This window comes from Zingiber officinale, chromosome 3A (genome assembly GCF_018446385.1).
Source record: "Zingiber officinale cultivar Zhangliang chromosome 3A, Zo_v1.1, whole genome shotgun sequence".
Classification (NCBI taxonomy): Eukaryota; Viridiplantae; Streptophyta; class Magnoliopsida; order Zingiberales; family Zingiberaceae; genus Zingiber; species Zingiber officinale.
In genome coordinates, this window is record NC_055990.1 from 39,157,287 (window position 1) to 39,229,375 (window position 72,089).

Sequence of the window (72,089 nt, forward strand, 5' to 3'; positions counted from 1 at the left end):
TCCGGAGTCCACTGTTCCGGGTCTAGTGGATTTCCGGAGTTGTCGACTGGAGCTCGGTAGGCCTTTATGATGCTGAACCATTGATCGTAGTCCATCTTTAGGTACACCTCCATTCTTTTCTTCCAGTACGAAAAGTCATCCTCGTTGAATAGTGGAGGACGTACTGTGCTGAAGCCTTCTAGTTGAGACATCCTGCACACAAGTAAACAACGACAAAAAAATATCCCAAGACTTGGTCTTGGATTAGCAGTGTGGGAAAAAATAATAGAAGTATCTAAATTGGTGTTGCACCAATTTAGATTTAATTGCAATGAAAAAAAAATCCAAAACAGGTAATAATACCATATTGGAATTAAGCGTAAAACTGAAAATCGAAAAATAAAAGTTAATATTTCACCCCCTGTCTGATTGGTGGTTGTACCAAATCAGAGCGGTACCTGCTCTGATACCACTTGTTGGATCGTGAGAGTTCGATAGAGGGGGGGGTGAATATCGATTCAAAAAATAACGAGTATAAGCGCGGCAGAATTAAAAACAATAGACAAATGAACACGGTGTTTTTATTTTGTTCGGAACCTGTGATGACTCCTACTCGAAGGCCCGTACTCCGTGAGTACTTTCGTTGGGCAATTTACTAGCAATTCAAAATAATAATTACACAGACAGTACAAGAAATGCTAATAAAAAGTAAAACAAAGCTATACCGACAGAAGGAAAACTACAAGGACAAGAGCGCATTGTCGGAACTTCGTTAGCGTCGTTGGAGCGCAGAACAGCAGAGCAAGCAATCTGAGAGTTCTGAATTGATGTTGAAGCTCCACCCCTGGGGCTTCTTTTATATGCTGCTCCGGGCGCCTGGATCCCTTCCGGGAGCCCTGGTACGACGTGGCAAGTCTAATCAGTGAACTCCACGTGGCGATAATTCGGCATGGATAATATTTGCTTCCGGGCGCCTGGACCTCCGGGCGCCCGGATCCCTTCCAGGCACCCAGACCTCCTATTTCCAGAAAACTCCTCCTGCAAAATAGAGTTAGTCCGAGGCAAATATATATATCCTATAAAACAGATTGTTAGCACAATTAAAGTTCAACAAAGTAATATGATTTAATAGAAAAGAGTATGACTTAGATTCCGTCTTTCCGAGACTGAAATCTAGTCACAATCTCGACTTAGATATCCGAAATGGATCTAAGCTGGATCGACGCCTAATGTTCCCTTCCCGGGAACGCGTCCTCGCAGTCACTCCCCTCTAGTGACTTACCTTACTTACTTGCTAGACGTCCGATCAGCCCGTCGACCCATCTGGACTTCGTGCCAGCTATCCGGTCAGCCCGTCGACCTAGCTGGACTTCGTGCCTAAGCATCCGGTCAGCCCATCGACCCGCTTGGACTCCGTGCCTAAGCGTCCGGTCAGCCCGTCGACCCGCTTGGACTTCGTGCCAGCTATCCGGTCAGCCCATCGACCTAGCTGGACTTCTCCTGCACACTCGATCAAAGTGTTAGACAACAACAAACTAACTTAACCTGATTTGTCATTCATCAAAACCTGAGTTAGACCGTTAGTGCTACCCGCACCAACAGAAAGACATCACGAAATTTGTAGCTAGATGTCTTGTCTGTCAGCAGGTGAAGGCTGAGCACCTGAGACCTGCTAGATTACTTCAGAGGATTACGATTCCAGAGTGGAAATGGGAGCACATCATTATGAATTTTATGGTGGGATTGCCTAGGACACGATGAGACCACGACGCGATTTGGGTAGTCGTTGACCGATTAACCAAATCCGTACACTTCTTAGCGATCCGGAAGACCAATTCTCTAGATCGATTCGCAGAGCTGTATTGTCGAGAGATCATCAGATTGCATGGTGTTCCAATGAGTATTATATCGGATAGAGACCCACGATTCACATCCCGGTTCTGGCAGAGTCTGCAGCAGGCCTTGGGCACACAACTCCGATTCAGTACAACCTTCCATCCGCAGACAGATAGACAATCAGAGAGCACCATCCAGACTTTAGAGGATTTGTTGAGGTCTTGCATTTTGGATTTTGGAGGCAACTGGGAAGACTACTTGCCATTGGTATAATTCGCCTACAACAACAGCTATCATTTGGCTATCCAGATGGCACCGTTTGAAGCATTGTATGGTATGCCTTGTAGGACACCCGCCCTCTGGGAGGAGGTTGGGGAGGCCCAGCTGCTAGGACCGCAGAGAGCTCAGCAGGAGGCAGAGTTGGTCTGCACTATCAGATGGAGAATGTCAGAGGCGCAGGACCACCAGAAGAGTTATGCTGATCGGAGATGTAGACCCCTGGAGTTCTCTACTGGCGACTATGTATTCCTGAGAGTTTCACTCACGAAAGGGGTGAAGAGATTTGGCCTCCGAGGTAAGCTAGCTCTACGATATATTAGGCCTTTCCAAATCTTGGAGAGGAATGTAGCAGCAGCTTATCATCTGGCGCTACCACCGACTCTGGCAGACATTCATGATGTGTTCCATGTGTCTATGCTGAGGAGATAAGTAGTCGACCCAGCACATGTTCTGTCAGATATACCAGTTCCCATTCAGCCTGATGTTACCTACGAGGAGGTTTCAATACGAATTTTGGACCGCAAAGAGCATCAGTTGCGGAACAAGACTACCCGACTGGTTAAAGTTGGATGGCAGAATCATTCTAACGAGGAGGCTACTTGGCAGCTCGAGGATATGATCTGAGCTTGATACCCCCATCTTTTTACTTGAGGTATGTGAGTTAAATTTCCGTTCAGCATTTATACTGTTTAGCTATAGCTAGTACTTGCTAATGGTAAATAACAAAAATTTGGGGACCAAATTTTTATTAGTGGGGGAGAATATAAAATATGACATCTAAATATAACCTTATGAAAATTTTTATAAATTTTCTGGAAATTTTTCGGAGCTCGTATGACGAGTTTAAGGGGATCAATAATTAAGCCACGGGAAAGTCTGTTAAGCTACATATTTAGACGAGGAAAAGTTTTATTTTTCTTTTTTCTTTTTCCTTTTCTTTTCTTCTCCCCTCTTATCTTCTTCTCCTCTTCGCCTCCTCCAACCGACGCCACGACACCTCTTCTCCTCCACTTGTCGAAGCTTGATCCACCACCGGCCGAGAGTCGTAACTTTTCTTCTTCCTTCTGCCCTAGCGCCGGCGGCCCGGTTTCTCTTTTCTTCCTCGGCCATCTCCTCGCAGACGCACTCCCTTTATCTCTGCATCTTCACCGCGAGTCGCCAACCCAACCCTAGATATGTTCGACTCACGTCGTTTCCACTGAGTGCTGACAACCGACATCGTCGTTCATCCACGCGGGCAGTCGACGCCAAGGTCCCTTCTTCTACTTTTCTTTCTTCTCCTTTCTCCGTCACTGTAATCACATTCAAGGTCAATGACTCCACCTAGTTTCGGCAATAACTTCATGGACTGTGAGATAGAATAGGAGTGGTTTCCGATCTATGCATCATTGATCGGCGATTGGTGTTGATCATTGCTTGTTGTGCCCTAGATCCCTCTGGTCGATCACTGGTGATTCACTTTGAGGCAGCATACTATAGTTCGTGGCGTGCTTGAGAATGCTAGCCGATTCAGTCTTGGGGAGGAGTAAAGCGTTGCGACATCAGCACTCAATCTCTTCATCTAATGGCTGCGTATAGGAAATGAGGTGAGATTTCATGGTTTAAGAACTTGTTTGATTAGGAGATTAATTGGATTAATTTACTATCCATGTTGATTGACAGTAGCATTAGTAGGTGATGGATTTGTTGATTAAGGATAGTGTTAGGTTGAGTCGGTTTGTTCTTATGTTGTGATTAAGCAACAAGTAGGTTGGTTACTAATCTTATGATTTGTTGTGGTTAGTTGGTGGATCCACTTTCTCACAGCAGCATTCGGTTACTTCATCGAAGGGTTGCAGATTTAGTTTGAGGGATTCGAGCTGGATGTGATCTCTCGAACTTGAAGACAGTTGGAACGATCAACAGTTAGAGGCGGGTACCTTGACTTATCTTTAGATATTGTCATTTGATATGCATAGTAGATTTTAACGAGTAGTAATGATTATGTTCATATCTGCATCGGTATATCACTACATGTTACATGTTGCATGCTTGATTTTGCTTACCTGTTTTGCATTCATTACCCTCTTGATTATTTATGCTCATAGAGGTAGTGACATACCATGTCTTATGATACACCGGACTAGATATATACCATATCTGACCCATGTACCTAGATTTGTTTATTTGATCTATTTATTTTTGGTACATATTTTATGGAGGTAGATATAGTCAGGATTTTTATGCTTAGTGTCATGCATCATCTCGTATGATTGCATGCTGAGCAATTGTCGACTCCATTATTGTTGAGCACATCACCAGTTACATGGATCTGTACACACAACCACTCATGGGTTAGTGGTTTTTATTCAGACAGGGTGTGTTGTAGCAGGTTGCTCTATTAAGCTCCACTGGTCCCCTCATGGGTAGTGGTGACGTAGCGTGGTAGTCGGTAGGGATCCCTCCTCTGGATTGTCTCAGGGAGATGAGAACATTGAGCTCCCCCACTTATGATTTGGGGTAGGAGGATAGATATACTCCGATAGCATCCTGTCCACTCGGCCACTCATCAGAAGTAGTGATGGTAGAGTGCACAGTTGTCATAGCCCTACTCACTCGGTCTCACCATCGTGTGTGAGATGGCTGACTGACGTTAGGGGTGACCAGGACATGTCATTTGCATCATATGCATGATTGCATTTATTACTTGTATTTGTTGCACTTTATTTGCTGCATATTTGGTGGATGCATATGTTTGACATGCATACAGGGCATGTTACTTTTGGTCTGACAACTTTATTATTTTGATAGAAGATCCTGGTGAGTACAGCTTTTCCTTTTCTTACAGTTTTGCATTTTCCATTACTCTAGAAGACTATACACATATTTATTACTTTTGGTTAATTCTTATTATGCATTTCAGCCTGATACCCGCTAAGTTGTTGAACTTACCCCGTTGATTTATTACCATTTCAGGTTGATGCTATCAGGAGGTTCCAGTCGCTAGTCCCTCACCACCTGTCGTGACGGGTTTTCAGTTTTGGATATTTGGTTTACTTGTTATGTATTTTCTATATACTTATGATGTAGGATTGTACTCGAGGATTTTTATCGAGTTTTGGTCTATTGCCGTTGTTTTCCGTTGCGTTGGATTTTTGTTGTGGGTTTAGTTTTCTGTTGTTGTAGTGGAGTAGGGCTTAATTAAATATAAACTGCGTGGTTGTGTCAACCAGAGGCTGAGTAAATATAAACTGCGTGGATTGTTTGTTTACTTTTATTGTTATTGTTCTAGTCGTATTGGCCGAAGTTTGTGTGGCCCGGAGGGATTGTAGTAAAGTTTCATATTGTCACCCGTATAGAAGAGATACTGTCAAAATTTCTTCTGGCAGGAACTATCTAGGACGTGACGCCCAGTGAGATAAAATTTGATTACTGTTGTAACCTTAATATTATTCATTATTTTTGGATTCATTTTATGAGATATTAATGAAACACATTTTTTTCATTTTTAACTTTATATTTTATACTTTGTATTATATTTTTGTAATGATACTTGTGATATTTCTTCAGAGGCATCTTTTTAGTTCGAAAGAGGCAACAAAGTAATTAGTTAACTCAATTGTACTGATCAACTCATCAATTGAACTAATTAATCAGATTAGACCATTTGTCCCAACTGGATCATCCAACTTGATCAACTCAGTCAAATTGATCCACTCACCTAGACTACATAAGTCGATCTACCTAACATGACCTGTCATCTTAACTAACTCTCCTACTTTGATTTACTTTTTTTTTCCGCTTGTCTGAATCTCCTTTATTAGTCTAGCTAAATAGATTAAATTAATCAGACGACTTGGATAAATTGACATATCCATCGAACATGGAGGTAGGATAAAGGACAAACAGAAATTAAATGATAGCATTTTTTAAAAAAAAAATAAACAAAATGATTCCTGCAATAAATATAAAAAAAAAAATCTAAAAACTATTTTTTTAAGAAAAATAAATAGAGTCTTTGTCTTTTAATATTATTATTATAGTCTTCCGAATTGATGCCTTCAAGCATTAGAAATCATTATCGACGAGCTGGCTTCAATATGGCATGACCTTAAAATATTAATTCTTCTTTTTAACTTCTCTTTAATGAAGTGAGAATCAAGTTTTTTTTATATGTGTCTTCTATCGAGATGAGTTGGTTACTGCTGGCTTGTGATTTAATTAAGATAGATATCACGATTGATGAGCCGGTTTCCACATGGTTTATGATCTTAAAATATTAATTCTTCTTTTAACTTCTCTTTACTGAAATGAGAATCAAGCTTTTTTTATGTGTCTTCTATCGATGAGTTGGGTGACCGCTGGCTTGTGATTTAATTAAAATAGATATCACTATTGATGATCTGGTTTCAACTGGTTTATGATCTAATTTTTCTTTTAAATTCTCTTCAATAAAGCGATGATCAAGCTTTCTATATGTGTTTTCTATAATAAAAGCTTAAGTGACCAAAAAGAAAGAAAAAAAACATTCAGCAGCTCTCTTTATCTGAAAAAAATCTTTATCTTTTTTCTTTCATTTAAATTTTCATCTGGTTTAGATAAAGAAATCATTGTTGATGTGCAATATATACACTTTTTTATTTTTTAAATAAGAATCTAAATTAATTGAATTTATAAATCAATTGATATCTTGAACTAGACGTCCATGCTGATTGACATTTAAATTAAAATGAATAATCTAATAACTATTTTTTAAAATAATTTAAAGATTAAAAAAAATCGGGTAAGAAATTTTCATTAATAAATGAGCAATTTAGATGGTAATTTAAAATTGTAAAATAAATATTTTAATCAGGAGTATTTTCCTAATAAAATAAAAAAATTTAAATCATAGCGATACAGTTAATTAAAATCATAACTAATAACATTAAGGGAGTATTTTCGAATATCAACTGTAATTATTGCTTCTCCTTTCTCCTCTCTTCCAAAGGTAGCAGCCACACCCACAGCAAACAAACAACTTGTGAATCGATCCAACTCACAGGCATAGCTATGGAACCTTTAATTTGGCGACTGCTGCGACTGGCTTCCTGGGCCAGAGGGTGGCTGCTCTCCTTTCAAATTGTTTTCAAATTGTGACCCTAATATTTTGAAGTGACTGTCAACGAATTAAAATGAAGATTATGGAGGATGAAATTACAAAAATTGAAAAAAAAAAAAGTGATATTCGTAAATAGTAAAAGACAATTGGTATAAAGTGGATTTATAAAATACTTAAATAAAATTGTTACAGAATTATATTTTTTTAAAAAATGAACCTATTCGGATTTATTATGATAAAAGTTCAGCTTAAAATTTTCTAAAAATCCAGGGCTATAGGGTCAAAAAGCGAGGATCAAATTATTATCATAGGTGCTAACCAAGCCTTTTATATTTTTTTGCATTTCCAAAAGCTTAGTATGGAGTTTTAAAATTTGAATTCTTATTAAATTGATTGTTGCAATTGAAACTTTAATTTTCGGGAGGGATTATTGATAAAATATGAGTATGTTAGTAGGTTAATTGATAAGCTGACATATTTTAATTAATGAGGAAAGTTAGTGGTTTTAAATTATCTAAGTTCAATGTATTTAAAGTAGTAGTTGTGTAATTGAGTTAATGAATGAGAAATAATGAGATAATGATTGTATCATGGAGTTAGCGGGTTAACGCGGAGGATTTAGTGAATTTACAAATTAATTAAAATATTGGGTAGCTGTTAGAATTGTATATTAAAATTCAAGTGAATAATCTGATAGCTATTTTTTTCATCTTTCAATTTTTAATAATTTTATTTATCTTTAAAACATAATTTAGATATTGAAAGTTTTAAGGTTAGATTAGAGGTTTTCATCCATAAATGAGCGATTTAAATGGTAATTTAAAAATATAAAATAGATATTTTAATCAGGAGTATTTTATAATAAAATATAAATATAAATATTTTATCATTAATCAAATTTTGTGACATTAAAGAATTTTTAAATTAATAAAAAAAATATAGCAACGTCAATTAAAAAAGATCGGTTTTTTCCATGTAAAATATTCATATATGACAGAAAAAATTGTATTTTTTTTTAAAGCATTGTACTGGTTAGCCTTTTTAGTTTTAAAAGAATACTTTTGTTTTTTAGTTAAAAAAATAGTTTTGTTTTAGATATAATCTTAATAATGTAATAATATCTTTATTTGTTCAAATAATTAAATTTGACCCTTAGTAGTTTTTGTTTTTTAAAAAAATGTTACTGAATAGTCAAAAATATTTTGGAATAATTTTTTTATACATTTCTAAATTGTTAAAGTAAATAAGTTTCTCAGGCAATGTTATATCTAAATAATAAAAAACAATTATTTTGTAGGAATAGAAAATATTTTTTAAAATTAAATTGTTTTTGAGGCAATAAACCGAGCAAAACTTCCTTCCCACATCGTTGTCATGCTGAGCTGGAAGTTAGGCCAATCATTAATATCTATTAAAAAGGAAGGTAAATTATTGCTTCTTTTTTTTCTCCTCAATTATTCTTCTCCTCTCAATTATGTTGTGTCAGATAGATATCACGAGCTTATTTTCTGAAAATATTAATTCTTCTTTTGACGTCTCTTTAATAAATTGATTATCAAGCTTTTTATATGTGTTTTCAAATAAAAGATGCAATGACAAAAAAAAAAAAAAAAAAATCAGCATTGCTTATTTGTTTTTCTCTTATTTTTTTTAAATAAAGAGAAAAAGGATTGAAAAAATATTTATATTTTCCCTCCAATTATATTTTCATCTGATTTAAATAAAAAAAATGATTGTGGACGTGTAATACATGCTTTTTCTATTAATTTTATTTATTGATTATTTTTTTTAGCAAGAGGCTAAATTAGTTGAATTTATAAATTAATTAAAATATTGGGCTAGCCGTCGGTATTGACCACATTAAAATTCAAGTGAATTATTTGATCATAGTTAAATTTTTTCTCTTTAATTTTTAATAATTTTATTTATCTTTAAAAAATAATTTAAAATTTTAAAACTTTCAAATCACAGGTTTCCATTAATAAATGATCGATTTAAATGGTAATTTGAAAGTATAAAATAAAAAGTGATTTCTAATAAAATAAAAAATTTAGATATATTTTGACATTAATAATGATGGATTTAGAAATATCTATTAAAAAGAAAGACTGAAGTGATTCGTCGTCCGCAAATGATTGCTTCGCCTTTCCCCTCCATCTTTCGCTTTTGCTTCGCCTTTCCCCTCCTCTCCTCTTCCTCCAACGTTAGCAGCCACGTACATCCACAGCAAACAAACAACTCGCAGGCATAGCTATGGAACCTTTGGCGATTTCTGCGGCTGGCTTCCTCGGCCAGAGGCTGGTTTCTCTCCTCCAACTCGACAAAAAACTCAAAGATTTAGTTGATATTGAAAGAAAGATGGAGAAGCTCAAGGAGTTGCCAACAATTATCGACACCGTGATCCAATATGTGGAGGCCTGCTCTGTGAGGGATGCCGCTGTGAAGAAGTTGCTAAGGAACCTCAAACACTTGGCCTACGATCTGGAGGATGTTGTGGATTACTACGACACAAAAGCATTGCGGAAGCAAAGATCAAGAGCATATTCCAGGCCGGTGCGCGATTTCTTCTCTTTTAATAATAATCAACTTGTATTTAAGAGCAGGATAAGTGGCATGATAAAAGCAGTAACGGAGAATCTAGATTCTATTTTGCTTGACAAGGCCATCCTTGAAAATTTGCCACAAGGTACTAATCGGATCTCACAAAGTGCCTACAGAGAGTTCCATTCGCACAATAGCCTGGCTGTTATAGGGAGAGAAACAGAGAAAGAGATGATTATCAACATGCTAACAGATGAAGAAGGAAGCAGCAATAGTACGACAATGAAGGTCATCGCCATCGTTGGGATGGGTGGCCTGGGAAAGACTACACTTGCTCGTCATGTTTTCAATGATGAGAGGGTCAAAGCTCATTTTGGAAAGCTTAACACGTACTGGAAAGTTGTTGGAGCAGAATTTGATCCTACCAAGATAATGAAATCTATTTTAGAACTGGCTACTGGTGCACCGGTCAGCATCTCAGAACCAGAGTTAGTGAAGAGGGAACTAGAAAAGGCCTTATCAGAGAAGAGATTTCTGCTCGTGTTGGATGATGTATGGAATGAAGATAAATCACAGTGGACGGCACTGGAAGCAGTCTTAACATGTGGGGCAAGAGGAAGTAAAGTTTTAGTGACTACCCGTAGTCCAAAGGTCTCTTCGATCATGGGCTCATTCAACACCCACCAAATACAGCAGTTGCCCCGGGATGATTGTTTGTCCTTGTTTCAACAATTTGCTTTTGGAGACGAAGAACCAAATGAGAATTTGATGGAAATCGGTGGAAAGATTGTTGAGAAATGTGGTGGTGTGCCCTTGGCTGCCAAATCTCTTGGCAGCTTGCTCCATAGCACTCGAGACGAAACTTATTGGTCCTCGGTATTGAACAGTGAAGTATGGCAGCTCGGTGATGAGGGCGAGAAATTCTTAGCTGTGCTCAAGTTGAGCTACGACGCTCTCCCTCTGCGGTCAAAGAAGTGCTTTGCATTTGGCTCCCTATTCCCAAAGAATTACGTGATGAAAAAGGATGAGTTGATTCAGCTGTGGACAGCAAATAGTTTCGTATGTTCAGAAGGGAATTTTAATGCTGAAACAGATGGCAACCGCATCTTTGATGATCTAGTACTGAGGTCATTCTTTCTCTTGGCACCTTCCGAGAAGTGCGATGATGATGGTCGTCATGTAACCGAGTGCACAATGCATGATTTAATGCATGACCTAGCACGATCAATATCTGAAGATGAATTTTACAATGACGTCGATGATGGGAAAAAGGATATTCAAAAGAGAACATACCATATATGGCTAAAATATGAAGAAATTTCAAACACTTCTTTATTCAAGATGCCGTTGTACTTGCGCACCTTATCATTGAGATCTTGTCTTTCATTTAAGAAGGCCCATCTGCTTCAGTTTGTCTTCTCAAAGTTGAAATTATTGCGGGTGTTAGATTTAAGTAACAATTACATCAAAGAGGTGCCAACATCAATTGGAAATTTGATACTTTTGAGGTACCTCACATTATCTGGTAATAGGATTAAATTTCTACCTGATGCCATTACTCTTCTCCAGAATTTGCGATATCTCAGTCTCATTGAGAATCCCCTTCAACAGTTGCCAAAAAAATTAAGGAATATGCAAAGTCTTGAGTATCTTCATTGCGATTGTCGTGATTTGACTCACATGCCCCTTGGGTTATCACGACTGACTAGTCTTCGAAGTTTATCATGCTATGTTAGCGATGATAATAGAAATGGTTCATGTTCAATTACCGAACTTGAGGATTTGAAGCTTCATGGAAACATGAGAATCAAATTTTCCAAGAATTCCAGTAATTATTCTTGTGGTGGAAGAAAAATTTTAAAGAATAAAATTTTTAATGAATTATCCTTATCCTTTAATTGTTCGGAAACTAATGACATGAGTATGCTGGATGATCTTTGCCCCAACATGAATTTAAAGAAGTTGCAGATATTGGATTACGGGAGCCGACAATTTCCAACATGGTTGATGGAGTCACAGTTACTAAATTTGGTTGAAATTATTCTCCGTGATTGCAATTTTTGTGAGCATATTCCTCATTTTGGAAATCTCCAATTTCTTAGAAAGCTTGTCCTAGATGATATAGATGGCGTGAAACACTTGGGTGCAGAATTCCATGGGCACGGACCAATTAGAGGCTTTCCTTCCCTCCAAGAATTGCAGTTAGAATGGATGCGTAATTTAGAGGAATGGTCAGAATCTGATGATGCCGATAAGTCGTTCCCTTTGCTGAAGACCCTGAAGATTCGCCATTGTCCAAAACTGAAAGCCGTGCCAAGGTTTCCAACAATTGAATTTCTTAATCTCGATAACTGCAGTGAGAGCCTAGTCTCATGTGTCAGAAGAATGACTTCTCTTTCTCATCTCATACTGGTAGGCATGAAGGGCATGACATCTCTTCCAAGTGGCTGCTTAAGAAATCTCACATCCTTAATGAGATTGGAAATTCTAAGCTGCAATGAACTCCAATTTCTACCTATGGATGAAATGCAGCTCCTAACAATGGTTCACTCATTGTCCATCAAGAAATGTAACAATTTGACATCCTTCCCGTTAGAAATGGGACGTCTTGGTGCTCTTCGATATCTCTGTTTAAAAAATCCTGACAACAACACACTAGCTCCTAACAATGGTTCACTCATTGTACAAATCCTGAATTCAGTGCATGAGTTCGACATTCAGATTTGTGGCAAGAATGTGAATTTACTTGGGCAACTACAACACTTACATACGCTCCAACAATTGAGGATAAGTGGTTCACATGATACTTCTTATGGACCTGCGATACTAGGATGCATTAGGGCAAGCTTAAGTATTTGCTGTTGTGATGAATTGGAATCCTTGATGACAACAGCACCATCGACCAGTGTGCTAGAAATTCTAGACATATATGATATCCCCAACCTCACGATCTTACCTGAATGGTTACAATATCTCGGATCACTTCGTATGCTATGGATTTGCAACTGTCCCCAATTAGGATCGCTTCCAAGGGGTCTACAGGACCTTCGTTCGCTGAACTTTTTGCGGATTGATGGGTGTTGCCTACAACTGAAAAGAAGATGCAAAAGGGAGACAGGCGAAGATTGGCCGAACATTTCACATGTGCCACGTATTGGTATTTCTACAAGAGGTACAATAGAAATCATTTGTTGAAAATTCAAAGATTGACAAAGAAAAAGATAATTATTCCTTTTACTCAAACTTAAGTAATTATTATTGCAGTCAAGCAGATTTGTTATTTTCAAAAATAAAATCTATTATTTAGGCAATTAATACAAACCAAATGTAGAAAAAGAGAAAAATATTTATCTCATTTTCATGAATAACAACATACAGAATGCATAATCCTATTTCATTCTCATCTTATTTCTTTTCCCAAGAAAAAAATATTGTTTTATTAGCTGTGAAATGATTTTACATTGCTTGAGTTTTATATGTATGATATTATGATTTTATCCCATCATTAAGTTTGATAGACGTTTTATTGCCTCAATGTAATTATTGAGTTTTTTTATTGTTGATATTGTTTTTGTTGTGTAATCAACTGCTCTTGCTAATTTACTAATAATTTAATTATCTCCATTATAATGTCTTACTAGACGAAGCTCAACGTTGTGGTCCGTTTGATAAGTTCTTCAAAATCAATCCCACAAGATGGAGAGGTAAGATACAATATAATCTGTTTCTTTCTTATTTATTTAAAAAAAATAACGAAGTAGTGTTCAAATTTGTCCACAGAGATATAATTGCAACTGACAGCGAGGAAGCAGAGCAATTCGTTCTACGCGCTAGCTCTTGGACTGGTTGTCTGGTGTTTTGTTAAATACTTCTTTTAAATCTACTTTGTGCATAATTAGAATTAGAATTGTTGAAAACAAAAGATCTGTGATTCGCTGTGGAATTATTTTAAAAATAAAATCATTTTTGAATTATTTTTTTTCACTACTCTTACTGTCTTGTGTGTGTAGCATCAGCCATTAACCGATCTCATTGAATTGATGAACTTAATTAGCTTAATGGAATCAATTAACTAAACCAATTGGCCCGATTCAATCACCCAATTTGATTGATCCAGATGGATTGATGGGGTCATCTAGACTGCACGAGTCAACAAAAAATAAAGGAAACTTCGCAAAACAAATCAAACTTAAAAGATTACCAAACACAATCCAAACTTAATAATAATCATCAAACTTTAAAGTTTTTAGTAAAACAATTCAAGAAAAAGAGAAACTTAAATGGGAGGAATTTCATATTGGGGAGCAAGAGAAAGAGAAACTAAAATGAGAGGCTCCGACAATCATTGGATGTAGGAATGAGTTAGAAATTTCATATTAGAATAAGTGAAAGATGTGTATTTTCGTTGAGAAGAGGTGGTCGTGCCATTGCTCTCAATTCGCTCCTCACTCTTCATCCATTTCTATACCCCCTACGTCTCTTACACTAAAAGGTTGAGGGGTAGTCATCACAATCACCCCACCTTGACTCCGTCCCTGATTGGATAGTCGTCAAGACAGAACAAGATTCACTTAAAGAAGATGTTGTCATTTGCGATCAGTCTACTTAAGCGAGTGATTCATCATTCTTTATACTCATCGCCTACCTACCATCCAAAAATAATAATTAAAATTAATTACCTAAAATGAAATCCTCACAAAATACATTAAAAAAATATATATAACGTTAATTAAAATGAATTTATGAGACTAAACAATATTTTGATAAAAGAAAATCCATTCCAAGCGAGGACAAGAAGCTCTTACCTTTTATGTTGTCTTTTGCATAAACAATAGTGACACACTAGATATTTTATATTTATTAGAAATTGATTCTAAAATTTATTGGAATAAATACTCGTGCAACAAGTACCAACTTTGTCAATTCACGAGGACTTCCTTTTATGCTAGTGTTTGAAGAGACTGTGGAGGAGTTTCTAGCTACATTTATAACTGATAAATAATATTATGGAAACTCACTTAATCCTAATTCATTAATGGTACCACATGATTATTATTATCTAGAAGAAAAATATGATTTAACAGTGATTTTTTTATAAAGACTATTCTCGCGTGGCACTAAATAAAAATCCCCTTTGAGAAAAAAAATACCAAAAAGAAACATAAAAGTTTAAAAAAATCGTCTATTTTAATTCAAATGGTCAAGTCAAATAAAATTTTTTATACTTTTCCTTCTCCATATATTAAGATAAAACAAAGTTTCTTTTATTTATTTTATAAAATCTGATTTTACAAATAAATTTTCATAAATGTTTGTTTTAATAATTCAGTATCCGTTCTCTTAAATTAATTAATTCTAGTTCTAGAAAAATTTTCTACCGGCCAAAATCTATCAGACTTTCTTAGAATCAACGATTTTTTTTACTAAAAGTAGCCAAATTTCTTTATTTATCAAGCACTAATAGTATCATTCCCTTCTTATCCGTCCCGCAAACTTCCTAAAACTCTCCTCCGGATGTCGTTTTTCAATGCATTCGAGCCACAATTTAAGATATTTAAATCAAAAATTATTTATATGGTTCGGATGCATGCCACCTAATCATATGTCTCACCTTATCTCTCTCTTTCCTCTTCATGTCCTTATATTGACAATTTCAACACGAACCTCTTCCTGCTTTGTTATATCTCTTCTTGTATTTATGCGGTGGATTGCAATAGAGTAAGTAGAGAGCCTGGATGTGGTCGTAAGGCACTAAAAAGGCATTAAAGAGTGTTACTTCAAAGGATTACTGCTTTGAAGAAAATCAACGTGGAAGGATAAATTTTAAGCAAGACTACATTTGGTAGAAGAAGAGAGATACAATTTAGTTATGTACGTATAATATTTGCTACAAATTGGTCTGTAATATAAAGAATGTTAACTAGAGCCCTAGAGCCAATCATTTGATGATTGTATTTTTGGACTTGTTGTATCATATTCTATATAAATAAAGACATTTGGTTTTTTGTTATTATACTTACTTGTATTGGTGTCAAATAAACTAAGTATAATAACGTCCTTGAGTAGAAGGTTCTTACCTATATCAATCGATTGGTTGAATCGATAGTGAGATGATATAGGGAACACTACTCTTAATCATTCCTAGTCGAGTATTAACATTCAGGGACAATGTTAATGCAATAAGACTAGCATGTAGGTCAACTCGATGACTTGATCTCACAAGTCATGGATATAGAGATATCAAGTTGACTATGCATTAGAGAATGTACACTGAATGACCCGCCATGAGAAAGTATCATGGATCGTTATATGAGTTTCATATACTTTCTCATGTGGCTATTAGTATGACTACTAGTCCTTAGACCTGAAGTCACCATGGTTCCCTACATAAGGAGTTATGTACTTTGGTTTCGTCAAACGTCATCCGTAACTGGGTGGACTATAAAGGTGATTACTGAGTATGTAACAAATTATGCGGAGGGATGTGAGTGATGTAGATGAGATCTATCCCTCCTATATGACGGGAGAGACATCAGTATTCTTGATAGAGTTAGACCACGAAGTGCATGGCCATGCCCAAATGAGTCAATATGAGATATTGAGCTCATTTGATTTAGTGAGTCTACTTGGAGTTCAAGATTTAGATTGATTAGAGGATGACACGGTCTATGTCTCACATTAATCAATCTAGATGTCTAGGATAGAAGGACACTTGTCATATATTGTGAGGAGTCACAATTAGTAGTCACTGTTGGTTGCTACTCGGAAAACCTAGAGGTTCCATTGTACAAAAATTTTGTACAAAGGTCTGAACCTTTTCCTAGCTACCATGTGTTCTTTTAAATTAAATTTTGGATCGCCTGCGGAACTTAACACGTTTGATCCAAAACTTAATCTATTTGTTCTTTTAGGTTTTGACTTAGATCTCCTGCGGAACTTAACACGTTCGACCCAAGTCACCTTAAGTTATTAATTCCATTAAATATTAATTTCCATAATTGGATCCCAGTACTGACGTGGCGAGGCACATGACCTTCTTGGATATGGGAACAACCACCACCGACTAGACAAAACCTTTTATGGAAAGCTAATATTTAATTTCCTAAAATAACTTTAGGTTAACCGAAAGGAACAATCAAATCACAAGGAAAAGAAAAAAAACAAAAGAACACAATATCGAAAAACATATTCGAAATCCTAGAATCGTAAGCCTCTTGTATTTGGTATTATTTCCAAAAATAACTAGTATGATGCGGAAAAAAAATTACTAGTTATACCTTTTAGAAAGACCTCTTGATCTTCTACCGTATTCCTCTTCTAACCTCGGACGTTGTGTGGGCAACGATCTTCCGAGATGAGAAACCACCAAACACCTTCTTCTCCTCCTAGATAGGTTCGGCCAAAACAAGAAAGCTTCACCAAGGAAGAAGAAAAAATACCAACCAAGCTCCAAGGGATGCAAGCTTTCTCTCATTCTTCTTCTTCTTCTCCAAGTAGTATCCGGCCACCACAAGAGCTCCAAGCCAAGAGAAAGGTTCGGCCACCACAAAGAAGAGGGGAAGAGAGGTTGGCCGGCCACACCAAGGAATAAGAGAGGGAGAAAAATAATAGAGGTTGTAACTCAAGAAGGCACCCCAACTCTTTCTTTTATATTCCTTAGCCTTGGTAAATTAGGAAATTTAATTACAATAAAATTTCTTTAATTTCCTTGACATGATTTAATTGAGAAAAATAAAATAAAATTTCCCAATTAAACTTATATTGGCCGGTCACATCATAGAGAAGCAAATTAGACAAGTTTCAATCAACAAATTAAAACTTCCTAATTTGTTTCCGAAAATTTTAAAAATAAAATTTCTCTTCAAAAATCCCTTCATGGTTGATAAAAAGAAATTTCTATAATTTTAATTTTTCAACATGTGAATAATTTTTAAAGAGAAAATAAAATATCTCTCCAATCTACAAATAAGGAAAGAGATCTAATCTCTTTCTTTAATCTTTTGTAGATCCTTTTTAAGAGAGATATTTTAATTTTAATTCTCTTTAATAAATTATATCTTCCACATAATAAAAATTAAAATTAAAATTCTTTTTAATTTAATTATGGCCGGCCCTCTCTAGCTTGGGTTCAAGCTAGGGCCGGCCACCCTAAACCATGCTAGCTTGATTCCCAAGCTAGCTTGGCCGACCCCCTTTAGGTGGGTATAGAAGGTGGGTATAGGTGGGTATAGTATTCTATAAATAAGAGGCTACGATAGGGACCGAGAGGAGGAATTGGTTTTGGTCTCCCGATAAAATTAAGCATCCCGTGTTCGCCCTGAACACACAACTTAATTTTATCAATAATAATTTATTCCACTAGAGAACTATCATTGAACTACCGCACCAATCCCAAATTACATTTTTGGGCTCCTTCTTATTATGAGTGTGTTAGTCTCCCTCTGTTTAAGATATCGAATGTCCACTAATTAAGTGAGTTACTGACAACTCATTTAATTAATATCTTAGTCCAAGAGTAGTACCACTCAACCTTATCATCATGTCGGACTAAGTCCACCTGCAGGGTTTAACATGGCAATCCTTATGAGCTCCTCTTGGGGACATTATCAACCTAGTATCTCTAGGACACAGTTTCCTTCTATAATCAACAACACATACTATAAGTAATATCATTTTCCAACTTATCGAGCTTATTAATTTATCGAACTAAATCTCACCCTTTGATAAATTAAAGAAATAAATATTAAATATATGTGCTTGTTATTATATTAGGATTAAGAGCACACACTTCCATAATAACTGAGGTATTTGTTCCTTTATAAAGTCAATATAAAAGGAACAACCTCAAATGGTCCTACTCAATACACTCTAAGTGTACTAGTGTAATTATATAGTCAAGATAAACTAATTCCTAATTACACTACGACCTTCCAATGGTTTGTTCCTTTCCATTTTGGTCGTGAGCTACTATTTATAATTTATAAGGTACTGATAACATCATCTTCTGTATGTAGCACCACATACTATGTTATTTACAATATAAATTAATTGAACAACTACAACTAAATGTAGACAATTTGACCAAATGTGATTCTTTATTCAAAATAAATGTTTACAAAAGCTTAGACTTTCAGTATACACTCCAACAGTCTCAAGGTGATGTTGGATCTCAACATTCTTGTAACATTGGGTAGTAATGATGTGTTGCTAGATACCGCTCATTACTTATGCTCCTAAATGGGTTTAGGGGCATTGCCAACGTTACAAGAACCTATAGGGTCACACACTAAGGACAATTAGATGGAGATTAGGTTCATATGATGAACCAAGAGGATTAGATTCATTTGATGAATCAAATTGGATTAAGAGTAATCCTAATTGGGCTTATTGAGTTAGACTCAAGTTGATTCATGTGTTTAATGAGTCTAATTTAGATTATGACTCATTGAATCAATTTAATTAAATGGATTAGATCCATTATATTAAGTTGGCTTGAATCAAATGGTTGGATTAGATCAACCATGGGAGAGATTTGGTCAAGTTTGACTTGACTTGAGGAGAAGAGGAAGAGTCAAGTTTGACTTGACTATTTGCCACATCATTAGTGATTTGGCATTAGAAGGACTAATGATGATGTGCCACATCATCAAAGTGTGTCACCTCATGGGAGTTACAATGTCATTCTCTTTAATAGCTACATTTAATGAGAATAGGGGTTACATCTTGGAAATGTGGCCGGCCACTTATGGGATTGAATGAGATTCATTTTCATTTTCAAGCAATTTGGTAACTCCATCTTCTTCCTCAAGTGCTCTTCTCCTTTCTCAAGTGCTCTTCTCCTTTCTCCCTCTCCTCCTTCTTGGCCGAACCACACAAGGTGCTAGCACACCCTTTTGTGTGGTTTTTCTCCACCTACGTGTCCGTATGGATACTTCTAGAGTAGTATCTATTTTGATACTCTCGAGATCCGGCACCATTTGGACGAGCGGGAACGCGAAGGGCTTCACTTCAAAGGTATAACCTTTTTCTTTTGTAGATCTAAGTGTAGATCTAGGTAGAAACTCGTATTCGTATGTTTTCAAATTTTTCTTTGCACGGATCCGTTGGCTAGGGGCTTTCGGGATTTCCGCGACGCGAAAAAGCGGTTTTCGCGGCCCGAAAAACCCAACAGTGGTATCAGAGCCACGTGCGAAGACGAATACGAGTTTATTTTGTGTTTTATGAAAATTTTTCAGTTCTGTAATATTCTGTAAATTTATGATTTTTATAGTTTTTAAGGGTATTTTTCTCGTAGAAGCGAAGCACAAGTGTTTCGGCACTTGTAGGCTTCGACTACCGAGAAGTTTTTCCCAAAACGGCTAAGTTTCGCCCCAAAACTTTTTGGGACAACGGGCTAAGGCGCTGTTAGATCGCAAAGGAACCCTCGCGATGGTTAAATCGCAGGTAGGGGCGCTGCCCCTGGCCCCGCAAGGGGATTCGTTCCGCGATTGCGCCCGAAAATCGCTAAACGGAACCGCTAGGAAATTGTACTCGTAAAAATTGTAAAAATTATAGAAAAAATTACAGAAAATTATAGAAATATATAATTTCAAATTATATATTATTTTTGTGATAGTCATGGCCCAAAGACCCAATTCGATTCGATAATTTGTGTTGTAATTCATAATACGGCCTGCGTGCCGTGATGTGATGTGCGTGTTGTATTTTTATTTTTCGTGACCTGCGCGTCGTGCCTTTCTCTTTTATTCTTGTTGTAAATTAGTTTAGACTCGAATGTAACTCAAGTTTCAAAAATGTAATGTACAAAATTTGAAGCGGTGGAAGGTCCACTCAAGACGGAGTTACGAGGAAGGCGCGAGCAACACAAGGTGGTCAAAAGGAAGGCGCTTAAGAAGTTGTTGACCTTAGGTTGACCATCTGATCTTCTCATTGGCTTGAGAAGATCGTAGTAGGGTCATGACATAATCACAAAATTTAGTTAATTACTTGTGTATGTGATGCATGTTTAATTAAGTAATTAATTAGTGCCTAACGATTAAGATTAGATCTAAATCGTGCACAAGATGCACCCTTACGATTAGATTAGATCTACATCGTGTACAAGATGCACCCTATCGATTAGATTAGATCTATATCGTGTATATGATACAACATCGACGTTTAGATTAGATCTAAATCACGTCAACTCTAATGTCTACCGTGCCGTGATACCTACCACTACCTCGATCGCATGTTGTTGTTGAATCTGCCAAAGCAGAGCAACACATACTATCTTGGTAGGGTACGGAGGGACAATCTTGGTCCCGCCTATCAACGCATGGGTGAGTACAACTCAATTAGATTGAGTAACTAGTTAACTCGGTTGGATCGAGTACAACTATAGACATTCTTCCAACGGTTGGAAAGGTTGGACAAAATCACGTTTATATTAATTCTCGGGCGTATTAGCCAAAGCTAACTCGAGTTTTAATATCAATGCGGATCTTGATCCTATAAACAAGAGTTGCATAGAGATGTAATTGGTAATCGTTACCTACCGATCATACTAAGTCTTGGGCGTATTAGCCAAAGCTAACTCAAGGATTAGTATGATGTGGATCTTGTCCCACATGAATTATAGAATTCAGTGGGAGCATCATTTAGTTAAAGGCCTAATTAAATGATTAAGAATATGATATTTATTTCTGCATTTTCTGTTGTAGATTACCATGACGTCGAATACGAACACCTTCTCCCTGCGATCTGTCCTCAAGAAGGACAAGCTCAACGGAGCAAAATTCCTGCACTGGTACAGGAACTTGAGAATAGTTCTCACCCAAGAACGTAAACTGTATGTTCTGGAGCAGCCCATTCCAGAGGCTCCTCCTGTCAATGCCCCGCGAGCTGACAAAGATGCTTACAAGAAGCATCAAGATGACGCATTAGATGTGTCCTGTCTAATGCTCGCGACCATGAACTCTGAGCTTCAGAAGCAACACGAGTTAATGGGCGCTTACGATATGGTTGAACATCTTCGTCAACTGTATCAAGGACAAGTGAGGCATGATAGATTTGAGATCTCAAGGGCACTGTTTCAGTGCAAGATGTCAGACGGGGCTCCTATAGGCCCATATGTACTCAAAATGATTGGGTACATAGAGAACCTACAAAGGTTGGGGTTCCCACTTGGCCAAGAGCTGGCCACTGACTTGATCTTGCAATCCTTGCTAGATAGCTACAGTCAATTCATTCTAAACTACAATATGAACGAAATTGATAACCTGCTGAGCTGAACCTTAAGAAGGCTAAGCCCAACACTGTTCTGATGGTTCAGAAACATAAGGGCAAGGGCAAGCCCAAAGGCAAGGGAAAGTCCCAAGCCAAGGGCAAAGGCAAGGCACTGAAGCCTAAAGGAGGGGTCGCCAAGGATGTTACCTGCTTCCACTGCGGTCAGACCGGGCACTGGAAGAGGAACTGCAAGGTATACTTAGAGGATCTTAAGAAGAAGTGAAGTGAGACTTCCACTTCAGGTATATATGTTATAGAAGTCAATCTATCTATTTCTACATCATGGGTATTAGATACTGGATGTGCTTTTCACATTTGTACTAATGTGAAGGGGCTGAGAAATAGCAGGGCATTGACAAAGGGCGAGGTGGACCTACGAGTAGGCAATAGAGCACGGGTTGCTGCTGTTGCTGTAGGGACTTACTTTCTATCTCTGCCCTCTGGGCTTGTACTAGAGTTAGTTGATTGTTGTTATGTGCCTGCATTAACTAAGAACATTATATCAGTTTCTTGTTTGGACAAGAAAGGTTTCTCGTTTACAATAAAGAACAAATGTTGTTCCGTCTATTTAAACGATATGTTCTATTGTAGTGCACCTCTGATAAATGGACTCTATATTCTAGACCTTGAAAGCCCTATCTATAACATAAATACCAAGAGGTTCAAGACAAATGACCTGAACCAAACCTATCTCTGGCACTGTCACTTAGGTCATATTAATGACAAGCACTTATCCCAGCTCCATAAGGATGGTTTGCTGGACTCATTTGATTTTGAATCTTATGAGACGTGCGAGTCATGCCTACTAGGCAAGATGACCAAGACTCCCTTTAGTGGGCACAGCGAAAGAGCGACTGATTTGTTAGGACTCATACATAGTGATGTATGTGGCCCTTTCAATGTCGCTGCTAGAGGCGGTTATAAATACTTCATCACATTTACTGATGACTTCAGTAGATATGGTTATGTGTACTTGATGACACATAAGTCTGAATCCTTTGAAAAGTTCAAAGAATTCAAGAATGAAATACAGAACCAGCTTGGCAAGAGTATTAAGATACTTCGATGAGATCAAGGTGGAGAATACCTTAGCCATGAGTTTCGTGACTATCTAGCTGAGTGTGGGATCCTATCCCAACTCACTCCTCCTGGACACCACAGTGGAATGGTGTATCCGAAAGGAGAAATCGTACCTTATTAGATATGGTACGATCTATGATGAGTCACACAGATCTTCCGACATACCTTTGGGGTTATGCTCTAGACACGGCAGCTTTTATACTCAACCGAGTTCCATCCAAGGTCGTGATAAAGACACCATATAGGATATGGACTGGGAGAGATGCCCAGGTGTCTTTCATGAGGATTTGGGGTTGTGAGGCTTACGTTAGACGTCAAGTCTCAGACAAATTAGGACCCAAATCCGACAAGTGCTACTTTATTGGATATCCCAAGGAAACTAAGGGATATTACTTCTACATTCCCAGTCAGCACAAGGTAGTTATGGCAAAGACTAGGGTCTTTCTAGAAAGGGACTTTGTTTCTAGAAAGACTAGTGGGAGCACGTTCGATCTTGAAGAAGTTCAAGATGCGAACAATAGCACTGATGCCTCGATAGAAGTTGAACTGGAACCACAAAGTATTGTGGATGATGTTGTTCCACAAGGAGTTGAGGAACAACAACCAGTTCAAGTAGACATACCTCTTCGCAGGTCTGATAGGGTACGTCGTCAGCCTGAGAGATACTCATTTCTCTTGTCTGAACATGATGACGTTGTGCTCATAGAGGATGAGCCTACCACCTATCAAGAAGCTGTGATGAGACCAGATTCCGAGAAATTGCTAGAGGCCATGAGATCCGAGATGGAATCCATGTACACCAACCAAGTATGGACTTTGGTTGATCCACCTGAAGGGTAAAACTCATAGGGTGTAAGTGGGTCTTTAAGAGAAAGACTAACATGGATGGACTTATCTATAAGGGTCGCTTGGTAGCTAAATGTTTCAAGCAGATTCATGGTATTGACTATGATGAAACCTTTTCTCCAGTAGCGATGTTTAAGTCCATTCGGATCATGCTTGCTATTGCAGCTTACCACGATTACGAGATCTGGCAGATGGATGTCAAAACCGTGTTTCTGAATGGAAACCTACTCGAGGATGTGTACATGACACAACTTGAGGGTTTTGTAGATCCACAGCATACTAGCAGAGTATGCAAGCTGCATAGGTCCATTTATGGACTAAAACAAGCTTCTCAGAGCTGGAATCTTCGATTCGATGATGTAATCAAATAGTTTGGTTTCATCAAGAACGAAGATGAACCTTGTGTCTACAAGAAGGTTGTAGGGGACATAGTTGTCTTTCTCATATTGTATGTGGATGACATACTTCTCATTGGGAAGGACATCCCTTTGCTACAGTCTGTCAAGACTTGGCTAGGGACTCGTTTCTCAATGAAGGACTTAGGTGAACCATCCCGCATTCTAGGGATACAGATCTATAGAGATAGATCTAAGAGATTGTTTGGCCTAAGTCAGAGTACATACATTGACAAGGTACTCCTTCGGTTTGCCATGCAGAACTCCAAGAAAGGATTTCTGCCGATGTCACATGGCGTGAGTCTTTCGAAGACTCAATGTCCCTCTTCTAGAGAGGAGAGAGATCGCATGGATCAGATCCCTTATGCTTCAGCCATAGGATCTATTATGTACGTCATGCTATGTACTCGACCTGATGTCTCGTATGTTTTGAGCATGACGAGCAGATACCAGTCAGATCTAGGTGAAAGTCACTGGTGTTAGGACCAAAAGTAGCTAGAGGGGGGGTGAATAGCTCGTCGCGTTCGCTCGGTGCTCGGCGTTGCTTGTTCCTTCAAAGATGTGCAGCGGAAAATACAGAAACAAACACACAACGCTAACACGGTTGGTTTTACTTGGTATCCACCTCACAAGAGGTGACTAATCCAAGGATCCACACCAACACACACACCCTCCACTAAATAAAACTCTCCTTTGTGGTAACTACCAAGGGCGGAGAAGCCCTACAATACTCAATACAAGAAGAGAGGGAAAGGATACAAGAAATACAAGCTTACAATGAGTACAAAACCCTAACCCTAGCTTCTCTTCTTGGCTTTGATCCGCCTCTTGACTTGGAGAGCTTCCAAGATCCTTCAAGAACTGGCGATCTGAGCTTTGTGAGTGCTGTGGAGGAGTTGGCAAGAGCTCTGGAGTGAATCGGAGAAGTTCTTGCCGCAGCCATCGAACGCCTGCAGCTATAAACGACGCCAACGGTCAGATCCCGATCGATTCGAATGTTCTCAATCGATCGGGGAGGCTTTGGATCGATCCACGGATCGATCCAGAGCGCCTGCTCGAAACACGCTGGATCGATCCACGGATCGATCCGGCGCTATCGGAAGCAGCGGCGTCCCAATCGATCCATCGATCGATTGGGACATCTGAATCGATCCACGGATCGATCCGAGCTTTTCGGTTGGGCTGTCGGATCGATCCAGCGATCGATCCGAGCTGGATCGATCCATCGATCGATCCAAAGACTTGGTTTTGTCCAAAACCACGTCCTAAACCTCCCAAACCAACATCCGGTCAACCTTGACTGTTGGTATGTCATGCCTAGCATCTAGTCACTCCCTTGACTGCTAGGACTCCCTTACCAAGTGTCCGGTCAATCCCTTTGACCCACTTGGACTTTTCTCTGTGCCAAGTATCCGGTCAATCCCTTTGACCTACTTGGATTTCTTCATGCCAAGTATCCAGTCAATCCTTTGACCTACTTGGACTTCCCAACACCAGATGTCCGATCATCCTTGATCCATCTGGATTTTCCCTTGCCTGGCTTCACTCACCAGGACTTTCACCTAGCTTCACTCACTAGGGTTTTCCATCTGCCTAGCTTCACTCACTAGGACTTTCACCTGGCTTCACTCACCAGGGTTTTCCATCTGCCTAGCTTCACTCACTAGGACTTTCACCTGGCTTCACTCACCAGGATTTCCATCTGCCTAGCTTCACTCACTAGGACTTCCTTCTGCCTGGCTTCACTCACCAGGACTTTTCTTCTGCCTGGCTTCACTCACCAGGACTTTCATTTTGCCTAACATCCCAGTTAGGACTTCCCAGTCAAGTATCCAGTCAACCTTGAGCTACTTGACTCTTCTTCAATCAATATCTTATTGTCAAACATCTAAACCCAAACCAAGACTCAGCTTGGTTACCCAGGTCAACCTTGACCTAAGGGATATTGCACCAACAACTGGATAGCGGTCAAGAATATTCTTAAGTACTTAAGAAGGACTAAAGAATATTTCTTGATATATGGAGGCAATGATGAGCTAGCTGTAAAGGGTTACAGTGATGCCAGCTTCCAGACCGATCATGATGATTACCGATTGTAGTCAGGGTGGGGTTCGTATTTTGCATTAATGGTGGTGTTGTCAGCTGGAAGAGTTCGAAACAGGACACAGTAGCTGATTCTACAACATAGGCCGAGTATTTTGCTACATAGAGGCAGCAAAGGAGGCAATTTGGATTCGCAAGTTCATCACTGAACTTGGGATGGTTTCTAGCATTGCTGACCCTATTGAGCTCTATTGTGATAACAATGGAGCTATAGCACAGGCGAAGGAATCTCGCTCACACCAGCAGACCAAACACATACTACGACGCTTCCATCTCATTCGAGAGATCATCGAGAGAGGAGATGTGAAGATTTGCAGAGTACCTACAGAGGCTAACATCGCAGATCCCTTGACCAAGGCTTTGGCACAGAGGAAGCATGATGGTTACACTAGGTCATTGGGGCTTAGAGCCTACACTGATTGGCACTAGTGCTAGTGGGAGATTGTTAGCTAGAGCCTTAGAGCCAATCATTTGATGATTGTATTTTTGGACTTGTTGTATCATATTCTATATAAATAAAGGCATTTGGTTTTTGGTTATTATACTTACTTGTATTGGTGTCAAATAAACTAAGTATAATAACGCCCTTGAGTAGAAGGTTCTTACCTATATCAATCGATTGGTTGAATCGATAGTGAGATGATATAGGGAATACTACTCTTAATCATTCCTAGTCGAGTATTAACATTCAGGGACAATGTTAATGCAATAAGACTAACATGTAGGTCAACTCGATGACTTGATCTCACAAGTCATGGATATAGAGATATCAAGTTGACACATGGGTATGCATTAGAGAATGTATACTGAATGACCCGCTATGAGAAAGTATCATTGATCGTTATATGAGTGTCATATACTTTCTCATGTGGCTATTAGTATGACTATTAGTCCTTAGACCTGAAGTCACCATGATTCCCTACATAAGGAGTTATGTACTTTGATTTCGTCAAACGTCACCCGTAACTGGGTGGACTATAAAGGCGATTACTGGTATATAACAAATTATGCGGAGGGATGTGAGTGATGTAGATGGGATCTATCCCTCCTATATGAAGGAAGAGACATCGGTATTCTTGATAGAGTGAGACCACGAAGTACATGACCATGCCCAAATGAGTCAATATAAGATATTGAGCTCATTTGATTTAGTGAGTCTACTTGGAGTTCAAGATTTAGATTGATTAGAGGATGACACGGTCTATGCCTCACATTAATCAATCTAGATGTCTAGAATAGAAGGACACTTGTCATATATTGTGAGGAGTCACAATTAGTAGTCACAAGGTGATGTTAGATCTCAACATTCTTGTAACATTGGGTAGTAATGATGTGTTGCTAGATACCGCTCATTACTTATGCTCCTAAATGGGTTTAGGGGCATTGCCAACGTTACAAGAACCTATAGGGTCACACACTAAGAACAATTAGATGGAGATTAGGTTCATATGATGAACCAAGAGGATTAGATTCATTTGATGAATCAAATTGGATTAAGAGTAATCTTAATTGGCTTATTGAGTTAGACTCAAGTTGATTCATGTGTTTAATGAGTCTAATTTAGATTATGACTCATTGAATCAATTTAATTAAATGGATTAGATCCATTATATTAAGTTGGCTTGAATCAAATGGTTGGATTAGATCAACCATGGGAGAGATTTGGTCAAGTTTGACTTGACTTGAGGAGAAGAGGAAGAGTCAAGTTTGACTTGACTATTTGCCACATCATTAGTGATTTGGCATTAGAAGGACTAATGATGATGTGCCACATCATCAAAGTGTGCCACCTCATGGGAGTTACAATGTCATTCTCTTTAATAGCTACATTTAATGAGAATGGGGGTTACATCTTGGAAATGTGGCCGACCACTTATGGGATTGAATGAGATTCATTTTCATTTTCAAGCAATTTGGTAACTCCATCTTCTTCTTCCTCAAGTGCTCTTCTCCTTTCTCCCTCTCCTCCTTCTTGGCCGAACCACACAAGGTGCTAGTACACCCTTTTGTGTGGTTTTTCTCCACCTACGTGTCCGTGTGGATACTTCTAGAGGAGTATCTATTTTGATACTCTCGAGATCCGACACCATTTGGACGAACGGGAACGCGAAGGGCTTCGCTTCAAAGGTATAACCTTTTTCTTTTGTAGATCTAAGTGTAGATCTAGGTAGAAATCGTATTCGTATGTTTTCAAATTTTTCTTTGCACGGATCCGTTGGCTAGGGGCTTTCGGGGTTTCCGCGACGCGAAAAAGCGGTTTTCGCGGCCCGAAAAACCCAACAAAGAAAGACTAGGATGTTATTCTTTAATCAAATCCAATGTTTGACATCATATCTACCTTCACCTCGCTCAACCTTTCCTATTATAAATTGTAATTATGTTGATATCCAAAAACCCTAGGTCCATTCTGTTAGAGAGGTCAGATTCCATCCAAATCAATTCCTATGGCGTTCTGATGTATCAAGGACTCCATCGATGCCATCTATTGTTGATTTAGATCTCTCCGGAGCTGATATAATGTTACGATAAATTTTAACCAAAATATGGGCCTAATATAGTCCAATATCATGCCCCACATTAGGCTTGATATGGTCCAATATCAGGCACATATTGGGTCTGATATGCTCCAATATTAGGCCCACATTAGGCCTGATATGCTCCAATATCAGGCCCAAATTGAGCCTGATATGGAAAAGATCAAACCCACATTGGGCTTGATATTGGACCATATCAAGCCCAATTTGGGTCTGATATTAGACCATATCAGGCCCACATTCTAGCTGATATTGGACCATATCAGGCCCACAGTGAGCCTGATATTGGACCATATCAGCCCATTTTTAATCCTGATGTGAAAATTATATAGTTGAATTATCTCCTGAATAACAAATAAAGTTGTAAATTTAGTTAACTGTAAGTTAAAATTCGAAAGTGTGTGTTGTTCATTGAATTCCAGCAAGTGCACTATTCCGTGTCAAATGGAATGACACAAAAATTTCATTGACAGTAGTTAGAACCTAGGTTTGACACCATATCTACCTTCTACTCACTCAACCCTTCCCATTGATCGATATTTTGGTGAAATCTAACTTCTCTAGATCCATCAGTGGATTTTGGTCAAAACCCACTAATGGACCTAGAGATGTCAGATTGCACCCAAATCAATTCATGTTGCTTTCTCATGCTTCAAGGACTCAAACGACATCGTCTATTATTGATTTAGATATGTCTAGAGGCGATCGAATCTTACGATACATTTCAGTCAGAACGTGGGCCTAATATGGAAACATATCAGGTCTACCAGTGTGCCTGATGTAGTGTCATATCAGGCTCATGTTGGTCCTGATATGGGAGCATATCAGGCTCATGCTGGTCCTGATATGGGAGCATATCAGGCCCAAGTTGGTCCTGATATGGTGTCATATCAAGCTCTTTTTAATCTTGATATAAGAACTGTATAATGAATTATTACATGAATAACATATAGGCTTGTAAATTGAGTTTAAAATGTAAGTTCTGACCTAAAAAATTAGGTTTTATTGATCTTGTTAATTTAAACTCCACTTGGAGAAGGTGATTGAAATCCAACAGTTGCACTCCTCTGTGCCAAATGACATGACACAATACCTTAATTGATAGTGGTTAGAACCAAGGTTTGACACCATATCTACCTTCTCCTTGCTCAACCCTTCCTATTGATTTCTATTTTACTCAAATCCAAATACCCTTGGTCCATCAGTGTGTTTTGGTCAAAATCCACTGATTAATTATGAAAATCTAGTATGTATACATGCTCTAGTGTTGGTTGCTTTTTGAATTTTAACACCACTAATTCTTATATTGTAACTTTGCTAACTTAGTTTGGAATTGATTTTTCAGAGATGATCATATTGCTGATGAAATTCTCTTTGAAATATGGAATATATTTGATAAAAATTCTGTTGTGGAATAGGGAACTAATATAATAGAACTATCTAGAGCTAATACTCAATCTACTTTTGAGTATATTGGTGTGGCTAACACAAATAGAAATACAAGCAATTTGTCCTTTGATTTAAATGAAGAAGGAAGTCACCTAGAAGATGAGGTTCAAAATCCTAGTACGACACTTGTAAAATACTTTGATTCTACTTGGAGTGAGGAGGAAGAGCATCATATCCAGATTTTAGAGGAATTACAATGCAATATAGATGTACAAGAGTTCTTAGCTGATGATATACAGATTCAACAAGATGAATTTCCCCAGAGCAGTACAGTGACTTAGAGGAGGAGTTCACAATTGCTGATGATCCATATATTTTAAATTCTCGATTGCTACAAAGGCCTATTGGAGAGGCAAGAGATGAGGATGAATTCTATGTTTGACAGATTTTTTCTTCTCGATAAGAGTTCAATAATGCACTTGTGAAGCATGCTATGAATAAAAATATGAAATATAATCCAGTTGAAACCCGGATAAATAAACTGAAAGTAGTCTTGTAACTGAGTGTTTTAACTGTTGTAAGAGACTTCTCCACTTGAAGGAGATTGGATAGTGAGTTTTTAACATCTTGAATTAGTAATCCCCTGAATTATTTTTCCTCTCCTCTTTTCTCTTTCTTCTCTTTTTTACAAAAGCATGCATAACATATAAATAACATTTTATAAGGTTTAGTTGATTTTAATAACATTTTAATATATTTAGAGAAATTTAAATAAACAATGGATATCATATTCGAACTCCTTATAATCTTATAAGTCCATCAAAATTGAAATGAGTGTAATCTAATCTAACATCTCTAACTCCATTAGATATAATAACAAAAAAAAAAAAAAGACATTGCTTATTTGCTTTTCTCTTAATTTTTTTTAATAAAGAGAAAAAGGATTGAAAAAATATTTATATTTTCCCTCCAATTATACTTTCATCTTATTTAAATAAAAATTGATTGTGGACGTGTAATACCTGCCTTTTCTACTCATTTTATTTATTGATTTTTTTTTTAGCAAGCGATTAAATTAGTTGAATTTATAAATTAATTAAAATATTGGGCTAGCCGTCGGAATTGACCACATTAAAATTCAAGTGAATTATTTGATCATAGTTAAATTTTTTTTCTCTTTAATTTTTTAATAATTTTATTTATCTTTAAAAATAATTTAAAATTTAAAAAATTTCAGATCACAGGTTTTCACTTTCATCAATAAATGCTCGATTTAAATGGTAATTTGAAAGTATAAAATAAAAAGTGATTTCTAATAAAATAAAAAATTTAGGAATATTTTGGCATTAATAATGATCGATTTAATATCTATTAAAAAGAAAGACTGAAGGGAGTCGTCGGCCGCCAATGATTGCTTCTCCTTTCCTCTCAATCTTGTGCTTGTGCTTTTGCTATTGCTTCTCCTTTCCCCTCCTCCCCTCTTCCTCCAACGTTAGCTGCAGCCACATCCACAGCAAACAAACAACTCGCCCATCGTTCCAACTCGCAGGCATAGCTATGGAACCTTTGGCGATTTCTGCGGCTGGCTTCCTCGGCCAGAGGCTGGTTTCTCTCCTCCAACTCGACAAAAAACTCAAAGATTTAGTTGATATTGAAAGAAAGATGGAGAAGCTCAAGGAGTTGCCAACAATTATCGACACCGTGATCCAATATGTGGAGGCCTGCTCTGTGAGGGATGCCGCTGTGAAGAAGTTGCTAAGGAACCTCAAACACTTGGCCTACGATCTGGAGGATGTTGTGGATTACTACGACACAAAAGCATTGCGGAAGCAAAGATCAAGAGCATATTCCAGGCCGGTGCGCGATTTCTTCTCTTTTAATAATAATCAACTTGTATTTAAGAGCAGGATAAGTGGCATGATAAAAGCAGTAACGGAGAATCTAGATTCTATTTTGCTTGACAAGGCCATCCTTGAAAATTTGCCACAAGGTACTAATCGGATCTCACAAAGTGCCTACAGAGAGTTCCATTCGCACAATAGCCTGGCTGTTATAGGGAGAGAAACAGAGAAAGAGATGATTATCAACATGCTAACAGATGAAGAAGGAAGCAGCAATAGTACGACAATGAAGGTCATCGCCATCGTTGGGATGGGTGGCCTGGGAAAGACTACACTTGCTCGTCATGTTTTCAATGATGAGAGGGTCAAAGCTCATTTTGGAAAGCTTAACACGTACTGGAAAGTTGTTGGAGCAGAATTTGATCCTACCAAGATAATGAAATCTATTTTAGAACTGGCTACTGGTGCACCGGTCAGCATCTCAGAACCAGAGTTAGTGAAGAGGGAACTAGAAAAGGCCTTATCAGAGAAGAGATTTCTGCTCGTGTTGGATGATGTATGGAATGAAGATAAATCACAGTGGACGGCACTGGAAGCAGTCTTAACATGTGGGGCAAGAGGAAGTAAAGTTTTAGTGACTACCCGTAGTCCAAAGGTCTCTTCGATCATGGGCTCATTCAACACCCACCAAATACAGCAGTTGCCCCGGGATGATTGTTTGTCCTTGTTTCAACAATTTGCTTTTGGAGACGAAGAACCAAATGAGAATTTGATGGAAATCGGTGGAAAGATTGTTGAGAAATGTGGTGGTGTGCCCTTGGCTGCCAAATCTCTTGGCAGCTTGCTCCATAGCACTCGAGACGAAACTTATTGGTCCTCGGTATTGAACAGTGAAGTATGGCAGCTCGGTGATGAGGGCGAGAAATTCTTAGCTGTGCTCAAGTTGAGCTACGACGCTCTCCCTCTGCGGTCAAAGAAGTGCTTTGCATTTGGCTCCCTATTCCCAAAGAATTACGTGATGAAAAAGGATGAGTTGATTCAGCTGTGGACAGCAAATAGTTTCGTATGTTCAGAAGGGAATTTTAATGCTGAAACAGATGGCAACCGCATCTTTGATGATCTAGTACTGAGGTCATTCTTTCTCTTGGCACCTTCCGAGAAGTGCGATGATGATGGTCGTCATGTAACCGAGTGCACAATGCATGATTTAATGCATGACCTAGCACGATCAATATCTGAAGATGAATTTTACAATGACGTCGATGATGGGAAAAAGGATATTCAAAAGAGAACATACCATATATGGCTAAAATATGAAGAAATTTCAAACACTTCTTTATTCAAGATGCCGTTGTACTTGCGCACCTTATCATTGAGATCTTGTCTTTCATTTAAGAAGGCCCATCTGTTTCAGTTTGTCTTCTCAAAGTTGAAATTATTGCGGGTGTTAGATTTAAGTAACAATGACATCAAAGAGGTGCCAACATCAATTGGAAATTTGATACATTTGAGGTACCTCAACTTGTTTATGAATGAGATTAAAGTTCTACCTGACGCCATTACTCTTCTCCAGAATTTGCGATATCTCAATCTCATTGAGAATCCCCTTCAACAGTTGCCAAAAAAATTAAGGAATATGCAAAGTCTTGGGTATCTTCATTGTGATTGTTTTGATTTGACTCACATGCCCCTTGGGTTGTCACGACTGACTAGTCTTCGAAGTTTATCATGCTTTGTTAGTGATGATAATAGAACTGGCTCATGTTCAATTACAGAACTTGAGGATTTGAAGCTTCATGGAAACATGAGAATCCAATTTTCCAAGAATTCCAGTAATTATTCTTGTGGTGGAAGAAAAATTTTAAAGAATAAAAATTTTAATGAATTATCCTTATCCTTTAATTTTTCGGAAACTAATGACATGAGTATGCTGGATGATCTTTGCCCCAACATGAATTTAAAGAAGTTGGAGATATGCAATTACGGGAGCCGACAATTTCCAACATGGTTGATGGAGCTACAGTTTCCAAATTTGGTTGAAGTTATTCTCAATTACAGTTATAATTGTGAGCATGTTCCTCCTTTTGGAAATCTCCAATCTCTTAGAAAGCTTGCCATAAACAGCATGGGTGAAGTGAAACGCATGGGTGCCGAATTCCATGGGCACGGACCAATTAGAGGCTTTCCTTCCCTCCAAGAATTGCAGTTAGAATGGATGCTTAATTTAGAGGAATGGTCAGAGTCTGATGATGCCGAAAAGTTGTTCCCTTTGCTGAAGACCCTGAAGATTCTCAATTGCCCAAAACTGAAAACCATGCCAAGGTTTCCAACAATTGAATTTCTTAATCTCGATAACTGCAGTGAGAGCCTAGTCTCATGTGTCAGAAGAATGACTTCTCTTTCTCATCTCATACTGGAGGGCATGAAGGGCATGACATCTCTTCCAAGTGGCTGCTTAAGAAATCTCACATCGTTGATGAGATTGGAAATTCTAAGCTGCAATGAACTCCAATTTCTTCCTAGGGAAGAAATGCAGCTCCTAACAATGCTTCACTCATTGTCCATCGAGAAATGTAACAATTTGACATCCTTCCCGTTAGAAATGGGACGTCTTGGTGCTCTTCGATATCTCTGTTTCAAAAATCCTGACAACAACACACTAGCTCCTAACAATGGTTCGCTCATTGTACAAATCCTGAATTCAGTGCATGAGTTCGACATTCAGATTTGTGGCAAGAATGTGAATTTACTTGGGCAACTACAACACTTACATACGCTCCGAGAATTGAGGATAAGTGGTTCACATGATAGTACTGATGAAGGTGTGATACTGGAATACATTAGGGCAAGCTTACGAATTTGCTGTTGTGATGAATTGGAATCCTTGATGACAACAGCACCATCGACCAGTGTGCTAGAAGTTCTATACATATATGATACGCCCAACCTCACGATCTTACCTGAATGGCTACAGTATCTCAGATCACTCGTACGCTATCGATCCACAACTGCATCCAATTAGGATCGCTTCCAAGGGGTCTACAAGACCTCAGTTTGCTGAAATATTTGTTCATTGAAGAGTGTTGCCTACAACTGACAAGAAGATGCAAAAGGGAGACAGGCGAAGATTGGCCGAACATTTCACATGTGCCACATATTGATATTTCTACAAGAGGTACAATAGAAATCATTTGTTGAAAATTCAAAGATTGACAAAGAAAAAGATAATTATTCCTTTTACTCAAACTTAAGTAATTATTATTGCAGTCAAGCAGATTTGTTATTTTCAAAAATAAAATCTATTATTTAGGCAATTAATACAAACCAAATGTAGAAAAAGAGAAAAATATTTATCTCATTTTCATGAATAACAACATACAGAATTCATAATCCTATTTCATTCTCATCTTATTTCTTTTCCCAAGAAAAAAATATTGTTTTATTAGCTGTGAAATGATTTTACATTACTTGAGTTTTATATGGATGATATTATGATTTTATCCCATCATTAAGTTTGATAGACGTTTTATTGCCACAATGTAATTATTGAGTTTTTTTTATTGTTGTTGTTTTTGTTGTGTTATCAAATGCTCTTGCTAATTTACTAATAATTTAATTATCTCCATTATAATGTCTTACTAGTCGAAGCTCAATGTTGTGGTCCGTTTGATAGGTTCTTCAAAATCAATCCCACAAGATGGAGAGGTAAGATACAATATAATCTATTTCTTTCTTATTTATTTAAAAAAATAATGAAGTAGTGTTCAAATTTGTCCACAGAGATATAATTGCAACTGACAGCGAGGAAGCAGAGCAATTCGTTCTACGCGCTAGCTCTTGGACCGGTTGTCTGGTGTTTTGTTAAATACTTCTTTTAAATCTACTTTGTGCATAATTAGAATTAGAATTGTTGAAAACAAAAGATCTGTGATTCGCTGTGGAATTATTTTAAAAATAAAATCATTTTTGAATTATTTTTTTTCACTACTCTTACTGTCTTGTGTGTGTAGCATCAGCCATTAACCGATCTCATTGAATTGATGAACTTAATTAGCTTAATGGAATCAATTAACTAGACCAATTGGCCCCATTCAATCACCCAATTTGATTGATCCAGATGGATTGATGGGGTCATCTAGACTGCACGAGTCAACAAAAAATATAGGAAACTTAGCAAAACATATCAAACTTAAAAGATTACCAAACACAATCCAAACTTAATAATAAACATCAAACTTTAAAGTTATTAGTAAATCAATTCAAGAGCAAGAGAAATTAAAATGGGAGGATTAGACAAGCGGCAGAAACGGAGCCTAGAATTTCACATTACGGGAGCAAGAGAAGGAGAAACTAAAATGGGAGGCCCAAACAATCATTGGATGTAGGGACGAAATTTCATATTAGAATAGGCAAAAGATGTGTATTTATATTGAGAAAGGACAGTCGTGTCGTTGCTCTGCATTCGCTCCTCACTCGTCATCCATTTCTATACCTCTACATCTTTTACACTAAAAAGATGAGGGGACAGTCGTCGCAATCGCCCCACCTTGACTTCGGCCCTGATTGGATGATTGCCCAAAATAAGATGGGAATTCACTTGAAGAAGATGTTATTTGCGATCGGTCTGCTATCGGCGAGTGATGACCGAATGCTCACCCCTACCCTCATCCCCCCCCCCCCCCAAACTCAAAAATAGATTATATATATTTATTTGTCCATATCTTTTAAATTATTTTATTTTTTTATTTTATATTTAGAGTTTAGGATTTCTTAACTGTATTTTTAATTATCAATTTTGGATTCAATAATATAGTTAGTTTTTTTTTTATTTCTACATGGTATCAGAGCAAAGTTCTTTCTCTGACCTAATTTTGTTACTGCCCTGTGTTATTGCTTTTCGTTACCGTTGTCATCTCCTACTGCTACTATCGATTTTGGCGCCGACACCTTGTCTTACCGATTTTAGCGTTGACGACCTGTCCTGCCGATTTCGGCGCCGACGACCTGTCCTGCTGATTTCAGCGCCAACACTCTTTTCTACCGATTTCGACGCTGACGCTCTTTTCTGTCGATTTCGACGCTAACGTCCTTTGCTAGTAATTTCAGCGCCGACGCTCTTTTTTGTCAATTTCGGTGTTGACGCCCTATGCTACCGATTTTAGCATTGACTTCCTTTTCTACTGATTTCGACACCAATGCTATATGCTGTCGATTTCTACGTTTGACATCCTTTTCTGCCTTGAATTCCTTGTATGGCCATGAGTCGTCCTAACACCAGTTTTTAAGGATCTTACAAATGTGTATCCTTACAGTTTGGTTATTCTGAGCATTATTCGTTTTGTCATCATGCCTGGTCGTGCAGATGCTTCATGGAAATCTGATCCGTATATGTTGGAGCAGTTTCAATAGTTCATTGCTTCACAGCCCTCTTCCATGTCAGCTTCCTCTCATATAGTTTTGTCATCGTTTGGTATTTTAGGTATATCTTCATCCTTATGAATTTAGGACTCTGGTGCCTCCTATCATATGTCATCTAATTTATCATCTTTTGTTTCTTTTTCTCCCCGTTATCTATATCTATTGTGACTGCTGATAATACTTCTATGTCATTAGTAGATGTCGATTCAATTGTTATATTTTGTTTATCTCTTACTGATATTTATTATATTCCGAGTCTTACTTTAAATCTTTTTTCTGTTAGTCAATTATGTGAGTCTGAATACCTAGTCCCTTTTTCTTCATCCAATTATTATGTTCAGGATCTGCAATCTCAGAAGCTGATTGGGACAGGTCGTAGGCAAGGAGAACTCTATGTTTTAGATCAACTCAAAGTACCAGAAGTTATAGCTTTGAGTATGAATTTATCATCTTTTCATCTGAATCGTTCATCTTCTGATTTTTATTTATGACACTCTTGTGTAGGTCATATTTCAATATCTCGTTTGTAGTTTTTAGCTTCTACAGGAGTATTAGGACCTTTAAAAAGTTTTGATATTTTTATATTATAGTGGTTATAAACTGGCCAAGTTTTCTGTCTTATCATTTTCTAAAAGTCTTTCTTTTTCTTCTGCTCCATTTGATCTTATCCATTCTGATATCTGGGGACCCTCTCCTATTCCTACAAAAGGGGGGTCAACGTATTATGTTTTGTTTATTGATAATTGTGCTGGGTACAATTGGGTCTATCTTATGAAACATATGTTTGATTATCTTACCATTTTCAACAATTTCAGAGCTCTTGTGAAAACTCAACATTCTAGTGTCATAAAGTGTTTTCATTATGATTTGAGGGGTGAATACACTTCGAATCATTTTTCACAATTACTTACTTCTGATAGGACTATTCATCAAACCTATTATACAGATACTCCTGAATAGAATGGTATGGTTGAACGAAAACATAGACATCTTGTTGAAACAACCCGTTCATTTTTATTGTCTGTCAATGTTCCTAGTACCTTTTGGGGGAAGCAATCCTTACCGCTTCTCACTTGATTAATAGAATTCTAATTTTACACAATTTAGGCTTGTCACATTTTAAAAAATTGTATGGCCATGCTCCTCTCTATTCCTCTTTGTGTGTTTTTGGTTGTACTTACTTTGTCCTTCGTCCACATATCAAGCGTAATAAATTAGCCTCTCAGTCTACTCTTTTGTATCTTTTTGGGTTATGGTGTTACTCAAAAAGGATATCATTGATTTGATCCCGTTAGTCAAAAATTGTATGTCTCTCGTCATGTTGTGTTTCTTGAGCATATTCTATTCTAGCTAGTTCGCATAATATGACAAAGTCAGATCTACTTTGTATTGATCCTTTCAATACCGACACTGAAGAAGTTTCACCCACAATTCCTACTGGTAGCTCAACTAAATCTGGTACTTTGGTTCCTGAGATATCTGCTCCACATACTCCTCTTTCTGCCACTACCCAATCATCTCCTGAGATTGCGGATGATCCTTCTCTCCACCGTTGTCAATCCACCCGTGTTCATAAATCTACTAAACTGCCAAATTTTACTTAATCTTGTTATTCATATTCTTTTGCTTCATTTGTTGCATCTATTCATTATTTTTCTGAGCCTGTATCCTATAAAGAAGTTGTTTGTAACCCACTTTAACAGAGTGCTATGGTTGAGGAACTAACTGCTTTGCATCAGATTCATACATGGGATTTGGTTCCGTTGCCACCAGGAAAGCACACTATTAGTTCTCGTTGGGTATATAAGATCAAAACTAAATCTGATAGATCTATCAAACGATACAAATCTCGTCTTATTACTAAAGGTTATTCTAAGGAGTATGACATAGATTATGAGTAAACATTTGCTCCTGATACAAAAATGACGACTGTTCATACTCTAATTATTATTACTTTTGTTCGTCAATGGAGAATATCTTAGATGGAGGTTATGAATGCATTTCTAAATGGTGATCTTCATGAAAAGTTTATATGACACCTTCTCCTGGTATTTCACTCCAACCTGGTGAAGTTTGTAAGCTTCGTAAAGCGTTTTATGGTCTCAAACAAGCACCTCGTGCTTGGTTTGAGAAGTTCTCTACCGTGATTACTTCACTTGGTTTTCATCCTAGTAATCATGATTCAACATTATTTTTTTATCATTATATGTTAATGACATGATTATTACTGTGATGATTCTGATGGAATTGTTTTCCTGAAGTTTGAGTTGGCTAGTTGTTTTGCTATGAAAGACTTGGGTATACTACGCTACTTTTTGGGCATTGAGGTTGTTTATTCTTTGAAAGGATATATTTTATCCCAGTCAAAGTATATATCTGATATATTTGAGCATGCTTGTCTTATTGATAATAGAGTCGTTAATACTCCTATTGAGACTAATGCTCGATATTCTCCATCTGATAGCTCACCTTTGTCGGAGTCTAGTTTGTACAGAACTATTGTTGGAAGCTTGGTTTATTTCACTGTGACTCGTCCAGATATTGCGTATGTTGTTCATGTAGTTAGTCAATTTGTCGCTGCACCAACTACAATTCATTGGGCTGCTATTCTTTTTATTCTCAGGTATCTTCGGGGCACTCAATTTCAAAGTCTTTTATTTACTTCTATTTCATCTCTTGAACTGCGTGCATACTCTAATGCGGATTGGGCTGGTGATCTTACTGATCGTAAATCTACCACTAGCTTTTGCGTTTTTCTTGGTGATTCCCTCATTTCTTGGAAGAGTAAGAAACAAGATGTTATTTCTAGATCTTCCACAGAAGCTGAGTATCGTGCCATGGTCTTAACTACTTGTGAGATAATTTAGTTGCGTTGGTTGCTTGCGGATATGAGTATTTCTCTTCATCAACCTACTCCGTTATATTGTGATAATCAGAGTGCTATTCAAATTACTCGCAATTCAGTTTTTCATAAGCGGACGAAATATATTGAAATTGATTGTCACTATTTTTGGATTGGCACCATCACATTGCCTTTTGTTCTTTCAAAGCTACAGATTACTGATATGTTTACCAAGTCACATTCTGCTTCACGTTTTCGTTTCTTATCTAGCAAACTCTTAATGCTTCTAGCTGTAGCATTATGAGTTTGAAATGAGATGTTAGATTATATATATTTATTTGTTTATAATTTTTAGGGTAATTTGATCTTTTTCCTTTTTATATTTAGAGTTTAGGGTTTCTTAATTGAATTATATAAGACCTTATACTCTATATTTTTAATTATCAATTATCAATTTTAGATTCAATAATATGATTAATTTTTTCTTTTTCTTAATTTTTACCGTCCACCCCTCACCTACCACTCAAAAATAATAACACCACGCCAACCAGCACGAGCAGTAATGACAAGCGCAGGGTTCATATTTCTTTCAAGTTTATAACACCACGCAGAGGGATGGAGGGAGAGAGACGGTGACAAGATGTGCATCTGAACCACAAATTATTTTTCAATTCTATTTTCGACTTGGATGCTTAAAAAAATGTGTTTGAAAAAGGTGGTTGCCAGGTTAGCCAGAGAGGCAATCTGGAAATAGATTTTGGTAAACTGCGTCTTTTGATAAATACCAAACGATGATACATCTTTTGATAAATATATTAAACCTAATACACCTTTTGGTAAATTGCCGTTTAAAATATATTGGAGTAAGCATTCGTGCAAACACCAACTGCACCCATCTAGGAGGACTTCGAGTTATCCTAGTGTTTGATGAGTCTGTGAAGAAGCTTCTTATTGAGCTGTATTTATAACTGATTAATAATAATAAACTCACTTAATCCTAATTCATTAATGATACCACATGATTATCATTATCTAGAAGAAAAAAATTGATTTAACAATGATTTTTTTTTATAAAGACTATTCTCGGGTGCCACTAAATACCCTTTGAGGAAAAAAAATACAAAAACGGAAAAAAAAAAAAAAGTAAAAAAAAAAAAATCGTCTATTTTAATTAAATGGTCAAGTCAAATAAAAATTCTTATACTTTTCCTTCCTCATATATTAAGATAAAACAAAGTTTCTTTTATTTATTTTATAAAATCTGATTTTAGAAATAAATTTTCATAAATATTTGTTTTAATAATTCAGTATCCGGTGTCTTAAATTAATTAATTCTAATTCTAAAAAAAATTTCTACTGGCCGCTATCGGACTTTCTTAAAATCAATCATGCTGAAAACACCTTTCTTAGGAATTAATCTCATATTTTTGCTGCTAATGTCTTTTGTCCCTCTGTAGGTAATTTTTATAAATGTTATGCTCATATTTAATGTTGCTATGACCATTTATTATTTTGATGATAATTTTGATCAATTTAAATAATTTTGATTAAATTTATAAAGATTTTTTGGATATAAATTAAATTGATTTATTTTAATACATTGTACTAATTACTCTTATAATATTAAAATATGAATAGTTTTAATATAAAAAATAATGATAGAATGTCTTTCAATTTTTTTTATAGAAATTTAGGATTAAGTATTTATTAAAAAAATATTTGCTATTAGATATCCAAGTAGTCGATCATCATAAAAAAATTTCATCGACAACAACCATAAATCACGGAAGTCACATGGTGGTAATTATTGATACGGTCTGACCTGGCTGTTGTTTTGATGTTGGCACTGATTTAAATTTGTATCAGATATTAATTAAACTTAGATTGATTACTGATCAATGTTGATCAGGTGGAAGGGAAAAGTCCAAGTATGGAAACTTGGCACGCAAAGTCAGAGAGGGCTCGGTAGCTCGTTCTCCGGACTAGGTCAGAAAGGGCTCGGTAGCTCGTTCTCTGGACCGGACGAAGTCGGAGAGGGATCGGTAGCTCGTTCTCCGGACTAGGTCAGAGAGGGCTTGGTAGCTCGTTCTCTGGACCGGACGAAGTCGGAGAGGGCTCGGTAGCTCGTTCTCCGAACTAGATCAGAGAGGGCTCGGTAGCTCTCAGACAGAGTCGGAGAGGGCTTGGTAGCTCGTTCTCTGGACTAGGTCAGAGAGATCGGTAGCTCATTCTCTAGACCGGGAAGGCTTTAGGTTTAAGGGTCGGAAATTGGATCGGTCTGCAGACCGATCCAGTGAAACTATGGGTTATCTGATCGGTCCGGTGACCGATCAGTAACCAATCAAGAACTCACCGTGAGGTATCTGATCGGTCTGTAGACCGATCAATAACCAATCAGTAACACTCTGTGAGATTTACTGATCGGTCTGGAGACCGATCAGGAGGCAATGAAGTTCGGGAGAGAGTATAGGGGATCGGTCTGTGGACCGATCCACCTATAGCCTGATCGGTCTACAGACCGATCAGAGCTCTCCTGGACCGATCAGGGCATAGCCTGATCGGTCCAACAAGCTGTGGATCGATCTATTGACCGATCCACAATACTGTCTGAAGTTTATGTTGTTTCTCTGCAACTTCTGATCCATCTGATTTAACCATCTGCTGTTAGCTTTTTAAGTTGCAGGTTGCAGGTATCATGCCAATGCTTAAATTCAAATTAAGCTCCATCAGAAGAATAAGACAAAGTGTCACGCCCCCAAAGGAGTCCTTGTCAGACAAAAATCCGACAGCATCTCCCCTGTACCGGTGACAATATGAAGCATCACTACAAACAAATATACATCAGCCACATACGGCTGGAATATTTACACAACCACGCAGTATATATCATCAGCCTACTCGGCTGGAATAAAAGAGACAACAACCACACAGTTATATAAATATTTAACAGCCCATTCGGCCATACAAAAAAAACCAACACAGCGGAAAAATAATACAGGAAAGCCCACACAAACCAAATAAATACAATGCATGCCGGCACGGCTTAAACACAAATACAACACCAAAACCTGAAGATAGCCACATGGCTAAACACAAATACAATGCCAGAAATAATAAAAAGATATACAAAAGAAAACAAGTACAGTCTTCGGATGTGACGTAGGACACAGCGACACTCAACCATCTACCGAAACATAAGGATATACATGCGGTGGTGAGTATAGGTAACTCGTGGGTAATAGACAAGATAGTCGTGGTCCATAAACGAACATGGAGATCACAGTATACGATCTCGATGAGGAAATAAAGAATGATCATACTATCATAATCAATGATCTGAACATACGACGTAATAACCGGACATAATCATAATCGATATACAACCGTAAACCACTACCGATGAATGGCAAATACATACCCAAATCGACGAAGGTACAAAGATCAAGAACTCACTGGATCTGCAGCACGTACCGTGATACATGCTAATATAAATCATTGCGTATACATGTAAAATAAATGGCGTATGCGATGACAACCATATCGCACAAGCATATCTCAAACAAGTGCAACAACCACAATCACATGCAACTAGTATTTACTAGGCATGTATGCAAGTATATATCCACCGATGCACCGTGCATCATATGCAAATGTGTATGCATGCTCCATGGTCACCCCCGACACCTCTCCAGACACCACGGCCCCAGTATGGCCGAGAGGCTTGGGTCCGTGACAAACCGTACAAACCTCACGCACGTAACCGCTATAAAGCGACTGAGGCGACAGTATACTATGTAGTTATCTAACTACATAGCTAAGGGTCCCTGACCACTCACAACTCAAGCCCTCTGACTACTGTACCCTCAAGATCCACTACTCTAGAGTGGTCGAGGCTGACAGAGTAAAAATACTGAGCAGCTGAGTAAGCGCGACAGGACATAGCTCCACTCCCAGCTACCACTCTCCATCAGTGGTAGAGTGGACAGCTATAAAAACTGACAACCTTCTCAACTACAAAGGAGACGATAGTCGTCAGTATGCAATGAATGATGAACATGATATATATATATATATATATATAATCATGATACAGACACCGTCATCATCCATGCAACCTCTAAACCACATAAGCACTCCACAACATGAATATAATAGTCATGATAAATCCACACATCCCACCAAACACATGTACACAACTACCCACGTATGATCAACCAAAAATCTCTAATAATTCCATTGGACGCATATACACAGAACATAAGTACAATCAACATGTATCCTCCATTAATAAACACATCAGACACGTGTATAAACCATAAACATACAATCAACACAACTCCTCCAAAAGTACATAACCAAACACGTGTGTACATACAACATGCAACTGTAGGGTCAACATGATGACTCCTAAAACACATACCAAGCTACATACAATCCACATTATATGCATAAATCAGCATGATAAATCCAACCACTCGACAATCCCTACAATACATACTCTACACGCGTAATCTCAGCAGAGTAGAAATCAAGAGTAGAGACTGTATATGATATAACTAGATCATCACAAGGGTCAAACATAAGTATCATGTAGGAAAAACAGCAACCAGTCATGATATAAGATAAAGCAGCCTAATTCATCCAATAATAACCATGCACTAAGTTTCAAAAAAACTATAAAGAGGCCATTTAAAAGTCTCATATCCAATAGAACTACCCCACGTCACACTGCTCGTCCAGATCAAAGTCCTGTGATCACATGATATATACATATATTATTTAGCTGATCACATAATCAACAACTATTTAAACCCATAACCTAACCCTACGTCGATTAGGTAACCCTGTTTAATTCTACCTAAATATCCAAACCAAAGTAGATGATAAGATCATCCTTAATCCAACTCTTTCTAAATCCAAACACAATCCACAATCATCACACTAATCAAATCTCCATAATATCAACCCAATGAATTTGATTAACAATTATGTAGTCATCTACAACAAACCACTCAACTTATTAACCGTACCGCAACAACTTACAACTCCAAATCTACAACATATCCAAAACAATCCAAGACTATCAATTGAGTATGACTTAACCAACTCCAATTCTTATTCCGGACACATATCTATTTCACCAACTAATTATTCAAGCTAGTATGAATTCAAATATGTATCAATATGAAGTTGAATAAATCTGACCTCAATCCGAAATTGTAGTCACACCCTTTGATGAAGGAATTTGAAGTTGCTGTGGAGGAAAACGAAGCTTCTCCACCAATTCAAAGCTAGTCCGACACAAACAGAGGAGACAATGAACTTAAGGCATTTCATCAAACACCTGTTATGCACAAGCAATGTCACTGCCCTAATCAACACTACACAAATCAATCGCCCAAGCCTAAAGCTAAGATTAACCAATTACCTTCAAGATTTCCGCAAGGCAAAGAATCACTGCCGGAGATGGAAGGAAGTGGGAAAAACTTGTCACTGTAGCCGTGGGAATCCAGACAAGCAAAAGATCGGTTACGGCTGCAACCACACCGGCGATTAGGTGGCGTTTGGCTCGATCCAGTGGCAACGATCGGCGATGGTAATGGAACGACACAAGCAGCAACGGAGACACGATGTCAATACAAGATCCCATGCGATCAGCGGCGATCCAGTCGTACCCTCGGCGTGATCAGATCGAGAAGGAAAGGCGACTCGACGGTGGCTCTAGGGCACGCGTGAAAACTTAGTACGAGTAGAGCGTCGGCGACTCGCAGTCGGATGGCAACTGCTACGCGTGTTAGAGCAACCGGCGTCGACGATCGAGTGGAGGCAGCGGCGGAAGATCGGGAGGAGAAATCGCTGGAGAATGAAGGGGGAATTCGGCGTCGGGGAAGAGAGGAAGAAAGGCTCGGGTTGGGTGGATCGGCGTTTGGGGGAGAGAGGAAAAATAAAGGAAAAGAATTTATAATTTAAAACTTGTCCTCACTTAAATGGGTATCCCAAACAGGCTGCCACCTAACCTACCGAATCATCCCCTCAAAACGAGTCATACGGACTCCGTTTAAATCCCGAAAAATTTCTAAAAATTCTGGAAAAATCCAATAAATTTTTCCGTCCAATAATATTTATTATTTAATTTTCTGATATCTTACACAAAGGGTTCTTTCTACTGTGTTTCGCTGCAAATGGTGCAATTGGAGCATCAACGGTTACTGGCTGCGATCAGGCTGTGATCTGGCTGCGATCAGTTGGGAATCAGCTTGACTCTTGCTCATTGGTTCGAGCTTAGAGACCCCAGTGAAGACCATGGGTTCTATTGGTGTGAGTTCAGAGAACCAGAGGAGGAGGAAGAGTGATTGGCGAAGTCGTAGCTTGCAGCAGGGATTCGGTGCAGGTTGACAGCAATTCGAGACAGGCTGAACGCAGTGGAAGCAGAGGCATAAGAAGAAGGATGAAGAGAGGTTCGAGAAGTGAACTCTCGGTCGATCAAGCAAGGGTGCTGAGCTTTGAGTTCTTGGCTGTGCTTCCTTCTTGTGCTCTGTTTAACTGTTGTCTTCGCGTGATTGTGAGCGTTTTTCTTCATTCTCTTTAGCCACTGATCTGTAAGTCTTGTGCTTTATTTACATATCTTCTGAGACTTTGTGGAGAGGTTACTCCACCGAGAAGGAGAAATATTTAGCCGGTATCTATCCGGGGTGTGATCTACCGAAAGAACAAGGGATCGTCCACCTTACGGACACGCCGAGGAGTAGGGGCAAGTTATCCCCAAACCTCGTACATACTGGTGTTAGTGGTGTGTGCCTTTCTTTTCCTTGTATTAGATTTTCATGTGCATATTTCCGCTGCGCTAACGATTTGATTGAAGAATTTAGTTAAGTTTTAGAGGAGGCTATTCACACCCCCCCTCTCTAGCCATCCGAAGATCCTAACAAGTGGTATCAGAGCGAGGTTCTCTTCATCCGGATTAACACCCTAAAGAGCAAGAAGATGGCTATGAAGGAAGGGTTTAGCACCAATCATCCACCCTACTTCGATGGAGCAGACTTTCAATACTGGAAGAGCCGCATGGAATATTATCTCAAGACCGACATCTCAATGTGGTTCTCCGTCAAGGAAGGGTTTACACCTCCGAACGACGAAGAAGGTAAGGAACTTGACTCATCAAGGTGGTCCACCGAGCAAACTCGCAAAGGACAAGCTGATGCCAAGGCAGTGGTCACTCTACAATGTGGGATAGCCAAGGATCAACTCGTCAAGGTAGGTCCATTCACGAGCGCAAAAGACTTGTGGAACAAGCTCATCGAGCTCCAAGAAGGAACTCAAGACTCTCGGATCGCCAAGAGAGATTTATTCTTATACCAACTACAAAACCTCATCATGAAGGAGAACGAGACGGTAAGTGAACTACACGGAAGGTTCAAAGAAATTATCAATGGTCTTCATTACGTAGATGAACGCGTAGAGAATCACGATCTCATAAGGTATGCTCTCAAAGCCTTTCCTAGGAATGCCCTGTGGTCATCTATGATAGATGCCTACAAGGTCTCCAAGGACCTTTCAATTGTTAAAGTAGATGAATTTTTTTGTGAAATGGAACTCCATGAGTTTACTAACAAGGGTCAAAAAGAGAAAGGTATTGCCTTAGTTGCAGGAGAAAAGAGCAAAGATGGAAGAAGGAAGAAAGAAAAGAAGAAGGAAAAAGAGATTCCTTCATCCTCATCCTCCTCCGAGTCCGATGATGAAGGTGGATCATCATCAAGCGAGATGGCCAACTTTGTAAGGAGAATCATGAGAAGAAGCCGGAGATACAAAGGGAAAGGTAAATCTATCGATCAAAATATTGATAAAACTAATGTTACTTGTTATGAGTGTAGCAAGAAAGGACACTATCGGAGCGAGTGTCCAAAACTCAAGAAGAAGGAGGAAAGGGCCAAGAAGAAGAAAGCTCTCAAGGCTACTTGGGATGAATCCTCCTCAAGCTCATCGGAGGAAGAGAAGAAGGAGAAAAGCACACGTCAATTAGCGTTCATGGCAAGGGAGGAACCGGATTCCGGGAGTGATGGTGACACAAGTGACACCTCAACCGCGGCTTCATCATCTTCGGATGATGAAGAGGTAACCTCTCCTCATTTAGAGAAATGTTATAAAATCATTGCACATTTATCTACTTTGCTTAAGAAATCAAAAACTCAAATTAAATCATTAAAAGATGAAGTAGAGAACTTGAGGGCCCTTAGGGAAGATGAGGTTGATGACCTACATCTAGAGGTCCTTGAGGATGAAAACAAAGCCTTAAAGGGTGAAGTTGAGAAACTCAAGAAAATGCTTGAAAAATTCTCAACTAGTTCTAAGACCTTAGATATGATTCTAAATGCCCAAAGGGCGGTCTACAACAAGGCTGGGTTAGGATATCAACCTAAGGAGTCTAGTTTCATTTCACTAGTGTCTAGAACCCAATTTCATAGATCACATGCTTCTAGGGTTCATGAGACTAGGAAGGTTGTGACCAAGGCATGGGTTCCTAGGTCTTTCATTGTACATGCATTAGGTCCCAAGATTTGGGTACCTAAAATGTCTATTTTTCGTGTCTTGTAAGCATTGGTCAAGGGGGAGCATCTATCAACTTGGTTTGTTGATAGTGGATGCTCTAAGCACATAACCGGGGATAAGTCACTCTTTACCACCCTTCAAAATAAAAATAGAGGTAATGTGTCATTTGATAATAATGGTAGCCTTAAGGTTATAGGAGTTGGAGACATTCATATATCCGAATGTCTCCAAATCAAAAATGTCCTTCTAGTCAAGGGGATGACCTTTAATCTCCTAAGTGTCAGCCAATTGTGTGATACGGATTACACAATTGAGTTTCATTCAAGTCAATGTCTGATCAAACACATTGACACACTTGACACGGTACTAGTAGGCACAAGGGTAGATAACATTTATCAAGTATCTTTTAAAAGTGCTACTAATGCCTCTGCTAAGTGCTTCATGTCAAAAGAAGAAGAATCATGGCTTTGGCATAGGAGGTTGGCCCATGTAAACATGAAGAATATTCGAAAGCTGGCCAACAAAGGATTAGTGCGAGACCTACCAAGCATCAAGTACCAAAAGACAAAATTATGTGATGCATGTCAAAAGGGTAAGCAAACAAAAGCGTCTCATAAAGGTAAAAGCACTGTAAGTACCTCTACTGCTTTAGATTTATTGCATATGGACTTATTTGATTGTAGTAATGTCATTTCCTTGCATGGAAGTAGATATTGCTTAGTGATCATTGATGACTTTACTAGATATACATGGACTTTCTTTTTGAAAAATAAGGATCAAACCATAGATATTTTTGTTTCGTTTTGTAGAAGAACTGAAAATGAAAAATCAACAACAATTAAAACAATTAGAAGTGATCATGGTGGAGAATTTCAAAATCATAGATTTTTAGAATTTTGTTAAGAAAAAGGATATAGGCATGAGTTCTCTACTCCAAGGACCCCACAGCAAAATGGGGTTGTGGAGAGAAAGAATCGAGTCTTGCAAGAGGCTGCACGAAGCATGCTCAATGAGTACTCACTACCGAGCTACTTATGGGCTGAAGCTGTAAATACAGCTTGCTATGTGCAAAACCGAGTCTTGATACATAGGTTTTTAGGAAAGACTCCCCATGAACTTTGGTTTGGAAAACCCCCTACAATTAAACATCTTAGGGTGTTTGGTTGTAAGGTGTTTGGTTGTAAGGTGTTTATTTTGAACACCAAGGATCATCTTGGAAAGTTCACGGCTAGGGCTGATGACGGGATACTGGTCGGGTACTCTCTCATCAGCAAAGCCTATCGAGTCTACAACAATAGGACTAAATTGATTGAAGAGTCCTCGGATGTAGCATTTGAAGAAATCCCTAAATCAAATGATCAATTGAGGGATGTAGGAGAAATTCAATTTGAATTTAGAAGGCTAAGTTTGAATGATCAAAACATAGAAAGAGTCGAAGTTGACTCCGATAACGATGAGCAAAGGCAACAAAGGGCTCAGGCTGATTCTTTGCCTGATACTGAGTCTTTGCCTATGCCTAGTGAGACCACTCATGAGGCACCGCCGACGCCAAGGCAATCCAGGATAGCCTCTAGTCATCCCCAAGACCAGATTGTTGGAAACATCCAACAAGGGGTTAGGACTAGATCATTCTTTAGAAATGAGTCTAATGAGGTCGCCTTGATCTCAGAAATCGAACCAAAAATAGTTGATGTGGCATTGCACGATCCTGACTGGATCATAGCTATACAAGATGAGTTAGGTCAATTTGAAAGGAGCCAAGTGTGAGACTTAGTTCCTAGACCTAAGAAGACCACCATTATTGGAACCAAATGGGTCTTCAAAAATAAGTTAAACCAAAAGGGAGAAGTCGTAAGAGACAAGGCAAGACTTGTAGCCAAGGGCTATAGTCAAGTTGAATGCCTTGATTATGATGAGACTTATGCTCCCGTGGCCCGATTAGAGTCCATTCGTTTGATGCTAGCTTTTGCTGCACATAGAGGCTTCAAGCTCTATCAAATGGACGTTAAATCGGCCTTCTTAAACGATTTCATTAAAGAAGAGGTCTATATTGAACAACCACCGGGGTTTGTAAATACCGAAGCTCCAAACCACGTGTACAAGCTCAAGAAAACTCTTTATGGGCTTAAACAAGCACCTCGAGCTTGGTACGAAAGGTTGTCAACTTACTTACTAGAAAAAGGTTTTGTAAGAGGTCAAATAGATCCAACACTATTTTTGCGTAGAGATGGTGAAAACATATTTGTAGCCCAGGTGTATGTCGATGACATAATTTGTGGCTCAAATAACAATGGCTATTTGAATGAATTTATCACTCACATGGAAAGTGAGTTTGAGATGAGTCTGGTGGGAGAATTGATATTTTTCCTTGGACTTGAAATCAAATAAACTCGAGATGACATTTATGTCCATCAGACGAAATACACTCAAGAGATGCTCAAGAAATTCAAAATGAGTGACTCTAAAGAAGTATCCACTCCAATGGCGACAAACACTCACCTTGACAATGATGAGAATGGAAAACTAGTTGATCTAACGCAATATAGAAGCATGATCGGTAGTCTTCTATATCTCACAGCTAGTCGACCGGACATACTTTTTGCTGTGGGCATGTGCGCTAGATATCAAGTCTGTGCCAAGGAATCTCATTTAATTACAGTTAAGAGAATCCTGAGATACCTTAAGGGCACAATTAGAGTAGGTCTATGGTACCCTTGTACGGAGTCTTTTGACTTGATAGGTTATACCGACTCCGATTATGCTCGGTACAAATTGGATCGGAAAAGCACTAGTGGGGGTTGCCAATTTTTAGGTTCATCATTGGTTAGTTGGTCAAGTCGGAAGCAACATTGCATTGCTCTCTCCACGACCGAGGCTGAATACATTGCCATGGGAGAGAGTGTATCACAATTGTTATGGATGATCCACACTCTAGAAGATTATGGGCTTTCGTATAAGGGAGTGCAAGTGTTGTGTGACAACATCAGCACAATAAACCTAACGAAAAATCTAATCCATCATTCAAGGACCAAACACATTGAAGTGCGTCATCACTTCATTAGAGATCACGTAGCTAGGGGAGACATTGCGCTCACATATGTTGAGTCAAAATCAAACCTAGCCGATATTTTCACCAAACCCCTTCCGGAAAATGAATTTAGTCATTTAAGGAGAGAATTGGGAATGTGTTTGGCTCAATAGGCCATTAGGACTTCATCATGATCAATAAGGATAATTAAAACGACAAGAGAAATTGGGAAATTAATTTGGGCAACTTGGAGACACCTCACACAAACTATAAGGTTTAACAAATTATTTTTGTTTGCTAGAAATGGGGTGAGATGCTAGGATCAGCCAAATTATTCAAAATGTATCATGCATCTCTTGAATAATTAGGTTGAAGAGACATAAATTGAGTATGGGGAAGACCATTACATAATTCATGTGTATTTGGTTCCTAAATCTTACTCATATATTCCAACCAAGGAAACTTGGTTGGACCTTTACCTAGAAATTATCTAACTATGGATGATGTGTTGATTGATACCTTTGATCGATACCTTTCATGATTTTGATTGAAAATAGGACAAGTTGTTGAAGTAATGATAGCAATTTGGATATGTTTTGACAAACTCGAAACTGATCATAGCAAGGATGTGTTTTGAACCAGGTAATAGAGAGCCTAAGTCTTGATTAATACCTTGGTCCACTATAGATCATAGTTTCAGAAGTTTTTCTGGTTTTGAAACTTTAAGATTCAAAAACGTCTGAACTCTATGCGTTTGGAGTTGATCTAAGTTTTTAAAGGTTTGGAACTTTCGGGCTCTAAGCAATTTCAGATTGTAAAAGCTTATCTTTCGGAAATATTCATGTTTGTAGATTCTTCAGGTACTAGGTTCTGAATTTGGAAGTTTCTGAATTTATTGAGTTCTGAATCTTCAGTTTTTAGAAACCCTAAAACTTCTTCGAATCTCAGATTACTGAAATTCCTGAATTTTCAATTTGTCAGACACTGATCAGTCTACAACTCGATCAGAAGAGGCTGGATCGGTCTATCGACCGATCCAAAACTCTCTGTTTGCTTGCTGATACTCTCCCTGATCGGTCCAGGGACCGATCAGATTATTATGGTTCGCGAGGATCCTGATCAGTCCAGGGACCGATCAGGAGATTCCCTGATCGGTCCACCGACCGATCAGGGTATTCAGGAGACCAAGCGAGGATCTTGATCGGTCCAGGGACCGATCAGGAGATTCCCTGATCGGTCCACCGACCGACTGAACACCTGGATCGATCCCATCCCTCTTAACTCTTCCCAATCCTTTGTCTTCCCATTGCAAGCCGAAGCCCTAGCCGACACCCTCCTACGCCTCAACTCTTCTCTTCGTTCTCCGAGAGATATGGCACCAAGGTAACTCCATTCTCCTCGAGCTCTACTCATTTTGGCACTTCATTTTTCATTTCTCATTGTATCTGTGTTATTGGCTTGGTTCTCGGTTGTTGGTGCTTTCCGTGCTCACCTATTTGCCCCGTCCATGTCACATTTTTTTTAAACCTTTAGGAAGAAACAAGCTGGTGAGGGAACCTCTAAGTTGTCAACTGAGAAATCCAAATCTAAGGCTCCCTCCCGACCTCAACCATCCGTTTCTGGACGATTTCCAAACCATCACTTTGAAGAAGCCTTTAAACAAAGAACCTTCAAACTGCTTCCTTGTAGGTCTGTGGATCGAAAATTCATGGATGAATTCTGTCCATCTGTGTCAGAAATAATTGCCTATTACAAACTTAATTCTCTAGTCTACTTAGAACGGGACATCAATTACGACTTAGTATCCGAGTTTTATAATAATCTTCATCAAACTAATGATGTTAATTATAGAACTAGAGTTGCTAAGCAAACTGTTGATTTCTCTTTCTCGGCCTTCTTTGACTATCTAGCCTGCCGGAGGTGTTCAGGAAATATCTTTTCCATATATCCTGATTTACCAGACCCTTTACCTTCACCTTTTGATGTCTCATCTGACTCCATTTATGAGTATTTCTTCGGCCATCCAAGACCGGGTGGACAAGATGAGTTAGATGTTGATTTTCCTACCTTTGCAGCCCTGAGATTATCTGTCCCAGATTACATTCTCTTTAAGATTGTCACAAATTGTCTTCTACCAATCACATCTAAACCCTTGTCAGAGATCCGACCATATCACTGCTTGATGCTTTATGGATTGCGTCGGCGTCTTGATTTTGACATCATGTCGAGCATTTATTCGTCTATCATCTCCTATAGTGAGCCTAACAGCTTCACCGTTTATATGCCTTATGGGCATATAATTACGGATTGGCTCGAGACCCTACATATTGATGTCTCCAAGGGAAGGATAGTCAAGATGGTGAGGCAGGACTGCAGACTTGGAAAACGTGCATTTTCCAAGTCTGGCATCATAGGACAGAATGGGGCGGTTCGTTGGAAGGACGGGAGAGCACTGGGTGAGTTACCACGGGCACCTCCACGACAGGTTGATGCTGCTCGCGTTGCTGCTCCTCCTCCTGCTGCTGCTGAGTATGGAGAGGCAGATCCTGATCTGCGCTGGCAGATTGCTGAGCTGGAGAGCCACATTGATCAGCACGATGAGCTACTAGCTGCTGAGCTCCATGAGCTGCGTGTTCGGATTGACCAGCGTTACGATGATCTACGCAGTCAGCAGTTAGCGACGCAGCAGGTGCTTCTGGGATGGATGGCCAGCTACCCACCTCCGCAGTATTACTCGGGCTATCCACCCTTGAGCATGCCGCCTCAGGGATTCATTCCTCCAGCAGATGATGATGATGCTCCTCATATTGAGGATGTTGATTGATACACTTTGTTTTATGTTGGTCATTTTGACTGCCTATGTTTCAGATACTGTTTGATAGATACTGTGTCTGACCTGGATATTAGCTGTTTATGCTACTCGTTTTTCTATTACTTGCTTCTCTTTATTTTTCAGTTCTTATTGACTATTTATATGCTTTTCATATGCCATATCTTGATTGTCTCTTATTTACTGTCCGATATTACACTTAGAGGGAATTCTGTGTGGATTAAGAAAGAGACGGTATGGGTTAAGGGGGAGTCATTTGAGTCTTATTACCTAATTCGCACCTTTTCGGTGTTTGACAAAGGGGGAGAAGATGACTAAGTTTAGAGATGAATGAAGTTTTGATTTTAGGGGAGAGGACAACCTTGAGGATTATTGACTTCCTTAGTGTTGTATTCGTCTTAGGGGGAGGATCTTGATTCCCCTAAAATTAGGGAAATATGAGCATTTCTGATCTAAACTTAAATCGTGTTGTCAAACAACAAAAAGGGGGAGATTGTTTATACGGTATGACCTGGCTGTTGTTTTGATGTTGACACTGATTTAAGTTTGTATCAGATATTAATTAAACTCAGATTGATTACTGATAAATGTTGATCAGGTGGAAGGGAAAAGTCCAAGTATGGAAACTTGGCACGCGAAGTCAGAGAGGGCTCGGTAGCTCATTCTCTGGACTAGGTCAGAGAGGGCTCGGTAGCTCGTTCTCTGGACCGGACGAAGTCGGAGAGGGCTCGGTAGCTCGTTCTCCGGACTAGGTCAGAGAGGGCTCGGTAGCTCGTTCTCTGTGTTAGGATCTTTCGTACGGCTAGAGAGGGGGGTGTGAATAGCCGCCCCAAATCGCTCTCGTTTCTTCCTACAATTAGGTTAGTCGCAGCGGAAAATACAAAGAAACGAAAGAGAAGAAAACCAAACCTTAACACGAGGATGTAACGAGGTTCGGAGATTAGGGCTCCTACTCCTCGGCGTGTCCGTAAGGTGGACGAGTCCGGTCAATCCGTCGGTGGATGAGTCCCCGGAGAACCGGCTAATACAATATACTCCTTGTGGGTGGAGAAACCTCGCCACAAACGTTTGCAACAGCAAACAAAGAGTACAAGAGCAGTAAGAAAAGCAATACAATATGAACACAATCGCACTCTACCAATTGCTTGCTTTCTTGTCGACTGGAGGTGAAGCAGCAACTTCACGCGACGCCTACAACAGCAGGAAGCTTTGGAGGAGCTCAACAAAGCTCAAGCACAGCAGCACTTAGAACAGCAAGAAGGAAGAAGAGTCATCGCGCAGCAGCAGCCCTCGACCCCTTTATACCTGCGAAGAAGACAGCGAAGAAACTAGCCGTTGCGTCGCAACGGCTAGAACCCTGATCGGTCTAAGGACCGATCAGCCTAGGCGCATGAGGCTTCTGTTTGTCACCTGATCGGTCCCCAGACCGATCAGGTGTCGCGATCGAAGCCCTGATCGGTCTGTGGACCGATCAGGGAACCTCCTGATCGGTCCATAGACCGATCAGGCTTCGGCTCCTCACGCCATCGATCTATTCACGATCGATGCGGGACCGATCGGGCCATCAAATGGATCGGTCGTGAGGCCGATCCACGGTTTCTTCTCGCGAGGTTCCGATCGGTCTCGGACCGATCGATTACTGTCGATGAGCCGCGATCGATTACGATCGGTCACCCGGGCCGATCGAGAACAACGATATCCGGATCGGTCACGGGCCGATCCAACTCCTCGGTTTAGAGTGCCCTCTCTAACCTAGTTCGGAGAACGAGCTACCGAGCCCTCTCCGACTCCATATGCCAAGCTTCACTCACTTGGACTTCTCAACACCGGATGTCCGATCACCCTTGATCGATCTGGATTTTCCCTCCGGCTTCACTCACGGGACTTTCCACCGGCTTCACTCACGATGATTTCTACGCCTAACATCCAGTTAGGACTTTCTCATTCACCTAGCTTCACTCACTAGGATTTTCACACTTCCGGCTTCACTCACCGGGACTTTCACGTCTGGCTTCACTCACGGGACTTCCACTGCTAGCTTCACTCACTAGGTCTTTCCCTGCCGGCTTCACTCACGGGACTTTCTCCGTCTAGCTTCACTCACGGGACTTCCATTGCTGGCTTCACTCACGTGACTTTCTCCTGCCAGACTCCACTCTGGACTTTCCCGTCCAAGTCTCCATACTTGGACTTTCCGCTTGCCCTCCTTGGACTTTTCCCGTGCCAAGTCTCCGTGCTTGGACTTTTCCGTCCAAGTCTCCATACTTGGACTTTTCGCGTGCCAAGCTCCTGCTTGGACTTTTCCGTTGCCAAGTCTCCATACTTGGACTTTTCAGTCAACAGGTCAACCTTGACCTAGGGTTGCACCAATAATCTCAACCATCTATTCTTGTCTCACATCAAGAATACAACTCTTCCACAGTGTCAACATCAACATGCAACTCAACTAGGTCAACTTGACCTAAGGTTGCATCAACAATCTTCCCAAGTCAAACATCAAAATACAACTCGAGTCAAGTCAACTTGAGTCAGGTCAACTCGACCTTGACAAGGTTGCACTAACAATCTCCCCTTTTGATGTTTGACAAAACTATAATCAAGTTAGGTTAACGATAACCTAACTTAGGTTTTCAACCATCTTCCAATGTCCAATGTTCTTTCCTTGAACATTCTCAGGACATTCTCCTTAGGTTAACCCGATAACCTAACTTGGGTTCTCCAATAGTTCTCCCCTTTTGACACATCAAAAGAATTCCAATGTTCTTCCTTGAACATTCCTTGACATTCTTCCCTAGCTTAGGTTAACCCGATAACCTAACTTGGGTTCTCCAATAAACACTCTCCCTTTTTGACACACAAAAAGTAAAAGGAGGATATCAAGGTCAAAAGTTTCTTCCTAATGAAAGTCCCATACCTTTCATTGAAACTCTTAATTTCCCCCTTGATACTAAACTCAACAATCAACTTAGTGATAATCTCATATCACTAATCCTCAAAAGTTTTAAGGAGTAAAAACTCCCCCTAAAAGTCAACTCCCCCTTGACAATTGCACCAACAATGTCTTTGAGAGTTCCAAACCTTTAGAAATCCAAAATCACAACTTCCATAACTGAAATTTCAGACAACAGCTGAAATTCAGCAGGTTGGCACGCCCTGATCGGTCCCCGGACCGATCAGAACCCCTCTGGATCGGTCCCCAGACCGATCCAGCCTTTCACCAGATCGCAGTGCTACTGGAACTCACTGGATCGGTCTACAGACCGATCCACAATACTCTGGATCGGTCTGCAGACCGATCAGAGCTTCCCTGGACTCCGATAGGCAGATTTCTGATTTCCTTCCCGAAATTCAGAAACTCCTAGAAAATTCCAGAAAATTCGAAAAATTACGAAACTTTGAGGATACATTCCTCATATCATACACTATCATGGAAAAATAATTTTCTATGAAAATAGTTTCCATTTTCAAATCTTGATACAAAATTCGAAAACTTTGAAATAGTTCAAAGTTAAGTCAGTTTTGTATCACAATGTTCAATGATGAGTGCTATCACTAGGAAAGCTTCATCAAGGTTTTTCAAATCAATTTCAAAATGATTTTAAACCTTTTAATTTGGGACCACAATCTTAGGGCTATATGCACATGACTTGTACACAAGCTTTCCCTATGATCCCCCATTTCTTGAATTAGGCTCATCTAGGTACAAGAACTATGTACCTTGATCCTAACTCATGATCCTAATATCTCACACACATCTAAGGTGTATCAAATCACATTCAAGTCAATTTGATGTGAGATATGGGTTTAGGTATCTTAGACTAAGGTCTCATGCATTTTCTAAACACAAATTTGATCTTAATATCAAAATGTGTTTTTCATCCTTAAATCAATTTCATTGATTATTAATGCAAGAGATGATGACATGGCATAAATTAATAACATAAATGAAAACATGTGCCAATGTCATGATGTCATGGCATAAAGTTTGAAACTAAACTAACACATGACATATAGATAACCTAAGCATTATCATGACATTTCAAATGATAATAAAATAAATATGATGTCATGGCATGGCATATGGCAACCAATCATGGCAAGTTAGCACAAATAAAATACCTAAATTCCCTATCTAAGTATCCTTAATCACTTAGCTAACTTAAGTCCTAATCCTAGATTGCCCAAAGTGCTCCAAGAAAATGTCAAAACCCAAATTGGCATTTCTTGATCTCTTGTTTGATTTATACCATTTAAAAATTCTACAAGAGTAGCACTTCTAATTTAAGGCCCGGATTGCCTTGATTACCTAAGAGAATATCAAAATCCCAATTTGATATTTCTCTAGATTTTTTCAAATTGTGTCAATTTAAAGTAAGATTAATATATTCTCACTTTGGCACACTTTACTCTTCCAAGGAGTGAATGATAAAGATTATTCCATTTCATTTTCAAAGGTTCCCAAAAACCTTGAAAATGCTCCTTGAGTGTCAATTTCCTCAAAGTTGGGTTAACTACCCTTCTTATTGGAGTTGACACTCTCTAACCCATCTATGGGATAGAGAAGATGCTCTTAGGAACCCAATACCTACTTGAGCTCATTGGGTTCACTAAAAATTCACTAGGGATGACTTCCCTAGCAACCCTCCTAATGACCCTCTTAGGCTTTAAAGCCTTGGTCATTTGGGTCTCATCAAGGTCAACTATAGGGGTGACTCCCCTTGTGACCTTGGTAATGGTCTTCCTAGCCCTAGGTCTTGTTCCATAATCAAATGGAACATTATGATATGTGGGCTTGACCATTTGGGGCTTAGGTTTGTGACTCAAACCTTTCTTGTCCTTGGACTTGGGTTTTTGACTCTTAAACCCTAGAGATGGCTTCTCCATGTTTTTAAGAGCCTTTTCTAAATTATCAAGTCTTGACCTCAAGACTTGATTTTCCCTCTCTAATACCTCAAGTTTTAATTTGTCATTTTCTCTTGAGATATTCCTAGGCATGTGTCTAGTCTTCTTGGGATTTCTACCTAGGTTTTCCTTAACTTTAGAGCGTTAATCCTAGGGTTGGTATTTCTAGTGTTATCCTTACCTAGGCTAACATGTTTAGCTCCTAAGCACATGTATTGGTTCCTAAAGTTAACATGCTTATCATTATTAACAATTGCAACAAAACTACTAGCATGAGTTTTATTAGAATTGCAATAATGAACCTTAGAGATTACCTTAGGGTTTGCCTTAGCTCCCCCTATCGATGTGCCCGGTCTCTTGCCCTTGTGAGGTTGCCTCCCCCTCGGACAATGGCTCCTATAGTGTCCCCTTTGCTTGCATTGGAAGCACACGATGTGCTCCTTGCCTTTGCGTGTTGGGACTCCGGCTTCCTTGACCTTTGGTGCCGGTGGAGTCTTTCTTACCCTCTTTGGACACTTACTCTTGTAATGTCCATGTTTCCTACACTCAAAACACATTATGTGTAATTTGCTTGAAATCACAGTGTTTGAGTTACCTAGAGTTGTGAATGGAGATGAGCTTTCTTCTTCAACCCTTCCGGAGGTGGAAACTTCTTCTTCTTGCTCCGAACTTGAACAAGAGGAATTCTCCTCCTCTTCTTCCTTGGATGTTGAGTAGCCCTCAACTCCCAATTCGCTCCCTCCATGATGTGAGCTACTTGGCTCACTAGGCTCCTCTTCATGGCTTGAAGTGGAGCTCTCCTCATGGTACTTGGCCAAGTTATCCCATAATTCCTTGGCATTGTTGTACTTACCTATCTTACACAAAATATTAGTAGGTAATGAAAATTCAATTGTTTTAGTTACCTCATTGTTGATTGTAGATTGGTGGACTTGTTCCTTCGTCCACTTGTTCTTCTCTAGAGGCTCTCCTTCTTTATCCATTGGAGGAGTAAAACCTTCTTGTACACAAAACCAATTCAACATATTAGTCCTAAGAAAATACATCATCCTTACCTTCCAATATGCGAAGTTGTCGTTGTAGAAGGGTGGAATGGTGATGTCTTCTCCGAATTGATCCATCTCTAGCTTTGCTCCCACGGGTGTTGATCCGATGAAGAGCGACCTCGCTCTGATACCACTTGTTAGGATCTTTCGTACGGCTAGAGAGGGGGGTGTGAATAGCCGCCCCAAATCGCTCTCGTTTCTTCCTACAATTAGGTTAGTCGCAGCGGAAAATACAAAGAAACGAAAGAGAAGAAAACCAAACCTTAACACGAGGATGTAACGAGGTTCGGAGATTAGGGCTCCTACTCCTCGGCGTGTCCGTAAGGTGGACGAGTCCGGTCAATCCGTCGGTGGATGAGTCCCCGGAGAACCGGCTAATACAATATACTCCTTGTGGGTGGAGAAACCTCGCCACAAACGTTTGCAACAGCAAACAAAGAGTACAAGAGCAGTAAGAAAAGCAATACAATATGAACACAATCGCACTCTACCAATTGCTTGCTTTCTTGTCGACTGGAGGTGAAGCAGCAACTTCACGCGACGCCTACAACAGCAGGAACCCAGCCGGAAGCTCACGCGAGCTCAACAAAGCTCAAGCACAGCAGCACTTAGAACAGCAAGAAGGAAGAAGAGTGAGTGCAGCAGCAGCCCTCGACCCCTTTATACCTGCGAAGAAAACAGCGAAGAAACTAGCCGTTGCGTCGCAACGGCTAGAACCCTGATCGGTCTGAGGACCGATCGGCCTAAGCGCATGAGGCTTTGTTTGTCACCTGATCGGTCCCGGACCGATCGGTGTCGATCAGTAACTGAGCATACGGCCCGATCGGGAACCTCTGATCGGTCCATAGACCGATCGGGCTTCGCTCCTCACGGCGATCTATTCGGAGGATCGTGCATACCGATCTGGATGGATCGGTCGGCGGACCGATCCACGGTTTCTTCGCGAGGTTCTGATCGGTCTCGGACCGATCAGATTACTGTCGATGAGCCGATCGATTACGATCGGTCACCGGGCCGTCGGGCAACACGATATCCGGATCGGTCACGGCCGATCCAACTCCGGTTTAGAGTGCCCTCTCTAACCTAGTTCGGAGAACGAGCTACCAGCCCTCTCCGACTCCATATGCCAAGCTTCACTCACTTGGACTTCTCAACACCGGATGTCCGATCACCCTTGATCGATCTGGATTTTCCCTTGCCCGGCTTCACTCACCAGGACTTTCCACCGGCTTCACTCACCAGGATTTCACACTGCCTAACATCCCAGTTAGGACTTTCTCATTCACCTAGCTTCACTCACTAGGATTTTCACCGGCTTCACTCACCAGATTTCAATCTGCTGCTTCACTCACCGGGACTTTTCACGTGTCTGGCTTCACTCACCGGACTTCCACCGCCTAGCTTCACTCACTAGGTCTTTCCTGGCTTCACTCACGTGACTTTCTCCTGCCTGGCTTCACTCACGGGACTTTCACCGCTGGCTTCACTCACGGGACTTTCTCCTGCCAAACTTCGCTTGGACTTTCCCGTGCCAAGTCTCCATACTTGGACTTTCCGCGTGCCAAGCTACCTGCTTGGACTTTTCCCCGTGCCAAGTCTCCGTACTTGGACTTTTTCAGTGCCAAGTCTCCATACTTGGACTTTTCGCGTGCCAAGCTCCCTGCTTGGACTTTTCCGTTTGCCAAGTCTCCATACTTGGACTTTTCAGGTCAACCAGGTCAACCTTGACCTAGGGTTGCACCAATAATCTCCCAACCATCTATTCTTGTCTCACATCAAGAATACAACTCTTCCACGAGTGTCAAACATCAACATGCAACTCAACTAGGTCAATCTTGACCTAAGGTTGCATCAACAATCTTCCCAAGTCAAACATCAAAATACAACTCGAGTCAAGTCAACTTGAGTCGGGTCAACCAGGTCAACCTTGACCTAAGGTTGCACCAACACTCTGGACCAGACGAAGTCGGAGAGGGCTCGGTAGCTCGTTCTCCGGACTATGTCAGAGAGGGCTCGGTAGCTCGTTCTCTGGACCGGACGAAGTCGGAGAGGGCTTAGTAGCTCGTTCTCCGGACTAGGTTAGAGAGGGCTCGGTAGCTCGTTCTCTAGACCATGAAGGCTTTAGGGTTTAGGCTGGGAAGCTCTAAACCTGCCTACATAAGCATTGGATCGGTCTGTTGACCGATCCAGTGATACTATGGTTATCTGATCGATCACCAGACCGATCAGTAACCAATCAGTAACTCACTGTGAGAATTACTGATCGGTCTGTAGACCGATCAGTAACCAATCAGTAACACTCTGTGAGATTTACTGTTCGGTCTGGAGACCGATCAGGAGGCAATGAAGTTCGGGAGAGAGTATAGGGGATCGGTCTGTGGACCGATCCACCTATAGCCTGATCGGTCCACAGACCGATCAGAGCTCTCCTGGACCGATCAGGCCATAGCCTGATCGGTCCAACAAGCTATGGATCGATCTATTGACTGATCCACAATACTGTCTGAAGTTTATGTTGTTTCTCTGCAACTTCTGATCCATCTAATTTAACCATCTGCTGTTAGCTTTTTAAGTTGCAGGTTGCAGGTATCATGCCAATGCTTAAATTCAAATTAAGCTCCATCAGAAGAATAAGACAAAGGGTTCTTTCTACTGTGTTTCGCTGCAAATGGTGCAATTGGAGCATCAACGGTTACTGGCTGCGATCAGGCTGTGATCTGGCTGCGATCAGTTGGGAATCAGCTTGACTCTTGCTCATTGGTTCGAGCTCAGAGACCCCAGTGAAGACCATGGGTTCTATTGGTGTGAGTTCAGAGAACCAGAGGAGGAGGAAGAGTGATTGGCGACGTCGTAGCTTGCAACAGGGATTCGGTGCAGGTTGACAGCAATTCGGGACAGGCTGAACGCAGTGGAAGCAGAGGCATAAGAAGAAGGATGAAGAGAGGTTCGAGAAGTGAACTCTCGGTCGATCAAGCAAGGGTGCTGAGCTTTGAGTTCTTGGCTGTGCTTCCTTCTTGTGCTCTGTTTAACTGTTGTCTTCGCGTGGCTGTGAGCGTTTTTCTTCATTCTCTTTAGCCACTGATCTGTAAGTCTTGTGCTTTATTTACATATCTTCTGAGACTTTGTGAAGAGGTTACTCCACTGAGAAGGAGAAATCTTTAGCCGGTATCTATCCGGGGTGTGATCTACCGAAAGATCAAGGGATCGTCCACCTTACGGACACGCCGAGGAGTAGGGGCAAGTTATCCCCGAACCTCGTACATACTGGTGTTAGTGGTGTGTGTCTTTCTTTTCCTTGTATTAGATTTTCATGTGCATATTTCCGCTGCGCTAGCGATTTGATTGAAGAATTTAGTTAAGTTTTAGAGGAGGCTATTCACACCCCCCCTCTCTAGCCATCCGAAGATCCTAACAGTAATAACCATAGTTCAACCATAGTTCTTGAATCCGCTATCTATTAAAAAAATTTCTCATAATGTGTTATAGGTAATTTTGAACTTCGGATGTCTGATCCATCATTAGAGGATATAATCATGCATGACATCTTACTTGGAAAAAAAAAACTTTTGCAAAGAGAGATCTTCCTATGACAAGCATGAGAATCATCTGCAGGCACCTTATGAGGAAAAGGATTCTTCGTCGTCAATCCACTGTTTACCGTTTACATCCTAGCACAAGTCGCCATTTCTCTTCCTATAAATTCATCCGAGGCAATTAGAGGAAGAAGAGGATTTGAATTGTGAATCATGAAGGGCCGTTCGATTATATGATTTACTCTTCCGACAATAAGAAAAACAAGATCTATCATCAATCGATATAAATGTTTACATTTGATCATGTATTTCATGCTTTATAATTGCTACAGCCTCTGCCTCCTTCCCCTCTCTACCATCAACCGCATCTCCTTCATTTTCTCAATGTTTATTTTGCAATAATCTTCAGAGGGAAAAGAAAGAACGATGACTGGGTGGCGGTGGAGGCTGCACAGTGGAATTAATGGCGGATTCATTTGTACTGGAAAAAGGGAGCGAGCTTTAGACCATTGTTGACGGTGCTTTTTTGCTACGACATGATCCAGCATTTATTTTGTGTGGCGATTAATGCACTCTTTATCTTTTCCTCACAAAAAGTGAATGTCTTGAGCTTACTTTCTGAAGCAGAGACAGGCTTCAGCAAAAATTAATATTGAAAAGAAACAAAAAAAAATGTGAATATGCATTCACTCGTTTTTGTTTGCTATTGGGAGGCAGTGAACAAAAACTACGAGTTAGAACGGCAAGCAGTGGCCTGTAGCAATTTTCTTCTCGTACTTGTTTTTTTATTCTTCTCATGCTCTCTTTGTAACCTGGCGAATATAGGGAAAAAATTGATAGCATAAGAAGCAACGAGCTTCCAAATTTTGTGCGAGTCTAAATAAGAAAAAAAAACTGTGGGCATAAGAAGCAACGAGCTTCCAAATTTAATTTGTCATCAAATTTTCTTTCAATTTTGTTTGGAAGTAAATTTAAAATATTAGTTCTTATAGAATTTTAATTACTTAATAATCAATCCTTCATATTTTTTTCATTCTTTTAAAAAAAATATTTTTTTTATTTGTTTAATTTTATAAATTTTCAAACCCTTAAAAATGAGCAAAATAATTTTTACATATATATTAGAAATTACATCAGAGGAACTATTCAAATTGATAAAAACTCTTGAGCTAGTTGAATGAGCAAATTGAGCTAAGTTGGATAAAGATTGCGTCTATTACTGAGATAAAACGATCTCAGTTGAGTCATCCGTTCGGAGAGTCAGTTGAGCCAGCTCATTAGCAGAGCACTGATCGAGCTATTTAGATTAGTTAGACCAAGTGGGTTGTCTAAGTTGCTCGAGCTTGAGCAATTAGTTTTAAAAAAAAAACGTCTAAAAAATATGGTAAAGTAAGCTTCAAAAAAACTAGAGAAAGAGCAAAAAGAAGAAAGAAAATATGATAAATTGTCATTAATATTATGCACAACTGCAAGGAAAGGACAAGAAAAAGGTTATTTGACTGGGCTAACAAAACTTCAAATAACCAGAGAAAAACGTAGAAGAAAAAAACATTGAATTCATCATCCTTCTTGTCCTCCGTTGCATCAAAAGTTGTTTCAATTGTGCAGTGGATTGGGACCAGTAGTCACCACTCTCTTCTCCTCCTCCTCAATAACCAAGCTTCCATTAACACTCCTTCCTCCGTGAAGAACCCCACAAGCTTCCATCACCACGCTTTTCTTTGTTACCATTCTCTCTTCCTCCACTTGATGCCTATGTTTCAGTCCTTCAATCTCTCGACTTAGTGCACAAGAAAACAAACCAGGAACAACCAAAATCAATAAGAATGAGACCAAAGCAGCGACTCTCGTCCTCATTGCCTATTACAGATTAAAAGCAGAGCGAGCTTGTTGAAGAACCGAGGAAGAAAGCATGAGTTGAGGGAGTCAAGGAAGAGCAATAAGTGAGGTTCCTCGGAGAGGCAATATTTGTGCTATGGATCCATGCTTCTCTTCTACATTACGCTCAATCAGTGACTCCACCAAACTGCATTAATGGACCTTCAATTGTGCAGCAGAGGGAGGGAGAGAGAAGAAAACAAGAGGAGGAGACAAAGCTTGGTTTGAGTAGGGTTCAAATTCCATTCTATTCCTTCGATTCAATTCTTCCTTCAACACCTACTGGGCTTTGTGCGTGTGTGGAGTCGAGTTGGCATCCTTCTCCATGGACTTCGCTTTCTGCTCTTTGATTAATGATAATGTACTGGCTGTCGGGAACAGGAACAACGGCATTAATAGTAGTAAACTAACAAGGATAATAAGATCAGCAAACAAGCATATATGATATTGACATGATCTGCAATGACTTGGGGTTAAAGAGTGTACTTCACTTTGATATGAAAAACATATTTATTGCATTAGCACTTGGTTATTAAAATATGAAAGGATAACAATTGATGATGGAAGGAATTACTACTACACGCATGAATATGATTGCTACTGAAAGATTACAACACAAATAAAATAGCTATTTGTGTGCTTCACAGTTCATAACTACATACCAAACTATATATGAAGCACAGAAGGCATTAGCTCAGTACAAATTCGATGTGGCACCACCTGGCAGCCAAAATCAGTTTACTAGGGCACCCATGCTTTCACTTTCGTAGAGGATTTCAAACTAAGATGGTCCAGGCGGGCCTTGAGGATATTGATGCCCTGAAGTGGCGGTGGCAGTGCTGGAGGATGTGACCCATGGTGGCAAGGTGGTGGCGGCGCCATGTACCCATATGGTGGAAACTGCCTCTGCAAATGCGAAGGAACCATGGTATAATTGTGTCCTTGATGGTTTGGCAGTTGCCGGTTTCTTCTCTGATCCACACTTATTATCACCTCCCTCCTGTGAGGGGATTACAGCGCCCATCCTTTGAGGATCCATGGAGGGGTAGAATGTTCGTCCAGTTTGTAGTGGCGCAAGAATGTTGAAAAAGTTAAGTGACGGCTGAGCGTGGTTCTCAGTTCCAGGTGGAAGAGGCTAATGGTTGCTCTGCTGCTGAGATATGACTGACCTTGGAAGCATACCTGTGTGAAACACAGCTCCTTGCCTAGCAGCACCATCGTCAGGCACCTCTCCCTCTGGTTTTGAGGCCAGAGGCCGCCCCCACATCAGCTTCAATTGAATTCCCTTTAAGACCAGCTTGTTAGAGAGCTCCTCTGCAGCTCTTTCAGCTGCTTCTCTTGTGGTGTAAGTTACAAATGCACATGCTCACTGAAGCACCATTCTGATGGATTCTATCTCACCATGGACATAGAAGTGATGGACACAGAAGTGATCTCTCAGATCCTGTTCCGAGATTTGTGCATCAAGTCCGCCAACATAAAGGATCTTTATACTCTCACCATCTGGAAGATTTACACGGCATTTCCCTAGCCATGCTTAGAAAAAAATGATTAACCAGGCTGGGTAACGTCGAACTTGGTGTAACTGGTCTGGCCCCACGGAAGTTTCCCACCGGCCATCAGGTAAATCGGGAAGCACTCACAACGGGCAGCCCAAGAGCTCAGCATCCTTTTGTTGCGTGCCCCATTTGGAGAAAAAATTCTTGCAAATTTGTCATAGCTAGGGCTTGAACCGCGGATGCCTGAGTAACAACATGGATGCCCTGCCGCTGCACCATAGCCCCGGGGGCTCAGCCTTGCTTAGAAGTTTCATAGCAACAGGGTGATTCATTCTGCATGTGAAAGAAAAGATCAACTTTAGTCGATAGTCTCAATTCAACAGGTTCATTCACTCTATATAGAAGAAAAGAAGAAAAATAGCCAAATAACTAGAATTCTAGACATTATAGCAAGCAATTTGAAATATATATATAATAATTTCCCCGTCACTCAAAACTCCAAATACTATGTTCCTGGTTTGTTCTTAAATTAAAAAAAAAAATAAAATTCAAAAACATCTTTTCCTTAAAAAAACCATAAGTAAACAACATTTATATCTTATTGTTCACATTTTAAAAAATGGTGCAAGTATTCAAATAAGATCTTAATAAAGGTGATGAAAAATAAAAGCAACCAGAGAACTTGTTTTCTCCGGATGACATGTGCAAACAGAGTTCAACCATGATGCATCTGCTAAACCCAATTGGTTTGGCCTCTAGTTCTCGAGCTAACCAGTTGAACCAGAAGATTTGGTTAGGTTTTGAAAGCATCGGTTAAAATGACATAGACAATAGTTATTATAACGCGCTCCTAATTAGAGCAAACTAGTGAAATGAACTCTTAGTAATGCAGAAGCAAAGAAGTCAAAGGAACTAAATATGGGCTTCACTGGGACTAGCACATCTGCTTATGTTGTGCATGACAGATAGAAAAAAGGTTTGATTATGGTATTTAATATGCATGATGATTTGAATATCAATACCAATATGCACATAAGAACTTTCTGAAATTATGTCAAACACCTGGATCTATATCCATGTTGGCTACCAAGAAACAGATTTTCCAGTATGCCATGTTATCTACACTTGAATCAGTTAACTAATTTTAATTCAACTTAAAAATTCTCCCTTTTCATTCACAAAGTATAGTGTAGACTACAAATGGAAATTTAGCATACATACCCATAATATCTGTCTTTTATATTTTGTTGAGATAATTCACCAGTTTCAGGCATTTCATGTCGGTAAGGACATTCAGCACCACGTGTACATTCTCCACGCATAAAGAAGCTACAAACATGGGCCCAATTTCTTTTGTAATAAGGAGTGGTCCTTTGAAGTTCTAGAATGGTATCATTTGGATGCACTTTTCCATATGAAGATTCATAATCTATGCCATCTCTAGCCTGAAAAAAGGAGGTTTTGTAAGTGTCAAGACATGAAAACCAAAAATACAAAGGGCGAAAAACTCATGCTGGATCAATATTGCAAGAACAAATAGAAAGAAAAAAAGAGCAAAAGCTAAACTCAATTACACAAACAATAATCTTTAATGGTCACAGAATGAACTGACAAAGAAAATATACAAGATTGATGCGTAGGAAGGTGAGCGAGTAGGCTTCTGAGGTTTAGAATATCTACTTTGGGAGATTAACGATCTAGAATAGCAAAGTTTACCTAATACTATAAAAAGGAAGTTGAATATTATGATATGAACAAGCAACCACTACATATCAATTTGTTTATAACATTCAAACCCTGATTGATTCAGCATTCAAACCCTGTTTAGCTGGAAAAAAAGGGAAAAGGACGGGAACTAAAAAATTAACAAAATCACCCTCTACCTTTCTCTACCCAATATTGCATTTCATTTTATCTGGTTGCCCCAACCTCCACCACCATCACCAAGGGACCTTCGCCCTCACCTCAAATGCGTAGCTCAAGTCAATGCTGAGCCCCTTTGCTAAAACGTCTGTGAACTCCCCTGACTTCTCCTCCTGACCTTCACCTGATCTCAGATGCATCAGATCTTGTGTCAATGTTGTGTTGCACCTCAAGATGACCTTTGTTATCCTGCCCACTCAACCTTCACTGTTGCCTCTACCCAATCATCTCACACCTTGAGCTCATGAGAGAGCTACCAAAGAAGCACAAGTGAGTATTCTTCTTAAAGGACAGCATGGACATTGAACATGAGTGAAGATTTTTTGGATTATTTTTTGTCCCCTAAATAACCCTATACCCAATTTCGAGCAGAAGCAAAAGTGGCCAATTTTGATTTAATTCAGATCAATTGACTTTGAACTGAATAACAAATAAATGTATATGCCATTCATGTGAAAGAAAAATGGAATGACTAATAGATTAATATGTTTTGAATATTATTGATCAACAATGTTCTGAATTGATATGGGCGTTACAAGACAATGCACAGGACAAATATCTGAGAATGCTTTCTGCAGGAAAAAAAATCCTGCTGGTATGTGAATGATATAAAGGGACATTATAAGAGTCCTGAGATACAATCAGTTCGATCAATTATTTAATATCTATTTCAGTTATGAAGATATACTTTCTTGAGTAAGTGCCAGATTTCTTATACAGCTAGGTTTGTCTATAAATTAAATATAAAAGATCAAACTCAAATTTCCTTTTGTGCCCAAACAAGTAGCAAGTCAATTGTATCAGTAACCCAGTTAACTTTACTGTTGAACAAGCCAAATATAGTGTATAAAAAGGGCAACCCGGTGCACGAAGCTCCCGTCAATACGGGGTCCCGGAAAAGGATCTATTGTACGCAGCCTTATCCTACTTTGCAAGAGGTTGTTTCTGAAACTCGAACCCATGACCTCTAGGTCACACGGTAGCAACTTTACCATTGCGCCAAAACTCCCCTTCAAACCAAATATAGGGTATGCTAAAGGAAAACAAATAGTAAGAAAACCATTAAAGGCAAGTAAGCAATTTTGACAAGGTGCATTCATGACCCAAACTATATAGTGTCTTAACAACAAATCTAGAATTTAACCAAAGAAATAGAAAAAGAACACATGAACAAAAACCCCCAGCAAGAATCTAATGTAACATACCTTGCGGTCATGTTCTTCAGCAAAGTATTCCCTATTCACATCACTCTTTGGGATGGCATCATTAGGTTGACAGCAAGCGCAGTGTCCCGAACTTGTACAGGCAACCCATATTCAAGATCAAGGATGCACACCTGACAGACATACTTCAGCTTACAGCACAGCTGACAAATTTCAGTTTTCTTGTACCTTGCATCACGTCCTGGCCTCCATCTGAAGACAGTAAACAGGTGTTTACAGATCTTACATTCCTTGTCATAATCAGCCTTTGTCTACAAATTATGATGAAACAAACAATGATTGTGTTACTTCCAAGTCATCTAATGGATACTAGAACTAGAACATGAAATTCAATATCAGTTGCACAATGTTAGGATGCCTAAGTAAATTTATGTGTCCCAATCAGCAATATATTTATGACGGATCCAAAATGTGAATCCTAATACATGCTAGTCCAGCCTGCATTGGTTATCTCCTTTATAAATAAACAAGCTATTATACAAACTGCAAAGGCTATTGATTTTTCCTGATAAACACTTATATCCCATTAAAACCCAAGAAATATTGGTTTGGCTAAAAAAAAATATCCAGACATAGCAAACATTGCAAAATTTTGATTTAGGAAAACAAATTCAGTTACTAAACCTCATCAGTGGCTAAAAGCATTGCCGTGTAACATGATCCAAACTAAAATCCTAAAATAAATTATAAACCATGACCCAAGAAGCAATTGACAGATCCAAACACTAATCCGAAGAAACAAAATCACAAGTGTGCCTAAATGAAAACATAGGCAGTATGGTCCCGGTCCAACATATCAAGGCGTCAACTTTAAGATCATGCAGCCTTATAAAACCCAATAGCATGCCTAGTGGAACTAAATTAAGTCTCAAACGCAGATTTTTGCCAGCTCGTATCTTCATTATTACATTTAAATCCAACGTAGCAACAAAAAAAACAAATAATTACACCACTCTATCTGTACTTTCAGTTTCGATGGTTCCGACCAAATAATCTGAATTCCTACACAGAGATAGATAGAGATGAAAAAGTACCATTCGAATGTAAGGGTTGTGGCCGAGGCAGGACTCGCATAGGATGGGGAAATCGGAGCGATCCCACCCGTCAGCCTGCGCGTTCCTCAGCAAACGGTGCGCTATAGTAGAACTACGGACGATTAGGACAACGAGAAGGCGAACAAAAGGAGAGCCTTTGCAAGTTTACAGATTATAGTCGATCTCGCCCACTAGCACGGTACAGCCCTAGACATA

At 39.3% G+C, this 72,089-nt stretch overlaps 2 protein-coding genes and 1 pseudogene across 3 annotated transcripts; 2 read left to right on the forward strand and 1 right to left on the reverse strand.

Moving 5' to 3' along the window:
• Positions 1 to 9,332: 9,332 nt before the first annotated feature.
• Positions 9,333 to 36,144, forward strand: LOC122051758 (putative disease resistance protein RGA4). 2 transcript variants are annotated; one of them, XM_042613021.1, is made up of 4 exons: positions 9,333 to 9,419; positions 31,879 to 35,345; positions 35,813 to 35,875; positions 35,951 to 36,144. In XM_042613021.1, the coding sequence occupies exon 2, from the start codon at positions 31,887 to 31,889 to the stop codon at positions 35,190 to 35,192; it is 3,306 nt and encodes a 1,101-aa protein (XP_042468955.1). In that variant the 5' UTR covers positions 9,333 to 9,419; positions 31,879 to 31,886; the 3' UTR covers positions 35,193 to 35,345; positions 35,813 to 35,875; positions 35,951 to 36,144. The 2 variants fall into 2 exon arrangements, with proteins under 2 accessions (XP_042468955.1, XP_042468954.1); XM_042613020.1 differs by lacking the exon at positions 9,333 to 9,419 and having other exon boundaries at positions 31,725 to 35,345.
• On the forward strand, positions 9,419 to 13,689 carry LOC122051757 (disease resistance protein RGA2-like). The gene is made up of 3 exons (XM_042613019.1): positions 9,419 to 12,887; positions 13,357 to 13,419; positions 13,496 to 13,689. The coding sequence occupies exons 1-3, from the start codon at positions 9,428 to 9,430 to the stop codon at positions 13,501 to 13,503; spliced, it is 3,531 nt and encodes a 1,176-aa protein (XP_042468953.1). The 5' UTR covers positions 9,419 to 9,427; the 3' UTR covers positions 13,504 to 13,689.
• A 30,622-nt stretch (positions 36,145 to 66,766) lies between the features above and the next one.
• LOC122050364 lies at positions 66,767 to 72,035 on the reverse strand (annotated as a pseudogene).
• Between the last annotated feature and the right edge of the window lie 54 nt (positions 72,036 to 72,089).

Bases quoted from the DNA above. Each gene is read 5' to 3' on its own strand.
- LOC122051757 (XM_042613019.1), top strand. From the start codon at position 9,428: ATGGAACCTTTGGCGATTTCTGCGGCTGGCTTCCTCGGCCAGAGGCTG. The intron at 12,888-13,356 runs GTACAATAGAAA...ATGTCTTACTAG, and splicing joins TATTGGTATTTCTACAAGAG to ACGAAGCTCAACGTTGTGGT.
- LOC122051758 (XM_042613020.1), top strand. From the start codon at position 31,737: ATGATTGCTTCTCCTTTCCTCTCAATCTTGTGCTTGTGCTTTTGCTAT.